The 70,499-nt window shown below is 54.2% G+C and overlaps 1 protein-coding gene across 1 annotated transcript; it reads left to right on the top strand.

Annotated features, from left to right (window-relative positions):
• The first annotated feature begins 18,787 nt into the window (after positions 1-18,787).
• On the top strand, positions 18,788-43,692 carry WNT7A (Wnt family member 7A). The gene is made up of 3 exons (XM_027093903.1): positions 18,788-19,161; positions 23,861-24,087; positions 41,337-43,692. Exons 1-3 carry the CDS (start codon positions 19,091-19,093, stop codon positions 41,618-41,620), a joined length of 582 nt encoding a protein of 193 aa, XP_026949704.1. The 5' UTR covers positions 18,788-19,090; the 3' UTR covers positions 41,621-43,692.
• Positions 43,693-70,499: the final 26,807 nt, after the last annotated feature.

The following is a 70,499-nucleotide window of genomic DNA, read 5'->3' as shown; positions in this document are numbered from 1 at the left end:
TTTGTTGTTTAAAAGAAAAGTAAGATATTAAGAAAATAGTAACTGTTAGTTATATCCTATTATATTCCTATTCCATTCGAATGTATGGAATTTTTACTCTGCTACCTGAATTATTTAACACGGAAAAAATTACAAACTTATACTGAAGACTTATGGTCTTATAAGTTTTTATCTTTAGTTTGGTATCAAATAATATCAATTTTTGAATATGTTTATATGAGTTTCACATTTTCCAAATTAATAAAAAAATTGGGTTTGCTTTCAAGAAAAATTTAGTGATGTACAAAGAGGTTTCATTTCCAGATGATTTTCCCAGATTGGTTTTCCACCTACATATGTCTCACGTATTTTTTATTCACATGTATGAGTTCTTGCATGGTAAGGAACTCAGGAACTTTCACACATTCTGATGAATTTACTACATTAGTAAGAGCAGTGTAAATTGGTGCAGCCACTATGGAAAACAGTATGGAGGTTCCTCAAAAAATTAAAAATAGAACTACCAGATGATCCAGCAATTCCACTTCTGGGTATTCATCCAAAGAAAACAAAAACACTAATTTGAAAAGACATCTGTACCCCTATGTCAACTGCAGCATTATTTATAATAGCCAAGATATGGAAAAAACCTGTATCCATCGATGGATGAATGGATTTTTAAAATGTGATATATATATGAAATATATATATAATGAAATATTATTCAGCCATAAAAAGGAACGAAATCTTGTAATTTGTGACATGGATGGACCTTAACAGCATTACGCTAAGTGAAATAAGACAGAGAAGGACTATAAAAATACTATATGATCTTGGGCTTCCCTGGTGGCGCAGTGGTTGAGAATCCTCCTGCCAATGTAGGGGACACGGGTTCGAGCCCTGGTCCAGGAAGATCCCACATGCCGTGGAGCAACTAAGCCCACGCACTACAACTACTGAGCCTGCGCTCTAGAGCTCGCGAGCCACAACTACTGAGCCCGCGTCCCACAACTACTGAAGCTTGTGCGCCTAGAGCCCATGCTCCGCAACAAGAGAAGCCACGGCAATGAGAAGCCTGCACACCGCAACGAAGAGTAGCCCCCGCTCGCTGCAACTAGAGAAAGCCCGTGCGCAGCAATGAAGACCCAATGCAGCCAAAAATAAAAAATTAATTAATTTTAAAAATTTCTATATGATCTCACTTGTATGTGGAATCTAAAAAAAAAAGAACAACAAAACAGACAAACAGAAACCAAGACCTCAGCTTACAGAAACAGAGAACAGATTGGTGATTACCTGAAGCAAGGGGGGGGGGGCAAAAATGGGTGAAGGCCTCCCTACATTTATTACACTTATAGGATTCTTTCCGCTATTAATCTCTTGAGGTCTTACGAGGTTTGTTATGACTGCAGGTTTTCCCACACTGATTACATCCCAAAAGTTTTCCTGCTGCACAGGTTCAGCTATTGTAGAATACTTTCCCTCACTCATTATGTCCATGGGAGTTCACGCTAGCACAGTTTCTCTCAACTTTGCCTAAACTACATTAGAAATGCCCTCAAACAACTATGGGATATTTTTCTTAGAGGAATAAACTCTGAGCTTACATGAAATTGGCTTCCAATTTTACTACATTCGTTTCCTTCCTCCACCACAGTCAATGCTTTACTGAAAATGAATGTAACTGGTTGACATCTCCTTTTTAAATAAATAACACAAATAACTATTCTTTGTGAATATTCCTATAATCTACCTAGGTGTATCCTTGGTCAGAAGTGTCCTGTTGTGTGTATGACAGTCTGGTTTCATGTCTACTTTTCCAGAACCAAAGAAAGCTCAAGTGCAAATACTCCCTTCCCTATCTGAAAAAATACCTGACAAAAGACAATCGGTACAAAAAATTTTTGGACAATTTGGGGAGGAGAACATATGAATTACTTCACATATGAACTTATATTATGCAGAAAACCCATAAAGTACACACAAGAAGTAAGCAGAAAAGAGCAAAAGAGAAAATGCACAGATTGGAGAGTTACTAGAAACTAAGGAGCTAGGAAGACATCAGGGGGATGACATAGTAAGTGCCCCCAACATACCCTGCTTCATAAAAGTGATGACAACACCAGCAAAAATAGTCAAAATCAACTCTTTCAGAACTCTTGACATTTCAAGGCTTGTAACAATCAGGAGAGCATTTATTCAAGGAAGGTAAGAACAGCCAGCTCTGTGGCATTTAAATTGCTCTAGGGCTTCCCTGGTGGCGCAGTGGTTAAGAATACACCTGCCAATGCAGGAGACATGGGTTCGAGCCCTGGTCTGGGAAGATCCCACACGTCACGGAGCAACTAAGCCCGTGAGCCACAACTACTGAGCTTGTGTGCCACAACTACTGAAGCCCACACGCCTAGAGCCTGTGCTTTGCAACAAGAGAAGCCACCGCAATGAGAAGCCCGTGCACCGCAACAGAGTAGCCCCCACTCGCCGCAACTAGAGAAAGCCCGCGCACAGCAACGAAGATCCAACGCAGCCAAAAATAAAAACAAACAAATAAATAAATAGCTCTATTTATACTCCCTTTACTCCACCTGTGGGTATCTTTGAAAATCAAGAGCCAGCAATCAGGGTGAAAATCTACAGTCCAGCAGCCACTGAAGGGGAAGGACTGGGCTGGAACACATTCAAAGCCCCGTTCCAAGAGAACTGTTATTATTTCACCTGTCTGGAAGTTCCCGAGATAACCCCACTCAAGGGCCTTCTCTTATTTTACCTTACTCAGAATCACCCACTGTGAAAAGCATTTTCTCCAGGTGCATCTGTCAAAAAAAATCAGCAGCAATTGAGCTAGCTGAGATGATGATAACAGGGTAAAAAACAAGCTAACCAAAAACCTTTAAAAAGTAAAATCTGGAGAATGAGGTGTCCCTAGGGGGCTTTGAATTCCTGGGGGATATAAAAGCCCACAAGCACACATACAGTAGTGAGCGTACTCAGGGCTGTAGGCATGCTAGAAAAGGCATTTTGCACAAGCAGGAAGCAAAGACTACAACTTATAAACTGCCTCACCACGTTGAAGGCATGTCCCAACACACAGAGTGCGTCTAAACTACAAGACGTATTAGCTCCATGTTTTTAAGCAAATCTCTCTCCAGTTATGAACTGACCAATATGCTAACACAGCAGAGATTTCAGTGGCCACAAAAGAGAAAAAAACCCGCAGATTTTACAAAATTACATGAATTCCACAGCTCCAAGATCAACAATGTTAACACCCTGGGCAGGTACCCTTTTATCTCATTCTCCTTAATCAGAAAAATATCACGTGTTGCCTTCATGTCCTCTACCCACATTCTGCCATCAACTCACCCAACTGGCTTCTGCTCCCAACACCTGAAGGACACTGGTTCCATCGAGAGCATCCGTAACCTCGTTGGTGCCAAATCTAATGGTCTCCTCTCGATCTCCTTCTGCTCGCTCCCAGTGGTGCTTGGCTTGAGGCGGCCCCACCTGTCTTCCTGAAATCATCTCCTCTGAAATCCATGTCATTACGCTTACCTGGTGTGCCATCTACTGACCGAACGTCCGTTCTCTGTCTCTTTCAGAGACTTCTCTGTCTCTAAGTGTCCTGTGCCCCAGGACTCAGGGCGAGGCTCCCCAAGCTTCTCTAATTGGTCACCCTGTCTTGACCCTTGAACAATGCAGGGAGTTAGGGGTACCGACCATCCACATAGTCGAAAATCCACATGTAATTTAATAGTCGGCCCTCCCTATAAGTGGTTCCTCCCTATTCGACATTCAGCCTCTGGGGATTCAACCAACCAGGGATCATGCAGTACTGCAGAATTTACTATGAAAACAATCCAAGTAGAAGTGGACCCATACAGTTCAAACCTGTGTTGTTCAAGGGTCAACTGTAAATACTATCCGATGCCCGTGACTTCCTGCCGCCCCGCTGACCTGCAGTCCTCGCCGCATGGATATCTAATAGTATCTCAAACTTAACAGTGCAAACACAGAACTCTCCAACCCCAGGAAAAACCAATAATATTTTTCCTGCCCCAAGTCTCCTCCCCTCTCTGTCCAGTATCAGGTGGCATGAACCACCTGTGTTGCCCAAACCAAAAACTCAGGAATCAACTTTAGTTTCTCTTATCCCTTATTGGTCACATCCATCTCTCAGCAAACCCTGCCTAATCTAGAGCCAAAATAATCTGTATCCCAGATCCAATCACTCTCATTCTTCTCTCAGCTAGTCATGCCGTCACAGAATACAATATGTATTCTATTGATACCCGGGACTCTTCTGGCGAGATCTGCTGGATGCTCACAAATCCCCCCCTCCGCCCAGATTTCATTCCCAGTCTCTCTTGCTATTACTTTAGACCATAGGACTGAGTTCAGGCTGCTGGAATCTGGGGAAGGAAGTGGCGTCAACTGCCTCCAGCCTGGCCCCTAAAATGTCCCCCTCAATCTTCCTTCCACAGGACAATTTCTCTTTGGAGAAAAACCACCTAAAAAAGGATGGCATGTTTCCTCATGAGCTGGCAGCAGAGGCTAGGTCAGGACCACTTCTGAATTTCGGATGAAATTCCATTTTGTGGTCCCTCCTAAGATAGGGAGGGGCCTGCATGTTCACACATTTGAAATGAAAGAAATTTTGGTGAGAAAGCAGCGCAAGTAATATCTGCTTTTGACCTAATCCTAGCGTGGGTGGAAGGTAAATGCGATCGGGGGATGGAGGGGAATCCTTCTGATTGAACTGTTTCCTGGCTTATGAAAAACAGAGCCGGACAAAGAGAAGGGAACGTCCCCAACCTTGGCCCAAGTTCCCTAAATCATCCTGGCGACGGAAGTTGCGGGAAGAGGCTGTGAGTTCGGACTTTGGGCCAGGTTCTGAGTACAATTACATGGCTCGCTCTCCGAGGGCTTTGTGATGGTACTGAAACAGTGCGGGCAGGTAAGCTGTATAATACTCCCATCTCTGTTTACCTCTGGAAAATTAATTAGATACATAAAATTCATTGACAGCTGTGCTAAAAATATATAAGCTGCTAATAAAACAAGTTTTAAGTGGCTTCCTAAAAGGTCCAACAACCAAGCCAGTTTCCAGGAAGCCCATGCTCAACGGCCACTAGAGAAAGCCTTGAGTACAGTTCTGGCGCCATCTCGTGTCAGTATTGAGCTCAGCACTTCTAAACAAGAAAAAACAACCAACCAACCAACCCAGAGCAAAGGGATGTAGCGAAGCGTTCCTTAAATTTCGGGGAGAGAAAGGAGGTGCCACCGGAGAGGTAGGCTGGGGGAGCCCTGAGGGAGGCCTTTATCTCATAGCACTGAAGGGCTCTTAGTACCTAAGTGACATGATCAGATGTGTGTTTCAGAACAATTCAGCTGTAGGAATACAGGCTGGGACTGCGAGAAGGGATCAGATGCCTACGGGGACAGCGTATCCAAGACTATGCTTCCGCCTGAATTTGGGGGCCAGACCACAGGAATAGTTGCCTCCTACCAGGATACAAGCAGGGATTACTGACTTGTTTGTTCGCGTCTGTGTCCTCACTGCTTAGAACAGTGCCTGGTACATATGAGTTTTTATTAAAAATCAAAAGGGGTGGTATTTTACTATATAAAAGACCACAGGATAATACTGTCAAAATCCTGATCCCCTACCCCAACCATCCCCAAATCTGCTTTCTGAAAATTCCGAAGTTAGCTCCGGGCTGCACACCAGCCTGAGAGGCAGGGGTGTCTCCCCACCTTGCAGGCGAAAACTGAGGCTCGGGGCGGTTGCCCACACCTGGGACTCTTTCACCGCCCAGACCCCAGGGAGCGCCTCCTGCTTCACGTCAAGACGCCGGCCTTTGGGCGCAGCCCAGGCTCAGCTGGTGTCGGCTGTGTCCCACTCCCCGCTCCGGACCGGGGACAGTACCCACCGCACGACGAGGCGAGGACACGCTCTCCGAACAACGTGACGGAGAATTTCTGCCCCAGAGAAGCAGAGTCTTTTAAGCGACATCCCCCAGAACCCTTCCCAGGTTAACTGGACCCGAGGGACCCCACCGAGAGAGGTGACAGCCAGTCCCACCAGAAAATGCAAAAGGTCTACAACATCCCCTGAGTCGGAGACAGGCTGAGCCCCCAGCGGCTTCCGCCCCCCTCCACGGCCTCAGGTGTGCAAACGGGGAAACAAGGGCCTCCACAGGAGAAGACTCCTCTGACGTTACCTCGCGGGCTTGGTGAACGAAGTGCCCTGCTTTCCCTGTTTAGCCTGAAAAGACGGGGTCTAAATGCGAAGGATCACAGGACTTCCAGAGCTGCCTCACCTCTACCAACTCCCACCGCCTCCACTAGGCGGGACTCTCTCAGCCTCCTGGAGGTCACCAGCGCTGCTCCGCGGGACTCGGCCCCACTCGGCCCCGCTCGGCCCCGCTCGGCCCCGCTCGCCTCCTCTCGGCTCCACTCGGCCCTGCTCGGCTCCGCCCGACAGGCTCCGTCCACGTGCTCGGCCTAGCTCGGCCCACGTGCTCGGCCCACGTGCTCTGCTGCTCTCCAACTGTAGAACAAATTCGAATGGCACGCTTGCCGCGTTGGGCCTTACGGTCGTGGCTGGGTCCGGCTCGGCTCTCTTCGGCCCCCCTCGGGTTGTGTCCTGCACAGCCGCTTCCACCCGCAGCCTCGCCCCCTTCTCCAGTCACCTGAGAAGACCCCCGGCACCTTCCCACCAGTCACCGACCCGGCCGCTCTGGGGGAGCCTGTCGCACACGACCTGCAGGGTTCCCCCGGGTTTCCATCGTCGCTGAGGCCGCGCGGGCTGAGGGGTGGCCCTGGGTTGTGGACCATCGCGGACTCGACCCACATGGCAACTGGATGACCCTGGGGCCTCTGAATCTCCGTCTCTCCTTATGCAAAATGAAGCTGCTGATAACCCCGCTCTCCTGGGGCTCGTGGCGGGGCTCGTGGCGGAGCTGGTGAGCAGTGAGTGCGTGTTGCGCGCTGTCGGTGCGCCAGGCCGAGGGTGGACGCAGGGGAGAGCCTGGGACAAGAGAGCGAGAGGCCTGGCCCTGAATGCGGAGAGGCGCACGGACACCTGGCCCTCTCTGCCTGTCCATAGCTGTGTGGCTTCGAGCACGTTGCTCAGACGCACTGAGCCCAGTTTCCTCTCAGTAAAGGCCTAACTCCTGGGCAAGTAAAAACTATCTGTGCGCGCCCTGCTTCCAGCCCCAGACATCGCAGAATGAGGCTGCACAGGTGTCAATCCCATTCGTCGTCCTTCAGAAGGTTGGGTTGAGGGAAGGACAGCCTCTTACAATGACTTCACTGTGACTGAGGTTCACCCACAAACCTTTAATAGCCTGGAACTCAATATTGGGGAGACAGGGCCACAGTTGGGTACTTGAATTGCAAGCTGCAGAAACTGACCTTAGGAATTTACATGAAAACAATTGTTGAACGGATAGTCAAGAGATAAGGAATTAAGGGAGGCCTGAAGACAAGAGTCAACAAGGCAGCAGCTGGGCTGCCCCAGGTGGTCTCAGTACCCGAAACCTCTGAACAGTCACCCCTGGACACTGGGCTGCCACTGCTCAGACTATGTGTCCAGAGAGAGGATCTGATTAATGTGGTGTCAGGAAATTCTTCACACTGGAGTAGCTTTTGAAGGATAATAGAAATTTGCCAAAGGGAGAGGGAAGGCCTTCCAGGTAGGAGAAGCAGGTCCAGGGCATGTCCATGAGAGGGCAGGGGTCTTGGGGCCATCGCAGAATTCTGCTTGCCACACTACGCCAGATACTTTCCTGGCCCTCTTGTTCAGTGCTCACAAAGCCCCACAAAAATAGGTGCTATTAATTTTGGGGAAAAAAATGATTTTATTTTCTCTATAAAATTGCTAAATGCTTTCAAGCTTTACAGGAAAATACTGCAAAAATGGGGGGGTGGAGAATCACTGTGAATATTAGTACCCCAAATATCCAGTATTAATATTAGCAGCATCATTCCAGATATCTTTCTAGGCATGTATATGACAGGAGGCAAGGAGGAGAGAAGAAAGGAGGAAGGTTGTGTGGAAGGAAGGGAGGGAGGGTAAAAGGAAGCAAGGAAAAGAAAGAATTCTATAAAGTGGGATCACACTCTATTTGCTAAATTTTAAAATACATGGAGCTTATTTATACTTGAATTTAACAAAATAAAAAAATTTAAATGAAATTTAAAAGCAGTTGCTAATTTTACTTATTGTTACCATGACATATTATTTCCTACAAGACTCCCCCAAGATTATGAAGAACATTAAGAGGTTGGGGGTCATTTATTTTCTTAAATTACATGTTTCACTCTTGGCTCGATTTTTCCCTACTGTGGAGGATGAGAAAAGTAAGTCCCTCACACTCTCTTCCGTGCCCACGCCCAACATTCTGCCGTTGGGCTATTGTTTTCATAATGCCAAGGTCTTCAATATCTACATTTACTCTGCCACCTCCCTTCCCTGGGATGTTTAGTCCTAGTTCTGGGTTTATTTGGAAGCATTACTCACCTCTATCCCTGTTACCTTGGCTTTTCCCTCTCTGAGTTCCGTGTTTAGATTTATCTCTTGGTGGCCATAGCCTCAGTTGACAAATGTGAACATCGCGATTTGTTCAAAGACACCTTGCCCATGCAGATCAGTGCAGGAGTCAATCCAGTGCAGGCTTCAAGAGTCTGAGCTAGATTTTCCTGACTCCAGAGACTGCTCAGGAGATGGGAGCTTTTGGTATGAGGTTGGCCTCTGGGGAATGAGACAGTCACTCTCTCTTCCTGAACCTTCTGGGAGGCCAGAGGAGTCTGGACAGGACACAGGGCTAACTCTGCCCAAGAGGTCAGATTTGAGGCAGGGCAGGTTTCCTAACCCAGCCCCAGGCGTCTGAGGAGGGAATTAGTGACACCGGCTGCTGAGCTTCTTGTCCTATATTTATCTGGAGGCTGAGGACTGTGGACAGAAAGTAGGACAATGAGGAAGTTCAAAGCATCTGTTTTCCTTCTACTAGAAACAAAAATTCCCAACCAGGGGTCTAAACAATGACAAGTTTCTTTCACTTGGCGGGGGGGAAAATAAAGCCCAGAGGTGGGCAGTCTGGGCTGCTGTGGCAGCTCGGCCATGTCCCCAGATCCTCCTTGTTTCCCATTCTGGCCTCCTTCTCAAGATGGTGGCCAGAGGTCGGGGAGGAAGGGGAAACCCCAGGGACTAGGAGCCCCGAGACTTGCACCTGAGTCTCATTGGCCAGAGCAGAGGCCTGCAGAGGATGCTGGGAAATGTAGGTTTTTAGGTCAAAAGACAGAAGCTTTATCTTCATGATAACTGATATTTCATCATCACTTTTTAATATACAGTGACGACAACAGCTGCATTTATTCACTCACAGATGTTTGTTTGAAGTGCCAGCCGTGGGTCAGGCACAGAGCCAGCTGTTGGGTATATAGTGGTGACTAGACCAGGGTCTGTCCTCACACGGGTCACTTGGGGGCTATGTGCCGAGCACCTGATAGTGATTCCTCCCTTTAATTCTCCCAACAGCACTGGGAAGTAAGCGCTATTTTCCCCATCTTATGGACAAGTAAACGGAGTCTCTGAGAAGCTAACGATCTATTCAAGGCTTATATAAGAGAGTCAGAATTCAAACCCATGTTGGTTTACTTTAAAACTTCGACTCTTTACAATTTTTCCACTCTTTGCTGTGCCCAGTGCCTGGGACCTGCCCCTTAGAAATGCTGACTTAATTGGTTGGAGGGGTAGAGCCTGGGCATCTGTGTACTTGTATTACCTTATTTAGCCCTCACAGCAACTGGAGATGGTATTTTTCTCTCTGTTTAAAATTGGGGAAACTAAGATCCAGAGAGGTAGACTCACTTGCCCAAAGTCACACAGCAAGTTCACGGTGGAACTGGGATGTGTATCCACATCTCTTTACCTTCTCCAAAGAGCTGTCCTTGGCTCCAGAAGAAGATCGCTTCCATAAAGTTGGGGGGTACACTGGCCAACCCCTCTGCCCCAGCCAGCCCAGAAACCTCCCTGGGAATGTGTGTGCCCGAGGGGCAGGGCACCACGTGGCAGCCGGGTGATAAAGGGCCGGGCCAGGCCAGGATGTGCAGCGGAAGCCCAGCCCGCTGAAGGCAGAGGTGTGGCTGGGCCCAGGTCGGGGCAGGACATGGGGATGCACTTTTTCCCCAGCACAACAAGCTGTGGGTTTCCTCCTCCCCAGCTGAGCCCTGCCTGATATGTCAGGCCCAGAATGGGTCCCTAGCGAGGGACTGGAGGGCTGGCAGGCGGGCAGGGGCCCAGGGCCAGTCCCCGGAGGAAGTCACGTGGTGGGGGTCACAGGCCTGACCCAGGAACGGTGGAGGGAGGGAGATATTTCAGGCCTGAGAGGAAGGGCCCAGCCCACGAGATGAATCACCAGGGACAGATTATCCTGAGGAAGACCTTGGGGGTGGAATTGTGATAAGCACCCTCCTCCCAAGGTGACCAGAGCCCACGTCAGTGATCAGTGAGGCCACGTGTGGCTCGAGCACTCAGCTGTGTCTAAGAATAGTTCCAGGTGCTTTCCAGAAGAGGCTTTTTGGTGACCTTACGTCATGAGGATGAACACCTCCACGTTCGAGATGAGGGAAAAAAAAAGAACAGAGACTTGGGGATAAGTCACTCGTTCAAGGTCACACGGGCAGAGGTGGGATCTGAAGTGGGAGTCCGCCTATCTGTTGCCGCCAGCTCCTCCCAAAGCAGGGAGCTCCTGCCCTCCTGTTCCCGCAGCTCCCGGCCTGGATGTGAAGTCTCACAAATAAAACCACAGGCTCTCGACTCCTCATGGCAAACCAGGCCTCGAGTCTTATGCTTGCTTCTAGAAGAGGCACTAGACTTGTCCAAACCCCTTGATGTCCAAATGGGAAGGGTGGAGTCCAGAGGGGGCAAAGGGGATTTTGATGCCACTGAACTCCAAGCTCCCCATTCCCCCACCCACACTATAGTTAGTGTAAAATGGCTCATAATGACTCTAAGCCCAAAGTTCAGTGGAAAATCCCATGTGGTGGCTCACCTACGAGCTCATAAACCATGACGGTCCTTGGAAACCAACAGGGACACTGTTTCTCGAATTTGAGAAAGCTGTCTGTGTGCTCCTCCCCTGCACCAAATGGTGGTTTGACCAATTTTTATTACAGGCATACCTCGTTTTATTATGCTTTGCAGATATTGTTTTTGTTTTGTTTTTACAAATTGAAGGTCTGTGGCAACCATGCGTTGAGCAAATCTGTCAGTGCCAATGTTCCAACAACGTTTGCTCACTTTGTGTCTCTGTGCTACATTTTGGTAATTCTCGAAATATTTCAACTTTATTATTATATTTGTTAAGGTAATCTGCAGTGCGTGATCATCGGTGTTATGGTTGCAAAAAGATCATGACTCACTGAAGTGTCGGTTAATGGTTAGCATTTTTCAGCAGTAAAGTATTTTTAAATTAAGGTGTGTACTTTTTTTAGACATAATGCTATTGCACACTTAACAGACTATAGTATAGTGTAACCGTAGCTTTTATATGCGCTGGGAAACAAAAAAATTCTTGTGACTCGCTTTATTGTGATATTTGCGTTACTGTCTGGATTTTCAGTGGTGTGGAACCGAACCCACAGTAACTCAGAAGTCTACCTGTATTCCATTGTTTAATATACACTATCATAAAACTAAGTACAGGCTCTTCTAAAATCAGCAAGTTCCAGATTAAATATAGACAACTACAATCAACACAGAGACAAACTCAAGCAGGGAACTCAGCGGAGGGTGGCCCTCAGTCAGAAAGCTGTCATCCCGATAGTCCAAGGTACGTGGATGTTAGATTCCCATTGAATTGAAACGACAATTTAAAAATTCTCACTCTTGGAGCCTTGAGCCTGTCTCTGGAAAACTAAGGGTCTGCAGAAGTCCCTTTTGGGGAGATGCAGACTTAGGGCAGCCACGCCTGGCCCCACGTCTGAGCTGGAGAAATCAAGGCCCAGAGAAGGTGGGGACCCACTCTTCCCTTCTCTGATCCCTCTGACGCCCATCAGATGCTTTCCCGTTGGTTTGACGAAGAACTGTGAACCTGCCACTGCTGTCCTCGAATGCCAGGGGCTCACCTGAAGTAAAGTAAGCTGCGCTCCCTGAGAGAGGTCTGAGCACAGTGGCCACCACTCAGCAGGGATGGCACTGAGGGAGGATGGGCGCTGCGTTAGGACTGGGCGCACCAGGGTTCCCCGAAGGCCTAGCTCCCCAGACGTGGCTGGCACCTGGGGAGCTGGTTAGAACCAGAGAGGTGACAACCTCCTTCAGGAAGTCCAGGAGGGGGACCTGGGCATCTTTTTATTTTTGTAACTGATTTATCCTGATGCCACGGAAGTTTGAGAAATACTGACTTAGATGACCGTTAAGATTCCTGAAGGTCCTTAAGGGCTGGATTCCAATATACATGTTACCACCAAAATCCTCATCACCTTCTTCACCTGCACTGTTATCACCATCATCATCATCAAGTAGCTATCGTATGTCTCATGCATGGTATATAACAGACACTCTGCTAAATGCTTCACACATACGACAGCATGGAATTCATGAGGTAGCCTTATTATAATCATCCCAGTTTACGGAGGAGGAAGCCGAGGCTGAGGGAGGTTAATCACTTTGCTAAGGTCACACAGCAAGTGGCTGAGCCAGGACTCAAGGCTGGACCTGCTGCCCCAACGCCCTCAGCAGCGTTTCACATCTGACCCTGCCTCAAGCTGGCCGTGTGTCTTCGGAGCCTCCTGTAGCGGCTTCAGTATTCAGTCTCCTCAAGTATGGAATGGACAGTCTCTTGCATCCTTTGTGCTCCACGATCTCTGTCCCAAATCTGCAAACAGGCCTTTTGGGTTTTCTGCCTAGGTGGGCAGTCAACAGGACTTTGGCAGCAGGAGTGAGGCGCTGCTTTTCCAGGCCTGATGCCCACGTTCCAACTCCTCCTGGTCAGGATGCTTCTGCCCTACCGTCCTGGCCCCCTGTGTTCAGCACTCAATCACTCACCGGAGAGTGGGAGGGCTGGGATGTGGATGAAAACAGCGTGGAGGCCTCCATTCCTGGTAGGGGTGGGGAGATGGGAAGGGGGAGACAGAAAGGGAATTGACAGTTAACTATTAAGCACTGACTGTGTGCCGGGCACCCAGCTAGGTGCTGGGCAAGGGACTTAGCCACTCAGCAGCTCAGTTTTCTCTTCTGGAAAATGAGGGTGTTATAAGGAGTAAATGAGACCCTCTCAATTACTAATTTTCCAGTGATCCTCCACTGAGGTCTGACCACGTGCCAGCCATCGTTCTGGGAAATGCAGCAGTGAAGTGACAAATACGCCTACCTCACAGGGCCAGTAGTGCAGGGGAAAACAGACACAAATAAGTCAACAGATAAACATACCACGTAAAGTTGGGGGTGGTGACAATGAATGCTAGGAAGAGAAGTAAAGCCAGGATAAGAGTGTCTAGAAAGTGCCGCGAGGGGCAGGGTGGATGCTCGGGGACTAGTGGATGGAGTGACCACTGATAAACTATCTGGGAGAAGAGTGCTTCCAGGGGGCAAAGACACAGAAAGGGTCCACTGGGAGGGCCTGGCACATAGCAGGGGCTCAGTAAACCGTGCTGGCCTAGCTCTGAGGGAGGGGCGGCTCCTTTTTGTACCAGATGGCCCATCTCTGTTGCTGCCGCTCCCAGCCGTGGGAGTGTGGCCTGCAGGCCCCCTTCTCGCCCCATGTGCTCCCGTCCTGGGAGAGAGGACCTGGGGGGGAATCCACAGCCCTGAGACAGGAGAAGAGCTTCCATGGGAGGGGCTGCACCACACCCACCGGTCTGACCCATAGCGGGGGCTCCCCCAGCGGAGACTGCTGTGTCAGTCCCAAGGGGGCCAGGTGCCGGGCAGCCACAAACTAATGGAGGCTCGCTTGCTTGGAAAACCCATATGGGACTGTCACTGCCCTCCCTGCTCACGTACAGGTGACATGGACGAGGAAGAAACAAAAGAGGCCCAGAACGGAAGGCAGGGCCCCTGCAGCAGCGAGCGCTGTGAAGGAGCCGGACGGGCAAAGGGATAGAAGGAGGCTGGTGAGGAGGCCACTTGAGGTTGAGTGGCCTGGGCAGGTGGCTCTGAGGAGGTGACATGTAGCGACTCCCTTGAAGCCATGCAGAATAGTGACAAAGGAGAATGTCACTCTCTTGGCTCCCACACGAGAGCTCTGCCCCACACCCCACAGCCCTGTGCTCCTTCACGCTGGAAAGGCCCGCACTTTCACGACAGGCTGCCCCAGGCAGCAGGTCGCTGGGGGCCTGGCTCTCAGGAATCTCCATGCACTTCCCCCTGCTTCCAGCTGCTCCAAATACTGCAGCCATGCAAGCCTCCCCTCTGATTTGGGTTGCTGACCTTTTCCTATAAGCCCAAATGAAGGCAGAGACTGCCTTAAACATGATGTCCTTTCCTGATCGGTGGTGTCACCAAGAGGTGGCTGTGGCCTCCCCATTAATTGAATGTCCCAAATGCATCCACGGCCCTCACCGTGCTCCAGGCAGCCTTCTAAGCACTTTACCTTAGCATCTCAAACCTCACAACCACCCTCGGGAGGTAGAATCTGTTACCACCCACAGTTTACAGACGAGGGAAGGAGACATGTAAGGAGCTCTCCCAAGGTCACAGAGATAAACGTGGACCCAGCTTACAGCCCACACTTAGAGCAGTGTCTGGCAAGCAGCCGACCCAGTGTGTTAATACCTGCTAATGCCAGTCTTGGGATCCAAGCAGCCACTCTCTGCGTCCAGCAGGGGGCACCAAAGCCCCCAGCCCCAAGCCCCGCCCCAGGCCCGCTAGGGGTGGCTGAAAGGGAAAGCCGCTGAAGAGGGGATCTTTGAACGCCAGGGAGCTGAGTGTGGCCCCTTCTCAGTCCTTGCCTCCCCTGCAGGGTCTGACCCTGCAAGCTCCTTGCTCCTCCCCTGCTTCTCTCAGGGGCTCCCAACCGGTTCCTGAAGCTCCGGCTCCCAGCTTGCTCTTTACACCACGCTCAGCCCCTGTGGCTCCCGCACAGCACCCCATCCCCGCCTCGGCTTGACGACTTCTAGCTGTGGAGACCCCGGGCACCCTCCGTCCTGCGTGCCCGGCACACACGTCCCCCTGTCCCTTCTGTGACCCACAGACACACCCAGCTCGGCACCTCCAAAACCAAGTTCATGGGCCTCAGACCAGCTTCTCCTGGGTTGTCCTCATCAGCCACACTGGTCCTGTCCTGGGGCTTCCTCACCCTGTCTACCCTGCCTTCACACCACCTCCGGTCCACCCACTTCTCTCCTTGACTCTTGTCCGGCCTGGGCCTTTTCTCCCTGGATAACTAAGACCTTCTGCCTCTCTTCTGCCCCCTTCTACTGGTCCCATAACAGTTACCATGAGCCTTCCGAAACACAAATCAGATGCCATCACCCGCCTGCGACCCTTTCTGAGAAGGCCCAAACTTATGAATACGCTCTGAATGTATCCCCAGACCCTCTCTTGGGCCTCATCTCTGCAACCCGCCCCCACTCCGTTCCTCCATTCTCCAGGCCTGCTTCCCCTGGCTCCAAAAACTCTACCTGGTTCACACCAACACATTTCTTCCGGATCCCAGTTTAGGTATACCTCCTCCAGGAAGCCTTCCCTGATGCCCCATGCTGGATTTGGAGCCCCCTTCTCTGCGTTCCCACAGTTCTGTGTGTCCCCCATCTTGAGGCCCGATACTGTTTCTATTGCAATGGCCTAAGTCTCTCTTCTCCAGGAGGTGGGCGGCGTAATTGAGGGGCTAAGAGCAGACGCTAAAGCTGGAAACTCTAGGTTCAAATGCCAGGTGTGCCAGGTACTGGCTATGGGAGTTTGGGAGCATATCCAATCCCTCCACGATTCATTTTTCCCATACTGTAAAATGATGATAATTCTGACAATCATTATATTAGCTAGAAGACTAACACCTATCTCATAGTATTGTTAGAGGACTAAATGAGTTCATACACTGACGCTCTTAATGACAGCAGCTGGCACGTAGCATGTGCTACCTATGTGACTGATCATTAAATTGGTCCTCAAACTAGTTGCTTCTGGAGGGCGGACTCTGAATTTATTTGATCCACTGTTATGTCTCCAGCACCTGCTCCAACGTCCTGGTTCTGAACATCCCCTAACATTTGTGCCATGAGCGCATCTTTGGTCTAAAAATGACAGCGCATGTAGAAAAGAAAGAGAACATGTCAGTGATGTTCTGGAGGCAGACTGCTCAGGGCTGGGAGAAAGACAGGAGGAAGAAGATGGCCAGGAAAGACCTGTGACTTTGCTCCAAATCCTGGGTGGCTCCGTCCCTGCCCCAGTCACTCACTGCCACCTCTCTCCACGCAGGCACCCCAGCCAGCATGGGGGACATTGCGGCTTCCTCGCTTCTCTCTCTCTCCCTCTGCCCCTCCCCACTGACTCCTTCCAAGTCCCATCAGAGCTGCTCATGTGCCAGCCTCCTCCCTCCTGTCTGCACCCCATGTCCACCCTAGTTGTTCCAGTTACAATTGCTATGCAACAAGGGACCCCAAGACACAGTGGCATAAAATAACCATTGCATTATACTCGCAGGTTATGGGGCTCGGAGCTTGGTCAGGGCACACTGGGATGACCACAGAAGCCACTGTCCACAGTGCCTCGGCCGAGAAGATGGGAAGACACGATGGCTGGTGGCCGGGCTCTTCTAGAGGCTCCTTCACCCACACGTCTGGCGCCTGGGCTGGGGTAATTCCAAGGCGAACCTCAACGGGGACGGTGGACTGGAACGCCCCCCAGGGCCTCTGCATGTGTCTGGGCTTCCTCACAACATGGCAGCCTGCAGATTCTTCCCCTGGTGGCTCAGGGCTGCAGAGCAGTGTTCCAGGCAACAAGACAGAAGGCGCGTTGTGGTGTCACTCTGTCACCTTACCGGTCACCTTACCAAGCCCTCACCGGCCCGCCCAGACTCAAGCAGGGAGACACGGAGGACCCGCCTCTCACTGAGAGGCCACACAAAGTGAAGCCACCCATGTCTGGAACCTGCACCACAGGGTGGCCTCCTCTCTGCTCTGTCCCACTTTGCCCAGCCCTCTCCATGCCCCCGTGGACTCTCCACAGGGCAACCTTTGAACACACAAGTCACATGAGTCCCCCTTTCTTTGATCCCTCCAACGTCTTCCTGCCAAACTCTGTGCTGAAAGCTGAGCTCCGCACGTGCCCACACAACTCTGTGGGATCCGCATGCCCCCATCTCCTCCCTGGGGCCCGCTGCCCTTCCTTCTCTTTCTGGAGCAGCCCCTGGCCCTCCTGGGGCCCCGCCCACCTCTGAGCCTTTGCACTGCCTCCTCCTTCGTGCGCTGCTGGGCCCTTGGCTCCCGTGTCCTTTAGGCCACCTCCTTACATCTAAAATCAACCCTCCAGCCCCAGTAGTGCCTCTCCCATCACTCTACTTTATTGTCTGCAGTTGCCCCTGTGATGTCTCAAATGATACATTTGTTTACTTCTGGTCTGCCTCTTCTACCAGCTCCGAGAGCAGGACGTTGTCCTTGTTCCTCACAGTATCCACGGTGCCCACCCTGGTGCCTGGCACAGAGATCTGCGGAATGGGAATGAAGGCAAGAATAGTGGTTTTCAGGGAACGTGTATGATTTTTTTTTTTTTTTCCGGCTGTGCCATGCGGTTGTAGGATCTTAGTTCCCCAGACTGTGGGATTTTAGTTCCCCCAACCAGGGGTCGAACCCGAGCCTCCAGCAGTGGAAGCGCGGAGTCTTAACCACTGGACCGCCAGGGAAGTCCCCACGTGTGTGTAATTTAGAAAAGCAATTCAGAAGTAATAGCCCTGGGGAGGGGGCTGTTAACTAGAGTCAGGCACGCCTTGTTTCCAATCTGGCGCTGCCATTCACCAGCTGGTGACTGTGGGAAAACACCTTTGCGCCCCTGAGCCTCGATTTCTTCAGCTGAAACTTGAGTCCAACCGCCCCCTAGCTCACTGGACTGGGGTGTCTGTCACAGGAAAGGATCAAGACCTCTGGTCAGCCTGGACGCTGTCCCCGGGAGCGAGGCGGAGCTGCACCGCCCGTCGCGCCCGCCAGGTGTCGCCGCGAGAGCGCGCTGAGCAGCCGGCTGCGACCGGAGCCTTACGGCTACTCGGGCGCCCCACGTCTGGGTTGCGTGCGGGGCATCCAGGCCTCAGCCCGACTCTGACTTTCCTCTAGGAGCGGGACTCCAGAGGAGGCTGTCTCACCTGGGCACCCACCTGCCTCCCCGCCTCGAATAGACGGGGGCGGGGAGGAATACTCTGAGCCAGTCTTCCTCGCTCCGCCAGTAGCCCTGCGTAAGGGGGCGCCCTCCCCTGAAGCTGGGCTGGAAGCCAAGGGGAGGGAGGAACCTGGGTGCGCCCTAACACCGCACAGCTCCGAGCGCTCGGCCGGGCCGCGGGGACGGGGAGGCAGGCCAGGGCGAGAGGGTTCTCGGCTGAGCCCCGATTCCCGCCAACCCGAGGGCAGTCCCTGCGCGTCCGCTCGCCCCGCAATTTACGAGTTAGCGTCGGGTGGAGCCCCTCCGGACTCCCACTGCCCCGGACCCAGCTCGGCGCCCCGGAGCCGGGAGGGGGCGCCGCGGGAGCGCGTGGGGCAAGCGCGAGCGCGCTTGGAGCAGGCGGCCCTGTCCCGCGGGCGCGGGGGCGCGGGGCGGGCGCTCCGGGGAGGCGGGTGGGGGAGGGGCGGGGGAGGGACGGGAGAAAGGAGGGAGGGAGGGAGGGAGGGGCGGGGGCGGGCGGCTGCAGCGCCCCCGCACTCTCCGCGCCTCGCACACTTGCACCGGCCGCTCGCGCGCAGCCCGGCGTCGCCCCGTGCCGCGCTCGCTCCTCCCTCGCTCCTCCCGCTCCGTGGCTCCCGCGCTCCCGGCGAGGCTCAGGCGCCGAGCGCGCGGACGGGCGCACGACAGACGGCCCCGGGAAGCCTCGGCCCGCGCCTCCCGGGCGGGCTATGTTGATTGCCCCGCCAGGGCCGGCCCGCGGGATCAGCACAGCCCGGCCCGCGGCCCCGGCGGCCAGCGGGGACTATGAACCGGAAAGCGCGGCGCTGCCTGGGCCACCTCTTTCTCAGCCTGGGCATGGTCTACCTCCGGATCGGGTAAGGGCCGCTCGCACCTCCTGCACGCGCGTCCCGGCAAAGTTGGCGTGGCTTGGGGAGGGGTTGCGCCGCCCGCGAGCCGCCGCCGGCCGCCAACTTCCTTGGCTCCTCAGAGACGCCGGGTGGGCGCGGTGCGGGAGCGGTGGGCGCACAAAGGCCCCCCTCGGGCGGGAGCCCCAGGGGCGCGCATAGCTCCAGAGACACGGGCAGGGGGACCAGCCGTCCTGAGAACGCCTGAGGCTGGAAGACCCCCAAACCAAGGACAGCCAGTAGGGACGCTCCAGCTTGGGGGACTCTGAAGAGGGTTAGCCGCTGCAAAGGTCAGCGTCTCCCAAGGACCCTTCAGACCAGGGTATGGGAACAGCAGGTCCAGCGGGAACACCCAGCCAGGACCACAGCCGCTCGCAGGGAGCTCAGCCCCCAGAGCCCGAAAGGAGCTCTGTACACAGAGGCGAGGGCACAGCCGCTCCTAGTACAGGGCAGTCCCCGGGCGGCAGGCGGGGCCGGTCCGTGAATAGGGAACAGGTACCCGGAGGGAGGGACGTTCGCTGGCAAAAACACAAACCGCTCCTCAGAGCCTTGGCACCACCCGGTTTCCAAGGACCCTCGGACTCCCGGAGCCCCATCCCAGGCGAAGGGGACAGCGCCAACCACCCTAACAGACGCACACAAAGGTAGAACTAGAGATGGCCCGAGACACCCAGGGAGACAAGCTCGCAGAGCCAGCGCCAGAGAGAGGCGGGACACCCCGCCCCCTAAAACTGGGCACCCAAGGCGGCCGGCTCGCTCGCGGAGCAGCCCTCCCTGCCTCACGCCAGCCTTTCTAGGAGGTGGGGCCGGGGCGGCGCGCTGGCTGGAAGGTGGGAGGGGGCGGCTCGGGACGCGTCTTGGAGCTGCATTTGCGCGGCCAGTCACCCTTTGTACTTCGGGGATAATGCGCGTGAAGCACAGGAGGTGGGGGCGGGGGCTTTAGGGATGGGTAGAGGTTCTGACGCTCGAGGGCCGCCTTGGCAGGTTTCACGCAACCTGCTCCCCCAGCTCCGCTCGGGGAGAGGTCGGACTGCAGGGGCTGCGGCGATGGTGTGTGTGTGGTGGATCCTTTGTGTTTTGTCACTACCACTCCCCCGTTTCACCACCCCGCGGCTCTGGCGTGGGGATTTCTCAAGTTGACCGGCCGTGGCGGCCAGCAGGTGCGCACAGAGCGGACCAAGCGGCTGCCAGCCCTGACCGCGGGCCGAGACGCGACCGCGGGCGGAGAGGCGGCTGCGAGGCTCGCGCGCTGCCTGCCTGCTGGTGTGTTTTAAGTGTTATTGATTCGCCCGCATCTGGGTGGCTTTCTTTTTTTTCCCCTGCTTTAATCTTCATCTTGGCCCGCGCCCCGCCGTCCCGCGCGCATCCAGCATCCAGGAAGCCGGTGGGGCTGATTGGCGCTGGCCGCGTGCGGCTTTATCTCCTTTTTAATTAGAAACGGGGCGGAGGGACTCGGGAGGGGAGAGAGAAAGGGAAAACAACAGAAAATAACTCCCCTGGCCGCCCCGCCCGCCCGACCTCCCGCCGGCGGCGCCGAGACCTCATAGTCCCCGCAGGGGCCCAGCTGCCCGGAGGGAGGGCGCCGGCCTTCCGCCCCGCTGCCGCCCTTTGGGGTGGGGAGAGGGCCAGGTCGGGAGGAGTTGCAGGGTGGTTTGGGGCCAGGCCCTGCTGCTGCTCTCTGTACCTCGGGTTATCCATCTGTAAAATGGGCATGGGAGGCCTTTCGGTTCCTCGGATGGATGGCGGGGCACCTGTGGTATTCTTATTTTATTTGGATAGTTCAAGTGACTCAAGCACTAGCCTTTTTGTAACAATCAGATGCAATAATAATAACTACCACAGCAGCTCATTTATTGAGTACTCACTGTGTGCCTGACACGTTCAGAGCACTTCCCATGTTTTGACACATTTAATTTTTCAGCAGCCCTATGAGGTGAGGTCCAGTTAATATCCTCATTTTAGCAATGGGAAAACTGAAGTACAGAGAGGGGATGTAACTTGCCCAAGGTCACACAGCTACTAGGTGAAGGAAGCTTAGATGGCGCCCTAGACCTGAGCTCTTAGCTGCGAGACTATGGTGCCTGTGCATTTTTACCCCAATATATAGTTTCACTCTCTGCCGGTGTAGGGATTTCCTGGTGGTCAACTAGGTGTCGACAGGTTCCTCCTGACTTGTGGCCAGAACATCTCCACTTGACCTCCTCTTTCTGTGCTGCGTCTTCCTGAAACATTTAAAATATCCTAGCTCTGTGTTAGACTCTCTTTGAGTGGCTGAGAGGAATGACCGAGAGCTCTTGCTAGGGTCCTGTTTTAGATCCATCACCTGCTAGCCTCCAGGCCTGCCTCGGTTCTCAGCTACGCAAAGTGGATGTGTGAAATGGAGATGGTGATTCCTGCCCTATAGGGCTGTTTAGAAAGGCCGACTGGTCTAGAGTTAGTGGTAGCACCTGCCATACTGCATTTGCATATAATAGGGATGCTGCAGAAGGTCCCGGATGCATTCAAGGCATAACTAGGGGCACCTGCTGTGTAATAGGCAGTGACATTTTTGAAGCTCCACAATCCATTTAGCAAGCCCAGCAGACAGCCTCCCGGTCCTCAAGGAGCTGCTGGTCTAATGAGAAAGACAGGTGATAAAAAAGCAAGCACACAGGTTAAAAACAAACACATACATTAAAACATTTCAGAAGACCATGAGTAATCAAGAGTATTAAGTAAACAAAACAGAGATTGTGATGGAAAGTTAGGAGGGATGGGGTGCAGAGGCAGGTTCCCTTAGGTGGGATGGTCAGGGAGGGGACCCTTGAGGTCACTTGGATGATGGCAAGAAGCCAACCGTGTGAAGGTCAGGGGGTGAGAGAGCTTCCAGGGAGAGGGACCTGCCCGAGGCAGGAAGAGGGCTGGAGTGTGGCAGGAGCGGCAGTTATGTGCTTCGAGAGGAGTGGGGTCACCTCAGCTCTTGTGGTGCTGGTCAGGGGACCCTCGCCTTGAGAAATCCCAATTCCAGAACAACTTCCCACAGCTGAGCCTGGACTGGAAAGACGAGGCACTTAGCCCAGCAGCTGACCATGGCCCATGTAAATGGGAGCTCATTATTATAACCAGAGTGAGGTCTTCTCTTTCAAAGGGTGCTTGCTGACCTTTGAAGGATTATACAAAAGGAAGCTCCAGACAAGCGGGCCATCTTTGTGTAAAGGGAGGGCTAGCTGCATTGTCAGGGCTACCACTGGAGCCTCTTTGGGGTTATCTTGATATTAGGAAATGGGCCCACCCTCAGGCCAGATACCCACGAGCCACACTGACGCCTCTCTTTCCCTTGTACCCTTCCCCAGCCCTCCCATCGGCTCCACCTCATCCATCAGCGAGCTGGGTCGCCTCCATCTGCGGCCACCCAGGCCACGCCGCCTCTGGCCTGCCCACTCTCCCTGCTGTTCTGGAGCCCTGCAGTCCTCTCCCCGCTGGGGCTGGAGGCATGGGATCCTGTCAGTAACCTGCTTCCAGCCCTTCAGTGTTTCTTGATGTACCGAGATAGGTCAGCCCTGAGCTGTCTCCTCTCCCCAGACCCACCCCCACCGACCGAGCCCTGGTTCTGCATTGGGTTCTGTGGGTTCTTTCTGCTCCTTGGCGATCCCAAGCTTGTTCCCTTCCCAGGACTTTGTATCTTCTGTTCCCTCTGCCCTGAATACTCTTCCCCAGACCTTCCCATGGCTGGTTCCTGACCATTCAGGTCTCTGCTGCACTGTTACCTCCTCAGGGAGGCCCTCCTTGACCACTCATGCTAAAGCAGCCCCTCTCCCTTCCCTCTCAGACCCACCACTACTTGTTATCACAGCATCTTCATTTATTTTCTTTGTAGTGCATGTCACTGAATGTTGTGTTGTGTTCATTTGAGACATTTGCATGGTCTCCCTCCATAGCCCCTCGAAGTTAGGGCCTTGCCTGCCTCCCAGCATGGTGCCTGGGAGCCTGGTGCCCTGATAGGTGCCTAGTACATAGCTGTGAATGAGTTGGGAAGACAGGAACCTTGCTGCGATAGTCATAAGCGTCCTCTAGGCCAGTTATACCTGGAGTGGGATACACATATTCCATTGGCATGCAGGAAGGAAATACTACAACTTTCATTCACAGTTGCTTTTTAAAGATTTTTAAAAAATAAAACATATACATACATACATTATGTTGTCCATATATAACACGTCTGAACAGTTTTTGTTCTTTAATCAACATCTGTGCACCCATCCCCCTTTCAGAGGCAAACGCTACGTGAAACTTGGTGGTTACCTTTGCAGTTTTACCGCACACAGATGACCCCTAAACAGTGCAGTTCCATTTTGCATGATTTTAAACTTCATCTCGATTGAATTCTCCCATAGATGCAAAGGCAACTGGCTTAGTTCATTTGACAGTATGTTTGTGACACGCATCATCTTTCTTTGTGTCTAAGAAAGAAATTAAGCCTCACTAATATTGAATATACACGTGGTACAAGTACCGATGGGAATTATAAATGAGTGAGCATGGGTTGGGGGTGCAGTATCAAAAAAGTTGAGAGACCCGTGCTGGGAGCAGTAGCAGGGGGAGGGCAGGGCTGGACGCCTAGGGAGGGCCTGTAGGTGTGCCCCCCACCTTGCTGGCCTAACGCTCCATCTCTCTGTGTCCCCTGCTCCAGTGGCTTCTCCTCGGTGGTAGCTCTGGGCGCGAGCATCATCTGTAACAAGATCCCAGGCCTGGCTCCCAGACAGCGGGCGATCTGCCAGAGCCGGCCCGACGCCATCATCGTCATAGGAGAAGGCTCGCAAATGGGCCTGGACGAGTGTCAGTTTCAGTTCCGTAATGGCCGCTGGAACTGCTCGGCGCTGGGGGAGCGCACCGTCTTCGGAAAGGAGCTCAAAGTGGGTATGTGCTCACCCAGACACCCCAAGCGGGGTCTTATAAACTATGGGGAGACCAAATTGCCTCGGGAGTGCTCTGGGACCCCCTTCTCTGCTGCAGGCTGGAACGCCCTAGGTAAGGGGTCCTGCAGGTGCCACAACTTGAATTTAGGTCTGCTGACGAGGGTCAGCTCTCCGATTGGAATCCACCACCAGCCGTTCCCAGTAGAGTTGCACACCAGCAGCCAGTGGCCCAAATGCTAACTGGCTGATACAGCACTGATACTGTTTTTTAAATTGAAGCCCAAATTTAGAAACTATCTGTTTCGCCTAAAAATATGGACTTCTGGCTTCTTTTGAAAAATTGGCAGATCTACGGATAGCTTACACCTGTGTCCACTTAGTTACTAATGGGCTGCAGCTGAGAACACAGCGCCCTTTAGGTGGAACCTGGGCAGCCCATTCACTGCCACAGTCCCCACCCTTCTGCATTGCCTTGCCTGGCCACTGTGGGCATTTGAATTTCCAACCCCTGTTTTATGGGAATGTGTAAAAGCCTGGTGGAAGGGGCACGGGAACAATGTTGGTTGCCAGGAGGCCCCGGTCGATGTGGGGAAGGCCATGTTGTATGTCTTCTCGCTTGTATGCATCTGGACTGGGGGGCCGGAAAGCCTGCAGCCTCACTGCTGAATCGAGCAGTGAACTTCCCTGAAAGTCGGGTCAGCCTCAGGTCCCTCGGCTGCAGTGGTTCACCCAGCCTGCTCGACTGCTCACAGGGCACCCCTGGGTTCTCTGTCTCCTTCAGCCCCGACATCAACAAATCCAGTTCATGTTGAAAAGATCCACCCCAAGTCTGGCCACTGCTCCACGCCCTCCCTCGCTACCCCTCGGGTCACACAGGTGGCACCTCCCAGCCTCCGGCCATCCTGCAGACCCTCCTGCGGGCAGGGTTGTCCTTTGTAAGTGGAAATCAGATCCTGTCCTTTCCCTGCTTAACCTCCTTGGGAGGCTCCCCCTGGCCTCAGAATGAAATCCCAACTTCTCACTGGTCCGCCGCTGCCCTCTGTCCTCATCCGCTCCCATCTTCCTGTCCCCCTTGCCCACCCAGCCTCATGCTGTTTCCCAAGCACACGGCACTGTTTGGGTCCTGCTTGGGGGCCTCAGCTCCACGCATTCCTTCTGCCTGGTATCATCTCCCACCATCCTGTGCACCTTCCCTTGTGGTTGCTATGGTTTTCCTGCCTTCTCCTGCTCACACCCATGCCCCCTGTTTCTGGGACCCAGACCTGGGCTCTGGCGTTATTTTGAGCTGTGTCTTTGTTGACATATGAGATGTTACATATGGGGAAACTGAGGCTCAGGGGGACTTGCCCAAGGTCAGCAAAAAGTGAGTGGCAGGGTCTCCTAGGACTGGGCTGATCCCAGTGTCACTCGCAGTCCTGGAGTAGCTAGCTTGTTGGTGGCGTTGTGATAATGCCTGCCAGGGTGCAACAGGAGGGCTCCAGTGCAGGGAGTCCTGGGATGAAGGAGTCCCTGCTGTCCAGAAGCCCCCAGCTGCCCAGAGCTGTAGGATTGAGGGATCCGTTGCAGGCTGAGGCGGGGGAATACCGCCAGTATGCACCACCAGTTTATTTATTTATTTATTAAATTTTTTTTAAAATTTTAATTAATTAATTTTTGGCTGCGTTGGGTCTTTGTTGCTGTGCGTGGTCTTTTTCTAGTTGCGGCGAGTGGGGGCTACTTGTCATTTCAGTGCGTGGGCTTCTCGTCGTGGCTTCTCTTGTTGCAGAGCATGGGCTCTAGGCACGTGGGCTTCAGTAGTTGTGGCTCGTGGGCTCAGTAGTTGTGGCTCGCAGGCTCTAGAGTGCAGGCTCAGTAGTTGTGGCACTCGGGCTTAGCTGCTCCACGGCACGTGGGATCTTCCCAGACCAGGGCTCAAACCCGTGTCCCCTGCATTGGCAGGCAGATTCTTAACCACTGCGCCCACAGGGAAGCCCCCACCAGTTTATAATACCAGTATACACTGAGCAGGAGCAGAGGCCTGGGGCAAGGAGCATTCTTTGAGAGGAGGACTTGGGTAGGATGGCTTCAGGGGATTTAAGCAAACAGAGGCGCCAAGAAAACCCCTGGGATTGCGATGCTGGACAGCAGGCCTGCGGGACCTGGAGGGGAGTGGGAGCCAGAGCCTGGAGGTGTGTGGGGTCACGGCTCGCAGTTTCTATTTCTAGGTGGTAGGAGATAACGGGGAACTTTGAGCAGGGGCATGACTGCCAAAGTAAGGTTGCACTATATGAAATGGCCACAAGTCAGTGGTTTCAGGCCCACAAAAATAACAATATTATGTGATTCAGTCCAATGGGAATTCTGGAAGAGTCATTAAAGAGTGGGTACAGAATTCATTCATTCACTCACTCATGCGTTCACCAAAAATTTCTTGAGTGCTCTCTGCGGCTGGAGGCTGCCCTTTCAGCCTCTGTGGTCAGGGAAGGCCTCTGGATTTGTGAGGGAGGTGTCTGGGGGAAGGCAAAGGGGACGGCAGGTGCAAAGGCCCTGAGGCAGGAATGTGCTTGGTGGTTTGACAAACAGCCCAGAGGCTGGCGTGGCTGCAGTACAGAGACTCAGAGGTCAGAGAAGGAGCCAGGAGGCAGACATTGTGGCACCTGTCAGGCCAAGTCCGGGGTTTGGATTTTCCTCTGGTGAGTGGAGGGGCAAGTGTGGGAGTGAGGAGTCTGGTCCAGTCTTCCAGGCAGGAGGTGGCAAAGTGGTAGCAGTGGAGACCCGTTTTGGCCGTGAGCTGCCAGGATAGAGCGAGACTGACAATCTGGAGGCTGGTTAGGAAGGAGTTACCCTGGTCTGGCTTTCTCAGGTGGTGGCAGTGGGAGCAGAGGAAGGGGAGGTCAAGATGAGACCCCTGCGAGTCTGAGGAGTCACTTCCCCTCTGAGCCTTGGCTTCCGCGTGTGTAAACAGGCAACCTGCTCCAGGACAGCAAGAAGAAGCCTCAGATTTACGCTTTCCAGGCTCTTCAACACTGCTCTGCCCTCATGGGATTGCCTCTTTCTGGGAATGACCAGCCAGCTGGGGCTGCCTTGTAGGGGTGAGGGATCAGGATTGTAGTCTTTGGGCACTCTGGCCATCAAGTCCACACTCTGGACGCAGAACACATCACTGGCCTTTGCAGAGACTTCCCAGAAGCTCCACCCCACACTTCTGCCTACTTCCCATTGGCCAGGACCTAGTCACATGACACACCTAGCTGCAAGGGAAGCTGGGAAATGTAGTCTTTTTTTTTCCTTTTAATTCTGAGCGGCTGTGAGATAAGCTAAGGGTCTGTGACGGAGCAGGAAGGAGGAGATTGACATTGCTGGGGGGCAGCAGCCCTTCACAGGTTCTGCATCCCGTGCTGAGACCCAAAGGCTCACCGTTCTCCACCTCCTCACACCCAGTCCGGTCCCCACTCTGCCTATGTTTCTGTCTCCCCTCCTGAGTGTTCTGGATTTTACTGCTTAGATCTGAGGAGAGGGCCCCAGGGCAGGACCAGGCAAGGCCCTCGGGGATGCTGGAAACCGAAACCCAATTCAAGCTGCCTCAGGCGGGAAGGGGAATTGTGCATCCTCGGGAACTGAAGGTTGGGGTGCCGACTTGGGGAGCCCTGGGTTGTGAGCTGGCATCAGCTTCCTCTGGGGCAGAAAGGTGTCTGTCGGGGGGGTCAACCTCCAGGCTCAGGTCCTGCAGGAAAGAGCCTGACCTTTCTGTGGCAGCGCCTGCAAGAGCCCTGGAGCTCACTCTGATTGGATCTGGGGCCTGACTTCTGGGCGTGTGTCCATCCCAAACCATCACAGGGACCACTGACAATAGGGCTGTTGTTGTCCAGGCCTGGGAGCCACACCTGCACCATCTCCCAGGGAGGGGGACTGTTTGTGGGGCTTTCAGGCAGCTCGGGCGGCCGGAATGAGGACCGACCGCAGGCGGGGCGACTTCCACACACAGTCCTGGGGGCTGAAGTCCAAGATCAAGGTGCTGGCAGGGTTGGCTTCTTCTGAGGCCCCTACGCTTGGTGTGTAGAGGGTCGCCTTCTTCCTGTGTCTTCATTTGGTCTTTCCTCTGTGCACGTGCCCTGATGTCTCTGTGTGTCCTAATCTCCTCTTCTAACGACACCAGTCAGGTTGGAAGAGGGCTCACCTGAATGGCCTCATTTTAACTTAATCACCTCTTTAGAGGTCATACCTCCAGATACAGACACATTCTGAGGTACTGAGGGTTAGGGCTGGGCATATGAATTCTGGGGGGGGGGATACAATTCAGCCCATAACAAGCAGCCTGAGAGCAGCCTGGTCTGCACCTTAGGGAAAAGCATATGGGGTGTGGTGGGTGCTCGGAGGTGAGATTCCCAGGTGGAAAGAGCAGATTGGACCAATGGAGATGGCCTTGGTCTGGGTCTTGAAGGGTGGGAAGAATTTCACGGGTCAGTGAATGGAATCCCAGGCAGAGGGAACATCAGGACAAAGACGACGTGTGATTCCTAAGGGGATGGCGAGCGGGGGTCTGCAGCCTCAGGTGAGGTGACAGGCCAGCTCTCAAGGGTCTTAAATGCCAGGGCTTATGTGACCCCACGACAAGTTTATCAACTGCTAACCAGGCTCAGTGTGGCCCTTGGGGACCCAAAAAGGTGTTCACCCCACTCCAGGTTTTTCATTTTCATAAATAAAACAATGAACTCCCCCTTGAATCCACCACCAGCATGACAATTAGAATAAGGACCGGTAGCTTGCACCCCTGTGAACGTCCCTCAGGCAACTCCTGCTCCCGCCTCCCAAGTCACACTTTCTCTATCCTGAATCTTGATGTCTAATTTATGCTACTGATATATTCCCCAGAAGTACATTATTTAGTTTGAGTTGTGTTTAATTTTACAGAGAAAAGGCATCATGCTATAGGCAGTCTTTTGGAATTTACTTCTTTCCCCTCAGTATTAACAAAGCTCATCTGTGTTGTTCTTCTTAGCTGTTGTTGATTCATTTCAGCTGTGGTGAATAGCCCCCATCTGTGCACCCATGCCTTGGTTGAGGGGCGTCTGGGTTGTCTCTGAGCACCTGCTGTCACAGTGCCACCGCGGGCCTCCCTGTGCGCGTCTCCCGGGGCCCATGTGTGTGCTTCTCTGGGGTGTATGCTGAGGAATGGAATTGCTGGTCACAGGGTATGAGGATGGGCCTGATTTCTGCAGTGACCGTGCCACGTGCCACTTCCCCAGCCGGCAGTGTTGCAGTGTTGACCCTCGGCCTCGCTAACACACGGGATTGCCCAGACGTCTTCATTTTTGCCTGGGGGATGGGTGTAAAATGCTTCGTCACTGTCCTCTTGATCTACATTTCCCTGAGAAGTCGTGTGGTTGAAATCCCTTCCTATGTTTACTGGCCGTGCGGGTTGACTCTTCTGTGAGTTGCCTATTCGTGCTCGTTGCCTGTTTTTCCATCTGGTTGTGTGTGCTCGTGTCACAGGTAGAAGAGTGAGGGCTGCATCAGGCAGGACCCCAGGGAGGGTGGGTCCCATGGGGCTTCACACCCCTGTCTTTCATCTTTTCGTGGAGGATCGGTGGGTGAGGGCCAGGAGCAGAGGCAGCCCTTCCTCTGGGTCCATCACCTCATGGGTCCTCTCCATCCCCGAAAGGAGGCATGTCCACCTACATCTCAGCTCAGAGCCACGTGGAGGCTGACCAAGTCACGTGGGTGTTCTGTGGCAAGACTGAGATGGCCGGCGAGTTCCCTGTTGCTGGAGGGGTTCTTGTTTGTGTGGTTCTGCCACACGTGAGATTCTTGAGGCCGCCGTGTGTTGGACAACCTCGTTTTGTTGGTGGGCTTGAGGCAGCCACACGAGCACTGACATCCGAGTCACGCAGCCCACCTTGTCAGGTGGCAGCAGTATTCACAGGACGTAAGACCCTAGCGCCTGGTGGGTTAGGGCCCCAAAAGGATGTCCCTTCACCCTTCCCGGAGGCCCACGTGCCTGTCTCCTGTGAAGAGGAACTCAAGGACCTGGGGGTGCTCCGGATTCTATTCCTGGTGCAGCAGGACAGGGAGATGTGGAGTAGAAAGGGGAGAAGCTCTTGGTCCCATTTCTAACCTGAGCTCATCATTTTGATTCTACAAAGTGCATCCGCCAGTCTGTCCACTTCTCACCACCTCCCCCATCATCTCCTTGTTCAAATCTCCATCTTCAGAGAGCCATCACCCAACTCCATCAGCCCCCTAATGTACCCCCCCAACCACCTGGCACCCAGCAAAGAGTCTCCCCACGGTCGCTGTGACCATGGTGTCTCCGTGTGTGAAACCCTTCCTCTCGCTCTGAGAATAAAATGCCAGCAGGTCCCCTGGTGCTTTGCTGACCTCCGTGACCTGCATCCCGAGCCCCTCTCCACCCCAGCTCTGCCACCCTCTCCCACCCTCTCACGTGACTACGTCCTTCCCACCTCAGGGCCTTTGGCCCAGCTGGTCTCTCTGCCTGGGTGCTCTCCCATCCTTCCACCCTCAGCTCACACGGCAGCCCCTCACCAGGACCGCCTGTGTAGTGCAGACCATCCATTCTCCAGCTACCCCTCACCTTCCATGTTTTTCTCCTCATCACTTACTACTCCAGGGCACATCCTCTATTTATTTGCTCATTTGTGCCGCCCAGAATTATAGTTCAGCCCTGCAGTTACCTGCCGCTTCTCTTCCCAGCTTCCCCATTGCCTGGCTGTGGACCAGGACCAAACGGCAATGATAACATACCCATCTTGCAGGTGTGGGCAGCTGAGATTACTTACACCCCACGAGGCACCCAGGACGTGCTCCATAAATCACAGCTATGTTATTCTTGAGTCTCTCCAGCCGGAAGGGCTCAGTGGATGTGGTGCACCCCCAGGTACTGGTGCAGACCCCCGCCCCAGCTCCTTCTGGAGCAGAGGTCAGAGCAGAAGGGCCACAGGGAGAAACTGCTGAGCGATGGTGGGTAACCTGCATACCCCAGCATTATGTAGGCCTCCACCCAGACGCCACCTTCTCCAGGAGGCCTCCTTTGACCATCTGGCCGAGACAGCCTCCCCTGTAGGTCATGCTGTGCTGTTGTCTTTATAGACTTACCACCTCCAGAAGTGACTTTGCATACTTTTGCAAGGCTGTGTGTGTCTGCCATCGGTCCCTGGCTGTGGGGAAGTCCATGGAGCCCGGGCCTGTCAGTCGTCTTCTCTCTGTGACCCCCAGCACCTGGCCCATGGCCTGGCACACAGTAGATGCTCAGGAAACACATGGAGAGATGCTCGCCCTCCTGGCAGGCCAGCTCCTCTCTACCCTACAGGCCCAGCTGCTCTGAGCCCTCCAGGGTCTTGTTAGTCTTGTGGCCCCAGGTCTGGGTACACCGCACACGTGGGAAGCGCTCTGTTCTCTTTGTTGAGTGAATGCTTTCCATTTCTGACCCAAAATACAAGACTGATCGTTCATTCCTGCATGTGAGCATTTTGATCCATGTGAGGCCAGCGTTCTGTCAGCTCTCCTCCCACATTTGCATTGGCTTCAAATGGGATCAAATGTTGAGTAGGTCAAGGCCTAGGGGAGATCCCCCCTCCCTGGCGTGACTCAAGAGGACCTGTTCCCCAGTCTGTTCAGCGGACTGGTTTCTATCCCTCCCCACCCGCACCCGCTGCTCTGGGGTAAAAAGGAGGGCTCCCTGGATGATAAATTTGGGAACTCAGCATGCCATACTCCCTGCTTGAGAGAGAGATCCAGTGTATTAAAGGCTCTGAAAAGTCCTGCAGACAAGAGAGCAGCTTGAGGAGGCTTCCCTGGAGGTCCACACTCCTCTGACCTCAGACTCACTGGCCATCTGGTGGAGCTGCTCTTCCAAGGCACCCACGCCAGGAAACACTGCTCTGGAGACCCTCACAGATTGGCCATGCTCATACTGTGGCTTTTGGACTAACCAGGAATCCACCCAAAGTATATTCACCCACCACCAAGTCCGACATCCTTCCGCAAGGGCACAGCGGAGGCATGTTCCAGTATCTGATATGGACGTGGACGATGAGATCTATACGAGTCAGCGTCACTCTGCAGAGTCCCTGAAATCAGCCACAAAATTCAGAATACGTAGTTTTCTATACAAGTAGGAAGACATTCATGTGTGCATATAACGTATATACGGTAACGCACCCCATCCAAGGTACTCATACGCTATTTTTTTTAGTTCAATTTTTTTTTTTTTAAGATTCCACATATACATGAGATCATACAGTATTTGTCTTTCTGTGTCTGGCTTATCTCACTTAGCATAATGCCCTCAAGGTCCATCCATGTTGTCACAAATGACAGAATTTCCTTCTTTTCTATGGGTGAATAATATTCCATTGTGTGTATATACGTATATATACACATATGCGTGTGTGTGTGTGTGTGTATCACATCTTCTTTCTCCATTCATCTGTCGATGGGCTCAGGTTGTTTCCATGTCCTGGCTATTGTGAATAGTGCTGTGGTGAACACGAGGATGCGAATATGTTTTTGAGTTAGCATTTTCATTTTCTCTGGCTAAATACCCAGAAGTAGACTTGCTGTATGCTAATTCTATTTTTAATTTTTTGAGGACTCTCCATATTCTTTTTCCATAAAGGCTGCACCGACTTACATTCCCACACGTACCGTATGTTAAATTTACTTTTCCCCGGGTGCATTTGGTTGAATTCATGTAAGTTAAGTGCTCATGGGACACCCCCCCTGCCACCCACAGTATGTCCACCCATTCATTCACTCATTCGTTGGTCCCACAGATGTTTACTAGAATCTTCAGCGTGGTAAGTGGCTGATGAATCGGCCACAGGGTCTGCTCTCGGGGCGCTCACCGTCTGTTGGGGACAGACAGCAGAGTCGGGGCTGAATGAGGGGTCTGGTAGAAGAGCAGAGGGCATGGGTGGCACTGGACTGGAGCGTGGAAGGCTGCCTACAGGGTCACCTAAAATGGGCCGCCACAGCCCAGGAGAGGAAGGGTGTGGTGGGGATGGGCAGCCGCAGCAGGCTTGCAGGTGTGACCCAGCCAGAGCCGGGGATCCAGAGTGATCTGGGCACTGGCTCCAGGCTGGGGGGCAGGGAGGGCAGAAAGAGGCTGGAGAGAGTAGTGGAGACAAATCCATCCCACAGGGTTTGCCTGGGAGGGGAGCTGTCCGAAGAATCTCTCTCCCTTGTCTCTGGGGAGAGACAGGATGTGGGAAGATGATCAAATTCTTAGCACATATAGAAATTTGCTATGAGTCTAGCATTATTATCAACAAAGAAATGGTGATTTCCTGATGTGTGCTCCTGGGGACGGCTGCATTCTTTTTCACATACTCACGACCTCCTGTTTGGTACTCCCCTGTGGAATTTTTCCAGGGAAGGGCACAGATGACCTAGGATTCAGGCCCTAGGGGCCACCCTCTTCTGTCTACCAACCGGGGAACTTGGATGCATTTCTGGGCTTCCGCTCCTGTCCCGTTTCACCGCTTCTCCTCCCGAGTGGTCGCTTCAGGAGCTCGCCCCTCTCCCTCGGGTGACCGGCTGGGCCCAGGATCCCAGGTCTGAGAATCCATATGCCTCGCACAGTGGCTCCATCTTTTTGTCTGTCTCGGGCAGGGCGGGTGGATGGAGCACATGTCTGGTGAGCTGATGACTGCTTGGAGGGATGATGTGAAGACCTTTCCGGTGAGAGACACAGAAGTGAGGGGCAGGCCAGCTCCACTTTCTCTCTGCCATTTCTTAACAATACGCCATCTTGCCGGAGCAAAAGACCTATTCTTTCCCTATTCTTGCTTAGAACGCAGCTAACAAAGGACTTTTTGTCTCACGTGCATTTTTTTTTTTTTGCAAGCCTCAGTTCATCCTGGGTTTTAGCTCTCCTGACACCATTCTTTGAGATGAGTCTTTTGTTAGAACATTCTCTTGCCAGCTTTCTTATGGTTGACACACACTCCCACGCCTTTACATGCACAGTCATTCATTCATTCAACTGTCGAGGCTTCGCAGATGAATAATCCGGGTCCTCACAGCCTTGTGGGGAGAGACTGATCTTTCAATTTAACACAGAGTAAGGATGGCAAAGGTGCTGAGCCGAAAGCCGAGGAGGGGATGTCAGGAAGGCCCTCGGACAGGGGACCCTGAGCAGTGTCTTGATGGAGACAGTTAACCAGTGCCACGCCTAGTAAGAGCTGCTGCGTACTGATCCCTTCCAGGTGTGGTCTTGGCTTGTTTCACCTTCCTAATGACTTTAGGAGGCAGGTGCTTTATTATTCCCATTTTACAAAGGAGGAAACCGAGGCCTTGAGAGGTCAGTCAACTCCCCCCTGATCCTTCCCCCCGGGGAAGTGGAGCCAGGCTGCCAACCTGGCTTGATTGGCCCCCCAGGGCCCTGCTCTGAAACCACTGAGCTACATGGCCTTTCACCAAGCCCGTGGGAGAGGAAGGGCATTTACCGACTGAGGGAGCAGCGTGTGGAAAGGCTTGGAGGCAGGACGGCTTGGAGGAAGGAAGGAATGCCCTGAGCATTTCTTTTGTAAAAATTTTTTTATTAAATCAGAAAAAGAAAGATACAGTTTACATGATATCAGTCAATCATGGCTACTTTGACTTACATTTTAATACACTCATGGTCCTATTTACTCCTCTGTACAAGTATTAAAAAAAACTCAGGTATTTGAATAATCTTCTGTAAGTTGGTTGTTGACCCTTGGCGGGTGGCAGCAGTGCGGTCTGGCCTTCCTTGCTGGGAAGAGACGCTTGGATAGAACGGAGGTGGGAGAGAAGGGCGGGGGGCTGGGAGACCAGAGTCCGTCTCTGTGGGCCTGTTACGTCAGCCAGGCCCCGCCCAGACACGTGCCCCCTGCAGCCCCTGTTCTTCTGTCTCTTCATCCAGAGGCCCCCTAGTTCCTCTGCTCGAAGACAGCCAGATGTGGTGTTCTGAGCCCAGAAGGGCTGTGAGTGTCATGCCATGGGGCTGGCAAAGGCAACCTTTTTCCGTCTGTGTATTTTCCAAATCATCATATATTTCAGCTGGTGTCACTGCAGATTGCTCACCCTCTGACCCATTGGCTTTAAATAGCAAAATAGAAAAAAATACAATGCACTTTGTGGTTTCCAGTAAGATACTGTAAATACACCCAGATAATATTCCGGTGCAAACCATTTGCAGTGGCTGCACAGGGCGGTGGAATGGAATCTTTCAGGCAGGCTTGGACATCAGTTTATTTCCTCTGTACCCGCCGGGGTCGTTATGGAGCTGGAATGTGGGGAGGGCGTCAGCCGGGCTCCCCGGGTTCATCTCAGTGATAACAACGGTCTTTACTAAGCACCTTCTGGGGAACGGGGCCTCTCTGTACACAGAGGTTTCGTTTCGTCTTCAGGGCAGCTTGGCCGTGTCCTCCTGGTGGATCCCATTTCACAGGTGGGGAAGCTGAGGCCGGGGAGCCAGCATCCTTGCTCAGGGTCACCCCGCCCTGAGTAAGGAGCAGGGCGGAGGGACTAATAGGCTCCATCTTACCCAAGTTCTGAGCTGAGGCTGCCTGAGCTTCTGCGTGGAAAGTTACCTGGAGATGCAGGTGGATTGAGAGTGAAAGAAGCTGTGGTGGAGGTGAGGGCAGGACTCCACGCTGGGAGCCAGGAGACCCTGGTCCTAATCCCCCAGGTCTCGCTGCTGAGTCATTGATGAGCCTGGGCACGTTTCCCGGCCTCTGTGAACCTCTCTTGTTCCAGGATGAACCCATGGGCCTTATGTCTGTGGCTCTGGGAGACTTTTCTCTGGTTCCGGGCACAGAGGGCCCTGTGCTGGGGCAGGATGGTAGGGCTTGCAGGACCTGCCTCTGCCCCAACAGCCTCACTTCCTCCCACCCCCGTGGGCTTACCTGCTCCCGCCACTGCCCAGGCCGGGTCAGGGCCACCGCAGGGTCTGCCCATCAATCGGGAGCCCCCTCTCCCCTCAGACAGCCTCATGGCTGGCTCCTCCCGGCTCAAAAGTCCCCACCCCAGGTGGTCCCTGCTCCCGTCACCTCCCTGTCCTGCGTCTGCAGAGTCCTCCGCTGCCGCTGAGTGAGTGATGTGTCTTGCTTTCTGCCCCCTCAGAAGCCAAGGCCATGTTTGAATCCCTCCTCTCAGTTTCCCCAGCCCCCAGCACAGTGCCTGGCACATAGTAGGTGCTCAAGCAATATCTGTTGAGTGAAGGAACAGGGCACGTGGCTCGGTCAGGGGGGCCGAGGAGAGGCAAGGTGTGATGGAGGTTCTTCCTCTGCTCGTGCACAGGAGGGAGAGATAGGTGGTCAAGGCAGGAGGGGGCTAGGTCTGTTCTTGGAGGGGCAATGGTCAGTGATGGGCAGTAAGCCAAGCCCAGTGTCCTCTGCTTACTGGCCCCATGTGGAAGAGTCGGGCAAGAGCCTGGGCCAGGAGTCAGTAGGACTGGGGTGGGTGTCGTAACCTTAAGGCAGGAGACAGGGTCAGACTCTGGAACCAGGCTGACCAGGGTTGAATCCTGGTCAGAGTACACGCCTCTCTGGGCCTCAGTTTCCACATCTGTAAAATGGAGATAAAAATGCTCTGCACCTCATAGTGTTGCCAGAGTGAAGCGAATTGATCTGTATTGAGTGCTTAGGAAACAGACTGGCAAATAGTAAGCATTTTATGACTTTGCTGTTCTTCTTATGAACCGTGTGCCATTGGGACCATCACCTCATTCTGTTTCTGCAGCAATAAGACACACCTTAGAACTGCCCGTGCAGACAGCCAGTAAGAGACAAATAGACAGCTTCGGGAAATTGCCCAACTGGAGGGGCTTCCCCAGGCTGAGGGTGGGGTTGTCCCGGGAGCTCTGAGCGTGGTCAGGGTCGGGGGTGTCCTCCGCAGTGGTTGGAGGCCTGTGACCCCTAGGTTTGCATCCTGGCTCTGCCTCTGTAAGTCACCTCCTCGAGCCTCAGTTGCCCACAGATACAGTAAGGAACTGCTGCTTACCTGGGATGGGCGAAGGAGGCATGGACGGATGGAGGTTAAGATGGCCTCTCACGCAAGGAATCTGCGATGGTAAGATTCTGGGATGCTCGTCTACCTTCTTTCTGCCATCAAACCCTGTTCTCAGGAGGCCATCCTATTTGAATGCGTCCTATAAATTTATTGATGTTTTAACTGGTAACAGTTGAATGGCAGAAATAAAGGCATTTTGATCAGGGTTGCTGCCTTAAGGCAAAGGAATCTCTCTCAACCGTGGGCTTTGCCACGCAGCGAGGAGCTGGAAGGGTGGTTGGAGCAGGGGCTGAGGGAGGACATTGCCAGCTTGGGCCTGGAATCCCAGTTCTGGCTGGTTTCTGGGTTGGCGGCCTCAGTGAATCAGTTTACTCCTCAGAGCCCCGGTTTCCTCATCGGTAACACTGTGGAGAATGGTGGCCACTGAACGGGGCTGTTGGGCAACACCCCCAAGGGTGGGTCTGGCAGGTGCTTAACAAAGCTTACTTTCCTTCTACCCTCTGCCCGCACTGAAAAGCCCCGAAACCCCAGGCCTTGGGCAGACTCTGTCCTGACGCCCTGGGGGAGATCATGCTGAACGGGTGGAGCCCATCGCTGCTCTGCACCTGCCTGGTCAGAGCCTCTCTGAACCTCAGTCAGCTGGTTTCCCTATAAACAGGTGACCAGAACACTTTCCCAAAGCGCCTAGCGCGGAGCCTGGCCAGTAATAAGCCCTAAATGAAGCTCACCTGGGTTTTGGCCACTGCTTGGAGCGTTCATTCATTCATTCATTCATCTATCCATCTATTCATCTAACAGATACGTACTGAGCACCTCCTACATGTCAGGCCCTGGGGACACGAAGGGCACATGACAAAGCGCTGCCTTCAAGGGCATTATGCTGTAGGGGCAGCAGGAGTGGTGGCTGTGGTGTGAGAAACAGACGACAAACAAATAAGTCTAAAATGGCAGGAGGGCCGTGGAGAAAACTGAAGCGGGGGAGTTTCTCTCTGTACCTCTCAGGGGGCCTGTAATTCCATCCATTGTAATTATTATAATACTCACTATCGTTTATTCATGCACTGGTCCCAGGGCTCACAGATACCTGGGACCCCCACCCGCTGGTTGCCAGCTGGGTGAGATTCACAGATACGGAAATGGAGGATCAGAGAGGCCCAGTGACTTGCCCAGGGTCACCCAGCTTCTGGCGGGGTGGGGTTGGCAGTGAGGTCTGCTCATTCCTTTATCTGTCACACACTGTCGTGGGGACTGTAAACAACGGGAGACAGACAGACACGGGCCCTGCTCCCTTGGGGCCCCCCAAGTCTGGCTGGGCAGCCGGAGTCTGGGTCAGCCCCACACACTGGCCTCTGCGTGAGGCTATCCTGTCCTTCAGTGCATCATGGAGCTCAACGAGGCAAAATGGACTTGGTGGGAATCGTGATCACAGCAGCAGCGGCCAGTGTTTACGGAACACGTACCCCATGCCGGGCGCTGTCCACTCACCAGCCCGTGATGCTGCTAAGCCCATTTCATGCAGGAAGCAACAGAGGCTTAGACAGGTTGACAGGCCTGACATTAGTTACACGGCCAGCCCACTGCCCAGGGCAGCTTTCCTGGTGGTCAGTGAGGAGGGGGAAGTATGGGGACTGGGCAGTCCTAGTCTAACACTGGTGGGCAAGGCCCAGGTCAAGGTCAATGGCAGGGGTCAGCAGTGACCCTTTAGCATCTGGAAGCGTTGGACTGCAACAGCCAGTACCTGGGTCCCGGGGAGCTCAGAAGCTAAGAATAACGGTCCCTCTGTTTCTCGGGGGCCGTGGGTGCTGCGGAGGTGAGGGCCAGCTTGGTGGGAAGGGAAGGCCATGGTCCAGGATGGACTTCACTCTGGTCTAGGAGTGCACCTTGAACTCAAGGGAGTTGTGTGTGTGCCGGGTGCAGCCGCCCTTCTCCCACTCACCTTGGGATGTGCTGGGGGATCCTGGGTAGGAGCAGAAGCCATCTGCATTGCATGCGCTGCTCAGAGGGCTCAAAGATACCTGGGACCTCCGCCTGCTGCGTGGTAGAACCTCACACACTTGTCCCCACCCCCACCCCCAGGGAAGAGCCTGGGGGAAGGGCAAGTCTCAGGTGGTGGGCCAGGCTCCGACCCTTCCTCAATTTGCTGCTCTGTTCTGAGTCTGATAAAGGGGATACAGTTTCCCTTTAGCTGCCGGAGGCTGCCAGTGGGGCCGCTGTGCTTTGCAGTCATTTGCTCCCTGGAGAAAGTTCTTCGTCTGAACAGGGTGTCCAGAGGCCACGACTGCAGCTCAGCGCTGCTGCCCACCAGTTGGGTGGCCTGGGTGAACCAGACTTTTCTCTTGTCCTCAGTTTCTTCAACAAATGAAAACTCCTACTCCATACCTCACAGCCTTCTTACAAGGGACCATTACTACCATCGTCAATAGAAATCGTAATAAATCTAATATTTGGGGCCACTGTCTCATGCCAGGCCCTTTGCTAAATGCTTTACCTTTGTTAATTCTTTCTAGTTCTCTCGACCTCCCTAATTAAAGTGAGCGGTCGTCATCCTATTTTGTAGAGGAGGAACTGGAGCACAGAGCAGTTAGGTGACTCACCCAAGGTCACACAGCTAGAAAGTGGTGGAACAGAGATTTCCTCCCCCATCTTATTCTCTGTATACTCTGCACCTGATGATTCTTTCTCTGATGTCTGTGAGGGTCTAATCTCGCTGTCGCCTGATTCCTCCAGTGTATCCTTTTCTCGTGGGTTTGATTCTCAGTAGCGTGAGCTGGTGCCTGGAGACGGAGGCTCAGGCGGAGGAGGAACTGGTCCAAGTCACGGTCAGTCAGTGGCAGAGCTGGGATTGAATCCGGGCGTATGGGCTCCAGCACCCCTGTATTAACAGGGCCGCCGTGGAATGTCAGGGCCAGGCGTCGGCACAGTGAAGCCGTCGGTCCAGCAGGTGGACAGGCCTACGTGTCTGCAGGGTGCGGATGCGGTGGCCGGGGGTCGGCGTGCAGGTTGCTGGCATCCTAGCAGCCTGGGTGAGGGGCTGCGAAGTGAAGGAGGGACGGGTGAGAAGGTCCACCTGAGTCGGGGTGACGGTGTCCTGAGAGACTTCTCCATCCCTGGGGCCTCTTCCTCTAGGGTGCTTCCCTGACCCCCACCCACCCTGGCTCCGAGAGCGAACGCACTGAGCGCCCACACTAGGCACGGGGTCTGGGTTCATCTCCATCCCGGCAGGAGGTGCCGCTCTGGGACCCAGGGAGGCCGGGAGGTTGGGTGGCAGGGCGTATCTGCACCAGGCCTAAGTGACCGCCCCCCACTCTTGCACCCCAGCTACTCAGGACCCTTCCACCCCACTCAACAGCTCAGCACCGCCCTGCAGGGCCCTTGTAAATTCTTAACATGTGGCTCCCAGCCCCCCAGCAGGGCCATCTCCACCTCCACGTAGCTGGGAAGCCCTGCAGGGAAGTGACACCTCAGCAGCTCCCCAGGCCCCCACTGACCCTTTGCTGTCCTGTCCCTCCTGCCTGCCCGCGAGCAGTCCCTCTCCCCTCCCGCAGCCCTTGTCCCCTGTGTCAGTCGGAGTCCCGAGGATGCAGGTCCCAGCCTTCTCTGGAGATGCTCACAGTCGAGTGAGGGGGCCATGGCGGTCCAGACCTCGAAACAGCAGGTGACACAGCAGCGATAGCAAGGCCACGAGCACAGGAGCTGCTGTGTCAGGCAGGTGCCACGAGCCAGGCAGGGCGCTGAGAGCTTCACATGGACAAACTCTACTCTCTTATCATCCCCGTGAGAAAGGGACTATTGCTGTGTCCCCACTTTCCAGCGACGAGACTGAGACACAGGGAGGGGGTGGTGGCGGCTGAAGGTGGCAGAGCTACAGACCGATGTTCTGGGGTTTCAGCCTAGGCCTCTGGCTCCAGAGCCTGGGTGCACTGTGGTGGTCAGAGTGCTGCGTTACAGTTTGTCACCAGGTGCCACGAGTGCTGTGCGTGTGTGCAGCGGGCATGGCCACATCAGCCTGGGGGGAGTGGGTGGCCATCCACAGAGGAATCCCTCTTCTGGTCTCCAACCTCTCTCCTCCGCTGCCCCGTCGACTCCCCAAGGGCGTTCAGTGACTGGGGATTCAACGGGGATGTGCGTGATGGGGGTGCCTGGGACGGAGCTTTCTCGGAGTGAGGAACGGGCGCTCAGTCAGTCTCTGTGGTGCCCCGACAGTGAGCTCAGCCTCCCTTCCCATCCCAGGACGCCCTGGACCTGAGCCCAGCCTTTCCACTCTTGTCCCCGCAGGGAGCCGGGAGGCCGCCTTCACCTACGCCATCATCGCAGCCGGCGTGGCCCACGCCATCACTGCTGCCTGCACCCAGGGCAACCTGAGCGACTGCGGCTGCGACAAGGAGAAGCAAGGCCAGTACCACCGGGACGAGGGCTGGAAGTGGGGTGGCTGCTCTGCCGACATCCGCTACGGCATCGGCTTCGCCAAGGTCTTTGTGGATGCCCGGGAGATCAAGCAGAATGCCCGGACTCTCATGAACTTACACAATAACGAGGCAGGCCGAAAGGTAGGCAGCTAGGGAGGGGAGCCGGGCGGCTCTTGCAGAGATGCTGCAAAATGGCTTATTCATAACAACTGGTGTTGGGTGTCTGGCGATGGGCCACAGGGCTCTGCCCGTAGCCTCATTCTGCTTGCATCTGTTGTCGATTTGCTGCTGGTCAGGATTTCTGTGTGGCATGACACTTGTCAGTTACTGACAAGGTTGAATAATCGAATCTCTGTTTAAACATTGGATGTAACTCAGCAAGATGGAAAGAGGGACGGATGTGAACTGTCATCCTCGGGCCCACAAAATCAGCTGTACAAAACTCTGATTGTGGGGAGGAGTTGAGGTGAGTGCAGTAGGAGTCATTGCTGTAGGGCAGATGCCAGGGTTGGTGACGTATCCTTGGTCACCTTAACCAAGATCTGGAGCTCAAAATAATGGAGGTGACCATTCCCTCTTCACCGCCTCCTCAGATCCTGGGCTCAGCTTAGAAGAGAGTCCAGGCTGTCCCAGGATGTTTCTAATGGAGGTGGCTGGCTTACAAAGGGGATGGACACCCTATCCCGTGAGGCAAGGGAGCAGACAGGTTTGCCGGCAGAGTACAGTGAGGGCCTGTGGGGTGGGGCTGTCACAGGAGGGTGGGTCCTGCCTGTGTGAGGACCTGCAGGCCCCGGAGGTACTGGGCAAGGAGGGCCTCTGATGGGCCAGGCCAGACAGGGAGGGAGGGCTCCATGCCGCCGGGGTGGAGGACGGACCACTGCAGTGACAGGGTGTGTGTGGGCACCACTGGGGGGGCCAGGCAGGAGCAGCGGTGAAGAGAATGGGGGAAACCGTGCCCAGGGCTGTAGAGACCAAGGAACACAGGCCCCGTCCGTGGGGCCCCCAGCTTGGCTCCAGCCCGTGGAGGCTGTGCGGGAATGCCGGCCCAGGGTGGCCTCATCCTCTGGTTTTAGACCCAGATTTTCATGCACAAGCACTTCTTTTTTTAGGCGTTGGCATTTAAAATTGGTCCTCACCAGTGACTCTTAAAAAATGTAGAAAAAGGAAAAAAGAAAGAGGATTGCTATAGGAGCTCAAACACACACATGCTGGCTAAGGGTGGGCCTCGAGCTGCCCATTTGGGTGCCAGCTGACCTGGTTTGCCTAGAACATGTCCGTGGGCCAGCAGTCCTCTCGCTCAGTCCTGTGCATGAAACAGGACAAGCTGAGTTCCCTGTGCTTCTCACAGCGTCCCTGTGAACGGTGGCCTCATTGTCCCATTTTGCAGGTGAAGAGATGGAGGAACAGGGGGATTGTCACGTGCTAATCGGGAGCAAAGCCAGGATATGAAGCCTGGCGTCTGGTTCTCGGGTTGGTGTCCTTTGCACAGTGCAGGCTGGCAGTGGGCTGCCTGGGTTCAGATCCGAGCTCTGTCGCTCGCTTCTTCCCGGGAAGGAAGCAGAGATGGCAGGAGTGTCCTCGCGGGGAGAAGGCAGGAGAGCCCTTCCCCAGGGCTGGCACACAGCTGGTCCTCAGCACGGGGTGGGTGTGACCCCAGACCGAGGGAGGGAGCTGTCTGGTAAGTGGTGTTGGGGGGTGGCTTGCCCACCCGTGTACAGATGAATGGGAGGCACCAGCAGCCCTTCCTCCTGCCTTGGGATTCCCTCCCTCCCTCCCTCCTCTGCAGTCTCCGGCCACATCTGGTGTGTCAGAGCCTCCCAGGCGGCCACGGTGAGTCACGCAGCAGGCTACTCACCTGGTCTGTCCTAGGATGATGGCCGGGGTAGATTGCAAAGCCCTGCCGGCCCTGCCCTGTGCTGGAAGCTCCTGCTCAGGGAGGCACATTCCTCCAGGGTTCTCAGCTCTTCATCCCTCCCGATTTCTACGGTCAGATCACTTCCTAGGGCTGAGGTCATAGGTCATGGGGTCCCTCCTGGATGGCCTTGAAGCTCCCATCCCTGGGAGTGGACAGGAGAGGGACAAGTGGCTTCCGTCTCCCCCTGTTTCCTCCTGTGTGGCTACCTGGTCCAGCCACAGTGAGAATGAAGGGAGAGAGCGCTTAGCTGGGGGAAGGAAGGTCCCACGCACATCAGGCGGAAGAGGGTTTCTTTTTTGGATTTCCTTCCCATTTAGGTCACCTCAGAGCACTGAGTAGAGTTCCCTGTGCTATACAGCAGGTTCTCATTAGTTATCTGTTTTATACATAGTAGTGTATATATGTCAATCCTAATCTCCCAGTTCATCCCACCCCCCTTCCCCCCTTGGTGTCCATACATTCTCTACATCTGTGTGTCTATTTCCGCTTTGCGAATAAGTTCATCTGTACCATTTTTCTAGATCCCACGTATAAGCGATATTATATGATATTTGTTTTTCTCTTTCTGACTTACTTCACTCTGTATGACAGTCTCTAGGTCCATCCATGTCTCTGCAGATGACCCAATTTCATTCCTTTTTATGGCTGAGTAATATTCCATTGTATATATGTACCGCATCTTCTTTATCCATTCGTCTCTTGATGGACATTTAGGTTGCTTCCATGTCCTGGCTATTGTAAATAGTGCTGCAGTGAATATTGGGGTGCATGTGTCTTTCTGAATTATGGTTTTCTCCGGGTATATGCCCAAGAGTGGCCTTGCTGGGTCATATGGTAGTTCTATTTATTTATTTTATTTTATTTTATTTTTGGCTGTGTTGGGTCTTCGTTGCTGCACGCGGGCTTTCTCTAGTTGCGGTGACCAGGGGCTACTCTTTGTTGCAGTGCACGGGCTTCTCACTGTGGTGGCTTCTCTTGTTGTGGAACATGGGCTCTAGCTATCTGGGCTTCAGTAGCTGTGGCCCTCAGGCTCAGTAGCTGTGGCTGGTGGGCTCTAAAGCGCAGGCTCAGTAGTTGTGGTGCATGGGCTTCGTTGCTCCGCGGCATGTGGGCTCTTCCTGGACCAGGGCTTGAACCCGTGTCCCCTGCATTGGCAGGCGGATCCTCAACAGCTGCACCACCAAGGAAGCCCTGGTAGTTCTTTTTTTTTTTTTTTTAAGGACCTTCCATACTGTTCTCCATAGTGGCTGTACCGATTTACATTCCCACCAACAGTAGGAGGGTTCCCTTCTCTCCACATGGGAGAGGGTTTCCTGAGCCACCAGCGCCAGCAGGCTTGAGGCTGTGCTTGCTGTTCAGGGCAGCTCTGGGGTGATGCAGATGATGGGACCATCATATGTTGTAAGGTCAACCTCAGGGGCCTTTTTGGAGTAGGTGGACCCCAGAAAATGAGTGAGGTTTGGCTTGGCAGAGAAGAGAGGTAGAGGCAACCCAGGTAGTGGCCAAAGGCCCAGAGGAGGGGCTTGAGGCCAGTCCAGGGGCCCAGACTGGCTGGTCTGTGAGCCCCTGAAGGGGTGGCTGCAGCCAGAGGGCTGCAAGGTCACCTTCCAGGCCAGGGAGTGAGAGCCGTGAGTTTTCCCCTCAGGGCTGCCCTGTCCTTACGGCTTGAGTTCCAGCTCCGATATCCCCTCTTCAGAGAGACTTCCTTCTCAACCCCTTCCTAGCCTTTCCCCGGGCAGTGCCTTGTTCCGAGGCCTTCTCCCCTCCCCAGATCATAAGCTTGTTAAGGACAGAGACCTCATGCATCACATTCACAGCTGCACCCCAGGGCCTGGTGTATAGAGGCGCTCTATGTACGTGCGGAGTGAATGGTTGAGTCCCCTACGGTCACTGGGGAGCCACTGATGGTTCTGGAGCAGCGGGTCAGAAGTCTCAGAGACTGACTCCAGGGCAGCAGAGCGAGGCCTTGGGCGGTGTCAGGAACGGGGTGTGGGCATCCTTGGTGGGGTGCGCAGGTTGGGCCTCACTTGACACTTCTGAGCAGGAATGGTTTTCCCAGCCCAGGGTGCCCCCTGCACTCCCACCATCCCCTGCTGCCTAGCTCCACTCTGGTTCAGGAGGACGCTTGAGGGTCACCTCCTGGAAGGGCAGTTCAGCCAGGCACTATATGTTTTCCAGAGCCAAGAGGTAGAATTTGGGACTCCCCAGTGGACACAGGAAAGGCCTGATTAACCACCAGTCCAGCCCCTTTGTGGTTTGGGGGTGCAAACAGAGGCCCAGAAAGGATCCCGACTGGCCCTCAGCTATGCAGGGCAGTGGCCACACCCCTTGGCCAGGGCACGGCAGGAAGGTGGTCTCCCAGCCTAGCCCCTCGCTCCCAGACGTGGGGCACCCCAAGGGCCCAGACACAGATCCGAGCGCCCAGGAGCAGGGCAGCCGCCTAGCCTGGGGAAGGTAAGGCTCAGTGTGTATCATCTCTGGGTTCCATCCCTTCTGGGGGCCTCAGTTTCCTCATCTGTCAAATGGCACTATGGTCCTCGATCTGTTCTGGATCCCAGGTGCTAGTCAGGGCCAGGCGAGGGCACACACTGGAGACCCCCAGGATCCTGCGGCCTGCCATTTATTCAAAGGCACGGGACCCCATTCCAGAAACTCTGCCCACAACAGGCTTCCGTGGGCCCCATGCACAGTGGAGCTGGAACCGGCAGGAGAGGGGCCAGCCCGCAGCCGCCCCTGGCTGAGCGTCTCGGGAAGGATCACAGATGTGTTTATCACCGGCTCCCTCCTCCTGCTGTGAGAAGACAAGACTCAACCTGACCACAGGCTCTGGGGCTTGTTGGCAGCTGGTGCGAGAGAAAAGGGGGAGGGGGAGGTGGGGAAGGGGTGTGTGTCCCAGAGCCGAGGTGGTGGCCCGCTGAGTGAGCGGAGATTCAGGGCTTGTCCTCCGGGCGGCCCTTGGGGTGGCAGGGTGCCCCCGACTCAGCTGGCAGATCAAGAGGAATAACGCCGCGGGGGGCACCTGCCCTCACAGGTCTCCGGTTTGGGTCCAGCCCAGGCAGAGCCAGGGTTTCACCTGCAGATGTGGCCGCAGGGCTGGGGTGTCTGTGCCCTGCCTCCCCCCCGCACTATCTTGTGCAATTGTGTGGTCTGCAGGGTTGAATCAGAGGGGTCACGGTAGAAGACAGGAATGGGGGAAGCCAACAGGTCCTTTGGGGACGTGATTTTTGAATCAGAGTCTATCTCTATTGGAATTTTAGGGCCATAGTATTTTGGCATTGAAATCACAGACGGTTCAGGTTGGGACTGTAGAATGTTAGGTTTACACCCTCACATGGGGGGCTTGGAATCAGGATCTTTGGTTGGGAGGGAGAGAGGCGTCAGAAGCGGTGGGTTGAAATCTTTTTGTTTTTTTTTTAAGTATAGGTACATTTTAATGAAGTCATTTTTTTTTAGATTAACTTGAGTTAATCTAAATTTTAAATTTGCAATTTAAAAAACAAACAAAAAATGATTCACAAGAAATTTGCACTGGAGTAACTTTGAATTGTATTTCTTATTAATGGTTGAAGGTATAGCTCATAGTTGGTGGTAGTGCGAAGGAGCCAGTAAGAAAACTTTAAATTGCTGTTTGAAATCTTTGTTTTTTTAAAAAATTGTATTTATTTTTGGCTGCATTGGGTCTTTGTTGCTGCGCACAGGCTTTCTCTAGTTGTGGCGAGCGGGGGCTACTCTTCGTTGCGGTGCGTGGGCTTCTCATTGCGGTGGCTTCTCTTGTTGTGGAGCACAGGCTCTAGATGCGTGGGCTTCAGTAGTTGCAGCACGCGGGCTCAGTAGTTGTGGCTCGTGGGCTCTAGAGTGCAGCCTCAGTAGTTGTGGCGCACGGGCTTAGTTGCTCCGTGGCATGTGGGATCTTCCTGGACCAGGGCTTGAACCTGTGTCCCCTGCATTGGTGGGAGGATTCTTAACCACTGCACCACCAGGGAAGCCCCGGGTTGAAATCTTTGGATGGTGGAATCTTTGTGGCTTTGAATCGTTTCTTTCCCACCTTTGGGGCAGTGAGGATATGAACTCACCGTGCTTCTTGCCCTCAAGGTGCTCTGTCTGGTGACAGAGGCATTTAAGAGGAGCAAAAATGATGATTCAGGGCTAAACACCGCAGGAGAAATGCAAAACAGAAGATGCGTAAGAGCTCATAGGAGGGTACGGTTTCTTCTCGGAGGAGTCTGGACACTTTTGGGGCAAGAAGAAGGGACCCTTTAGTAGGGCTTTGAAGGATAAGTAGGAGTCCACCAGGTGGACAAGGCAGGTGGGGGGGAGGGCAGTTCAGGGAGAAGTAACGGCATCTATAAAAGCATGAAGTCCTGAAAAGGCATGATCAGGTGGGGGCGGACTGCGTGCATCTGGGGAGAGGGGATGATGGGTGATGAGACTGCAGAGGTGGCTGGGGTCAAGTGCAGGGCCTTGCCTGCCACGGTGGCAGCTGGTGCCCCAACCCAGCAGGGACCACGGGTAGGCAGGAGGGACAGCTGTTTTGGAGCAGAAGAGGCAGGACCCGCCTTGGGTTGCACTTGGGGTGGATAGGTGGGCGCTCTACCTCACTGGGGTCAGGCACTGGGGCGTGTGGAGTCTGGACTTGAGGGGAGATGATTATTCGGGTGCTTTTGGGCATGTGAGTGGGAGAGCCTGTGGGCATCACATGGAGATGCCCAGGGGCCACTGGTGCCTGGAGAGAGGTCTTGGTTGGAGCCACTTCCTGGCAGCCACCAACGCGAGGCAGTTGCCAAAGCCCTGGCATCTGGCAGGATTGGCCAGCAGGAAGATTCTAGTGGGAAAGCCCAGAGCCGGCCACAGCCCTGAGGAAATGGGCACTGGGGCAGGAGGGCTATGGGACACAGAAGAGCAGACAGGGAGGTGGGTCCTTGTAGATGCATCCCTGAGCACTGAGCTCAGAGCCCCCTTCTGCTGCATCCTGGCTCTGGAAGCTGGGCTGCGGGGCCGGGGGTCCGGGCTCTCCGCGCCTCGCTGATGCTACTGCACCGGGCCGGGGGTGCCGTCGAGGCCTTGCCGGCCACTGAGGGCAAAGTGTGCTGGGAGCTCTGGGGGCCCCAGGGAGGGAGGGGGCCTCCACAACCCCTTCCTGGGAGCGTGGTGACTGAGCCCAAGAGAGGCAGCCCTGGGGACGGGGGCCCAGCTGGGACGGGGCTGGCCCCTGCTGGAATGTGCTCCAAGGGAGGTGAGCTCAGGGGGATGGAATTCCACCCAAACGAGAGTCACCTCCCAGTCCCTGCCCAGCCTCTGCGCGTGGAGGGTGCTGGTCTTGTCCCTTCCTGCCCTGCCCTGTCTGGTCTGGGTGCTCCTGGGAGCTGGATTTCCACCCTGCCCTGGCTGCAGGCAGGCCTGTGAGTCAGGGGACACCAGGGACCTGGCCTCTGGCAGCTGGGGTGGGGCCCCGATAAGGCTTGCTCAGCTATGCTCTCCTCTGCTGTCCCGAGGGCCACTTGCATATTTGACCGGATAGAATGGTCAGTGGTGGCATGTTGAGGGCCCGAGGGGCCAGGCCCTGCCTGGCCTGAAGCCAGCTGACCAGGCCGGGCTGTGAGGAGGCCTCCGCAGGCCGCCGTGCCCTCCCTTCCTGCTCCAGCTCTGGTGCAGGTGTGGGTTCTTCCCTTCCCAGATGCAAAGGCTTCCAGATGGAACTTGAGGGACTTGGACCAGGGATGGCCTTGGGCAGATCCCGGCCCTCCAGGGCCTCAGTTTCTCCCATGGTGGGACCTCGTGTCTCAGAAGGGTCTTCTAGTTCTGACATGTGGGGGTAGGGAATACAGGGTTCTTAGGACCACTGGACACCGACTATGTCTCCAGCCACACGCTCCTGGAGTCCGCCAAGCTTGTTGCTGCCTCAGGGCCTTTGCACATGCTGTTTCCCCTGTCTGGAAGGCCCTTCCCTCAGATGTTTGCATAACTAGTTCCTGCTGTTCCTTCAGGTCTCTGCTCAGACGTCGCCCTCCCGGGGAAGCCCTCTCTCACCTTCTGACTTTCCTCCCCTTTCTCCACCTCGGCTCTGTCTGTACACTGTCTTGCTTTATTTTCTCTATAACACTTAACACCATGTGAAACGATTTTATTTGCACAGTTCTTTACGTCTTTATTCCCTCTGTCCTCCCACTACAATGTCAGTACCACGAGGGTAGGGGTGGCCTGAGTTTACAGCTGTATCCCCTGTGCCTAGAACAGTGCCTGGCACATAGTAAGTATTCAAGAAATATTTGTTGAGTGAATGAATGACGTGACAGGTGTCTCCTCTTACCTGGGGCAATTTCCCAGGAGTAGGGTTGCCAGATAAAAAACAGGACTCCCAGTTAAACTTGAGATAACGAATATTTTTTAGTACAAGTATGTCCCAAATATTGTGTGGAGCATACTTATAGCAAAACTTTATTCATTATTTATCTCAAATTAAAACTTAAATGGGTTTCTGGCACTTTTTTTTTTTTTTTTTTTTGGTGATATGCGGGCCTCTCACTGTTGTGGCCTCTCCCGACGCACAGGCTCAGCGGCCATGGCTCACGGGCCCAGCCGCTCTGCGGCATGTGGGATCTTCCTGGACCGGGGCACGAACCCGTGTCCCCTATATCAGCAGGCGGACTCTCAACCACTGCGCCACCAGGGAAGCCCCGGTTTCTTGCACTTTTAAATTCAAATTTTTATGTTGAGATATTGTCAACTCATGTGCAGTTGCAAGAATTCAGAAAGATCCTATGTGCCCTTGGCCCGGTTTTCCCCAACAGCTCGTAAAATTATATAGTATCCCAACCGGCTATTGATATCAGTATAGTCACGACACAGAACATTCCACTGTGAGGATTCCTGTGCTACCCTTTTGGAGCCAGATCTCCTTCCCTCCCTCCTTTATCCCCTCCTAATCCCTGGCAGCCACTAATCTGTTCTCTATTTCTACAGTTTTATCATTTCAAGATTGTTATATAGATGGAATGGTACGGTGTGTAATCTGTTGGGATTGGCTTTTTTCACTCAGCATAAGCCCCTCAAGATTCATTCAACTTGTTGCATTTATGAATAGTTTGTTCCTTTTTATTGCCGAGTGGTGTTTCACAGCATGGAACCGTTCATCTGTTAAAAGGCCGCCTGGGTTGTTTCCAGTTTGGGGCTATGACAGATAGGCTGCTGTGAACAGTTTTGGTGTGAACGCAGGGTTCCATTTCTCTGGGCTAGATGCCCAAGAGTGTAACTGCTGGATCGTACGGTAGTTGTACGTTTAGCCTTGTAAGAAAGGGCTAAACTTTTCCAGAGTGGTTGTGCCGTCTTACATTACCACCAGAAATGTGCAAGGGGTCCTGTTTTGCTGCATCCCCTCCAGCGTTGACGGTCACCACTGTTTTTTGGTTTTGCCGTTCTGAGAGGTGTGTGCAACATCTCACTGTGGTTTTAATGACTGTTTCCCTAACAGCTAGTGATGTGGACCGTCTTTCCACGTGCGTATTTGCCGTCTGTACGTCCTCTTCAGTGGAATGTCTGTTCGTGTCTTTTGCCCATTTTCTAATTAGATTAGGTTTTTACTGTTGAGTTTTGAGATTTCTTTGTATGTTCTGGATCCTAGTCTTCTGTCAGACACGTGGTTTGCAGTTTTTTCCTCCCAATTTATAACTTGTCTTTTCCTCCTCTTCATAGGCTCTTTTGCAGAGCAAAAATTTTTAACTTTGATAAGGTCCAATTTATCAGTTCTTCCTTTTACGGATAGTGCTTTTGTGCTAAGAACTGTTTGCTGAGCCCTGGGTCCTGAAGATTTTGCCCTGTGTTTTTTTCTAAAAGCTTTGTAGCGTTACATTTAAGTCTTTTGTTTTTTAAAATTAATTAATTTTAAATCAACCAACTAAGGTTTGTTTCTTTTTTAAATTGAAATTTTTAGTTCGCAAATTTGATTTTTTTTTTCTTATTTTCTTTGGCCGCACCTCATAGCACGCAGAACTTTCCTCACCAGGGATCGAACCCATGCTCCCTGCAGTGGAAGTGCAGAGTCATAACCACTGGACCACCAGGGAAGCCCCTTGAAATTGATTTTTAAAATGTATTTATTTTTTATTATAGTAAAATACCCATAACATAAAACTTACCATGCCAACCATTTTTAAGTGTCTGGTTCAGTGGCATTAAGTACATTCACACTGTTGTGCAGCCGTCACCACCATCCATCCCCAGAACTTTCTCATCTTCCCAAACTGAAACGGTCGCCATTAACCACTAACTCTCCTCCGCCCTCCTCAGGCCCTGGCAGCCACCGTCCACTTTCTGTGTCTATGAATCTGACTGCTCTAGGGGCCTCATGTGAGTAGGATCAGACAGTGTCTGTCCTTTTGTGGCTGGTTTATTTCACTGAGCAGAATGTCTTCAAGGTTCCATGATCCATTTTGAATTAACTTTTATATAAGGTGCATATATTAGGTCAGGGTTATCGTTTTGTCTGTTTATGTTCTCAGCCTGGCAACCCCTGCCCAGCCCTTGCTGCCCCGTGGAGGAGGCTGGTCTCCAGACAGTACTGAGAAAAATCGTTTCAGAACCAGACTCCCTTCCTTGGGCCCATTTAATAGATGAGAGACTGACACCACCACGGAGGCCCTGCCAAGGCCACACACAGCAAGGGGGGCGGGGCAGGATTCACACACAGCAAGGGGGGCGGGGCAGGATTCACACCCAGGGCCTGGCTCCCAGGTCCTCCTGCCCCCTCCTCCCCACATGATTGGCCGGGGCAGGTGGGGCTGGGCGGGGCTGACGTGTCCACTGGGGAATGCCCACTGGGATGACCAGGCCGGGATGTGCAGGCCTGGAGGAAAAAGTCAGACAGGTCCGGAGCGGAAGCCACTGAGGAGGGGCTGGAGGGGAACCAACTCGGGCCAGGGTGGAGGACGCCCACGAGGCCTGAGGGTTTTTTTCCAGTTTTCTCCGATGACACAGCGAGGGCAGGGCCCAGCCAGGTCCGGTGGGTGATGCTGCCATGATAGCAGTGGATGGTGCCGGGGAAGGGAGGGGATGAGATGGCGGGGGACGGGGGTGGGGAGCCGGGGCGGGGTAGGAGCAGCCCTTCTCACAGAGAAGGGAAATGTCTGTGGGTCCCCAGCCTCGTGAGGCCTGGTCCTCAGCACCCCACTTTGCTCTGGGCTACTGAGACCCCTTCCCCACCCCAGTCTGGGTGGGCGTGGGCGGCCTGGGGCAGGCCCAGAGGGGGCGGCTGGACACACCAGCCTGGGAGGGGCTCGGGAACTCAGCCCGGAGTGGGCCACCTCGGGGGGCTGTCACTGTCCTGCAGTCAGTGAAGGGCTGGGGGCGGGGGCGGTGGGAGGGCGGCAGGCAGGACCAGGACCATGGAGTAGAGGAATGTGGGAAGATGCAGGTTGCAGCTGTGATGAGAAAAATGGGATAAGCCGGAGGGCAGGTGCCTGTTTGGTGGGAGAATGTAGACGATGGGGTACATACTGACTTAACCTCCACGAGTCCTGTGAGGCTGACGTTCTCCGTTGTTCTCTCCATTTTACAAATGGGAAAACGGAGGCCCAGAGAGGTAAAGAAATTTGCCCAAGGCCACACAGCTGGCAGGTGCTGCCCTACGGTCTGAATCCAAGTAGTCTGGCTCCAGACCCAGTTCTCAACCTCTGAACTGTTTCACCAGCCCTGGGGCTTCTTGGACTCAGATATGTTTATCTTCAGACCCAGTTCTCACATCCTGCCATTCCAAAATGTTGTCCTAAGATTCTCCAATCCCCTGTTTGGGGCAACTTGGAGACTCTGGGGTCCCCAGCCCCCAAAAGGCCCCAGTGTCTGGTGGTTTGGGGACTGTAGATTATTCTGGCACTGTTCGTGCTCCCCCCTCCTGGTCGCTGCGGCCCTGGGACAGTCCTTGGGCCACTGTCGTCTGCCTGAGAGAGGCCTCTTGCAGGCCAGGAGGGAGCTTGGCCATGTGGAGAAGATTCTGCGCATTGCCCCTCCCCAGCAGGAGAGGGGGCCTGGACCGCCATGGGGGGCGCAGGGGCTGGGCAAGGAGGTCCCCAGGAGTGCCCACACTGTGCAGAGACCTGGCACACCTCCTGCTGTCACGGGTTTTCTGGGCTGGCTCAGCCTAGGGAAGGCAGTGGGGGACCCACATCCTGTCCCCCTGCTGGATCCTCTCATCCTTCCGGGCAGGCGTGAGAGACACCTCGCCATCTCCCAGAGCCCAGCCTGGAGCCTGGCACCCAGTGGGTGCTCTCAGCGACGTGGCGTGACGTGAGTGCGAGGCTGGCATCCAGAAGGGGACTTAGAGGATTGGCAGGCCTGGGGGTTGGGAGTGCGTGTCCTCTGCCTTCCTGGGCACGGCTGTGTAGTGGATGGGGATGGACTGAGGATGGCTTGTCCCGGTGTGGGAGGCGGCCTCCGGAGACCATTCCCGGCTTCCCTGCTTCTCAGCTGTGTGGCCTTGGGCATGTTCACTTGCCTCTCTGTGCCACAGTTTCTCCATCTGTAAAGCAGGGACAGTGATCGCTTTGTAGAGTGTTGTGAGGGTTAAAAGATTAAATGCATTTAAAGTGCTTGCAGCTCTGCTGTCCTGTGTGGTGGCCACAGGCCACGTGGGGCTATTTAGATTAAATTAATCACAGATGAATAAGATTGAGCATTCACCCCCTCAGTCCTCACGTCCAGTGCTGGGTAGCCACGTGGCTCGTGACTTGCTGCAGGGAGGTCCGGTGGACAGACCAGCTTGGAGCGGCAGGTGCTGGGCTCGGGCTTTGGTGTCACTACTAAAGGGACCCGGAAAAGTCTCAGCAGCGCGGGGGAGCAATCCTTTCACCTCCCTGGGCCCCTGCCAGCCCAAGGCGGGGTCTCCGGTAGCGGCCGTGTCACTTCTCTTGGAAGGAATCCCCACCATGGCTGTTGGCCCTTCAGAGGGGGCACATTTGAAACCGGCTGAGGTGGGAGGGGGCGGCGTGGCGAGGCCCCGGGAGGCCTCCCAGGTGAGGTGCAGCCGAGGGGGCTCGGTTACACCACGGTGAGACCAAGTCAAAAGGCGCCCACCAGGGACAATTACCGCCTTTGTCCTCTGCAGGGGGAGTGGGACTCTCGGGTGTTATCAAATCTGCCCAGACAGGGGACGGGGAGCCAAGTGGTGGAGGGTGGGCAGGGGCGGGGCGGGGGGGTGAGGAGGAATTGGCACCCAGGCGGCAGCGTCACTTGCCCTAATCTTGCACACTTGTGTGTCCTTTGAGGAGAAATCCAGGTACTATTATGTCCCGAAAAAGGACCCCTTACCTGACACAGGGCCTTCTTCAAGTCTTCACCCTGCGGTGTGCCTTCCAGACACTAATCCCGTGCTCTGTCTACACGAGTGAATCCGTTTCACTGGCCCGACCACCTTGGGGGTCCTTCTGAACTCCATGTCACAGATGGGCAGCTGAGGTCCAGCCAGTGACTTGAGCAGCGTCCCAGGGCAGCCCCCGCTGCAGCAGATCAAGGGCTCACCTGATCTCAGGATCTCCCCAGGACGTCGTGTGGAGGGGGCAGGCCCAGGGCCGGCTGGGGGTGGGCAGGGTCAGGCCAGCCCTCAGCTGCTCTGCGCGCCTCTCCCAAGGCCTGATGCACCATGTGCTGCCCCACACCTAGCGCTCTCCATAAATGATCCCCCAGGGAAGGTGTGGTTAGTCCCATTTTACAGATGAGGAGAGTGGAGGTAGAGTGGGTTTACCGAGGTGGCCCAAGTGGAAAACATCGAGCCAGGATTCCCTCCCAGCCATCCTGCTTCTGTAGCCCACGCGCTGCCCGTCCTCTCTGGGTCTCTTCTTAGCCCTCAAGTGTGTGTGTGTCTAGTTTAGACCTGGAAGGATTGGTCGTATTTTGAAATAATGATTCTCACAACGTTTGTAAGAACACTTTATAATTTGCGAGACCTTTTCTAACACTTTTCTCTGGCCGAGCCTCACAGCTTTCCTCCAAGCAAGCGGTGTAAATGTGCCCATTTTTCAGGCGACATACCAGAGGCTCAGGCCGGGCACCGCTCAGCCTGCAGGGTGGGGGGCTCTGCGGGGCATAGAGTCCTGGGTTGGGGGGAGGCCGGGGCCTCCTAGCAGGAATGACACGGCTGAGAAAAGTGGCCAGAAAAACCCTGACTCTGCCATTTGTTTGCTGCGTGCCCTTGGGTAGTCTCCCCCAGCCTTGGTTCCCTCAGTGGCAGAAAGGCCGTGATAACCTGCACTTCTCAGAGCCATCATGCTGAGTGAATGAGATGATGCCCGGGGGGTACCGAGGCCCACACTCTCAGGTGGTGAGTGCTCAGAAGACGGTAGCTATTGGTATGAATATTGTTATTACTATTATTAGTGGTGGTAGCAGCAGTAGTCATTCTAAAGCCACAGTTAGGTTTTAATTCCTGTATTCCATTCTGTAGGATCTTTCTAGCTCTGAAGCTCCATGTTTCCCACGTACCATTCGTGTAGCCTGCTAGGAGGACTTGGGGAGGAGGTGTCTGGGAATCCACGGAGATTTGTCACTTCACTGAAAAGAGGGGGTCGCTGGGGAGAACGCTGTTGCAATACCACATTGGCCCTCCTCACTTTGTGACAGGTGAGGTCCATCTGGGTCTCTCGGGGGTATCTGAGCTGCTCCCTGTGGAGAGAGCCCACCCAAGCCCGTGCCACACTCTGGGACCTGCACAGTTGTCTGTAAAGTCCAGTCTCCAGCCCAGACCTCCTTCCAAACTCAAACCTCGTGCATCCAGCTGCCCCCCGCCCCCTGCTCCTGGACGTCTGCTGGCCCGGAACCCACCTGTTCCAAACCTCGCTGCAGGTCCTTCTCCCACAGCCATGCTCCTGCCTTCCATCCCCTGCCAGCTCAGGAAACAGCAGCCCCGTCCTCCCGGTTGTCTGGGCCCAAAACCTTGGCTTCATCCTGACTCCTTTCACACCCCACATCCAGCATGTGGGCTCTGCCTAAAACATCTGTCCAGGACCTTCCCTGTCTCACAGCCCGCACCCCTGCCCCCATCATCTCCCACCTGGAGTAGCACAACAGCCTCCTAACCCGTCTCCCTGCTTCCACCTTGGCCCGGCAGCCTCTTCAAATGTAAGTTAAATCGTCTCCTCTCCGCTCATAACCTCACAGTGGCTCCCAACTCAATCAGAGGAGAAGCCGAAGTCTTCACAAAGGCCGACAAGGCTCTTCATGACCTGGACCCCTGGGCCCCTTTGACCTCATCTCCTACTTCCCCTTCACTCACTCTGTTCCACCTACATTGTTCCTTAAACGCACCGGGTGTGTCCCTACCTCAGGGCCTTTGCACTTGCTGTTCCCCCCCTGCCTGGAGCGTTTGCTATCTGGACATCCACACCCTCCCCTCCTCAAGTCTTTGCTCAAGTATCACCTTCTTAAGGAGGCCTTTCCTGACCACCCTATTTGAAATTGCCCCCCATCTGCCTCACCACTTCCTGTCCGCTGTCATGTTTTCTTTTTCTACATGGCACTTATGACCACCTGACATAATATTGGTAAGTCGCCAAGTGATCCCCGCGTGGCTGGGGAAAAAGTGCTGTAGGAGGCTTCTGTGGGAACTGTGCAGGCTCAGACAGAAGCTTTCCTCTCACCTATGTCTTCAGTATTTGTTCCAGAGGGTCGGTAGTAAATAGAGATTTTATTTTTAAATTCCTATGTCCCCTTATCTTACTCCAGGCACTATTCTAAGTACTTCATATATATTACCTCATAAAATTCTGATAAGAACCTAGTGAAGTAAGTACTATTTCAAAAAAATTTTTTTGAAGTATGGTTGATTTACAATGTTGTGTTAATTTCTGCCGTACAGCAAAGTGACTCAGTTATAAATATATATATATATATATATTCTATTTCATGTTCTTTTCTATCATGGTTTATCATAGGACATTGAATATAGTTCCCTGTGCTATACAGTAGGACCTTGTTGTTTATCCATCCTATATATAATAGCTTGCATCTGCTAATCCCAAACTCCCAATCCTTCCCTCCCCCACCCCCCCTTCTCTTGGCAACCACAAGTCTGTTTTCTATGTTTGTGAGTCTGTTTCTGTTTCGTAGATAGGTTCATTTGTGTTGTATTTTAGATTCCACATATAAGTGATATCATACGGTCTTTGTCTTTCTCCTTCTGACTTATGATGTAAGTAGTATTATCTCACTTTTGCAAACGAGGACACTGAGGCACAGAGAGGTTCACTAACTCACCCAAGGTCACACAGCTAAAAAAATAGCCAGGATCTGAATCCAGGCAGTCTGGCTCCAGAGTCTCTACTCTTGCTATAGTTCTTCTCTTGTGTGCATTCATTCACTCAATCATTCACTAAATATTTATAACATATCTACTTTGTGTCAGGCACAAGATTTTAGAGACCAGCAGATGACTAAAAAATGGTCTCTGCCATCTCACACCAGTTAGAATGGGCATCATCAGAAAATCTACAAACAACAAATGCTGGAGAGGGTGTGGAGAAAAGGGAACCCTCCTGCACTGTTGGTAGGAATGTAAATTGATACAGCCACTATGGAGAACAGTATGGAGGTTCCTTAAAAAACTAAAAATAGAATTACCATATGACCCAGCAACCCCACTACTGGGCATATACCCAGAGAAAACCATAATTCAAAAAGACACATGCACCCCAGTGTTCATTGCAGCACTGTTTACAATAGCCAGGTCATGGAAGCAACCAAAATGCCCATCGACAGATGAATGGATAAAGAAGATGTGGTACAGATATACAATGGAATATTACTCAGCCATAAAAAGGACTGAAATTGGGTTATTTGTAGAGATGTGGATGGATCTAGAGACTGTCATACAGAGTGCAGTAAGTCAGAAAGAGAAAAACAAATATCGTATATTAACGCATATATGTGGAACCTAGAAAAATGGTACAGATGAACCGGTTTGCAGGGCAGAAATAGAGACACAGATGTAGAGAACAAATGCATGGACAACAAGAGGGGAAAGTGGCGGAAGGTGGTGGTGGGATGAGTTGGGAGATTGGGATTGACATATATACACTAATATGTATAAAATAGATCACTAATAAGAACCTGCTGTATAAAAAAAATAAAATTCAAAAAAAAAGGTCTCTGCTATCAGGGAGCTCACAGTCTAGTAGGAAATGCAAAACAAATAAATAAGGGGAAGGGAAAAATATATTCATTCAGCAAACATTCACATCTACTAAATGTCAGCCCTCTGTTAGGCACTGGAAATCAGAGATAAGACACAGTTTCTGCTTCAAGGTGCTTACATTCTAATAACAGAGGGAAGGTGTGAATTACTGCGTGTAATCATGGCAGCATGAGCTGAATAGGGTAAAGGAGAAGGTAGGGGACTCTGGGACCCCGGGATAGGAGGTCTAACCATCTGGGGGTTGGTTTGGATGGGTCGATGGCTGAGTGGTTGGGCAGATGGATATGTGGATAGTTGGATGGATAAATAGATGATAGACAGTATTTTGAAGGATGGTTAGATGAATGGTTATATGGATGGATGAACAAATTTATGATTAGGTGGATAGATACTAGAAAATGGTTGGATGAATGGATGTACGGATGGATGGATGGATGTATAGATAGGTATTTGGAAGGGTAGGTGGATAGATAGAAAGAAAGTGTTTGGAAGGATGGTTGGATGAATGGTTATATGGATGGACAGATAGATGGATGAATGGATAGTTATTTGGAAGCATGCTTGGGTGAATGGATGGGTAAAAAGCTGAGCTCATTGCTGGCAAGTTGGACATTATCCCAGTGAGATCACCAGAACAGCTGAAAGAAAGGGATGGAAATCCATTCATTCTTTCAGCAAATGTTTATTAAGCACCTATTTATGTGTCTGGTACCATTTTAGGCTCTGGTATTAGATGGTACTTGCCTTTATGGAACTGACATTCCAGAGAGAAAGCAGAGGACAAACAAATAATCAAATATATATAGAATCTGCTGTCAGAGACTAATAAATACTATGATGACAAAGTAAAGCAGGTCGAGAGGGCAAAGGTGATGGAGGGGGCATTTTATCTTAGGGAGTCAGGAGAGACCTCTTTGAGAAGGCGAGTTCTGAACGGGAAGTGAGGAAGTGTGCCGTCTGGGGAATAGCCTTTGAGACAGAGGGAACAGCAAATGTAAGAGCCCAAGGCAAGGAGGCCAGTGTCACTGAGTGAGGGAGAGAGGAGATGAGGTCCCACATGGTGTGTTTGGAGTCTGGGGTCCGTTTGGGAGATATGGGCAGATCACCTTCTGGGCCCTATAAGGAGGGTGTGTGGGTTTGGTTATGTCCCGGAAAACCAATGGCAGACTTTGAACCTGGGCTGATTTGTGTTTGTGTTCCCTGCTCCCCGTGGTGGGGGTCCCAGCCCTGCATCCTCCTGGCCTCTTCACAGCTGGGAGGCTGTCAGCATTTTGATTACAGCTCCCAGCTCTCAATGGTTTACAGCTCAACGGTGAACCAGGCCCTGGGCCACGGGTGGCACCCCGGAGTGATTTACTTGCTCACCATTTCTATATTTAGTGCTGTTTAATGCCTCTAGGCCAAGTTTTCAGAAAGAAAAAGGAGGAGGAATTTAGGGGGAGTTGGTTACTTTTTTTTTTTTTAACACGTAGATCCATTTTTCAGTTGTTTTCTGAGATTATTGCCCAGACTTTAAAAAAGTTGCAGGATGCCAACTAATGTTGTATTCTGGGACATCGTTTGTTTCTAAGAGAGCCTAGTCTCCGCTAAGCTGCCCTTTTCTCTTGAAAGTTTGTGTCTGCTTTCTGGTGAGCGCGAGCTGGACCGAGTGTGTGACTCAGGGGGCGAAGGTATCCATTACTTAATATTTCACAGAATACGGCTGGACTTCAGGCCGTTTGCTCTCACTGACCCCTAGAGCGGGGTCCCTCAGACCCCCAGCCAAGGCATCTGCAGGGCATCTCAGATTTTAATTTGCACACGAATCACCTGAGGAGTGTGAAGACGCAGCTTCTGATTCTGCAGGTCTGGGATGAGGCCTGAGAGTCTGCATTTCCAACAAGCTCCCGGGTGATGCCCTGGGACCAGTCTTTGAGCTCAAGGATTTTCATCAGTGCTGTCCAATAGAAATTAATATGAGCCACACAGGTAACTTAAATTTTCTAGTAGCCACATCAAAAAGGTAAAAAGGATGACAGTGAACTTAATGATATCTTTTATTTAATCTAATATGTCCAAAATATTGTCACTTCTCTATGTAATCGATATGAAAATACTGAGATGGTTTGCGTTCTTTTTTTTTTTCCATAAGTCTTTGAAATCTGGTAGTTGCTTTACACTTAGAGCACATCTCCGTTCAGACTAGCCACAGTTCAGGCGCTTGTGTGGCTGGTGGCTCCCCTCTTGGATGGCACAGATCTCAATGTGGCTTGAATACCTCTGGTGACAGGGAGCTCCCTCCCTCCTGGGACGTTCACTCCATCCCCACCGGCTCTTAGTTGCGATTTGCCCCCAGGCCAACTGGGAAGAGCCAGCTTCACTCCCTGGGTCCCCGAGCTGGTTGGCATCCTCTGCAGAGAACCGTCTTGCAAAAATGCGGAGGGCCCCTCGAAGCCCTCCCCTCCGGCTCCCTCCTGTGAGCAGGCCCCTCACGCGCTCTGCCTCAGCGATGGTCTCTGTTGTTGTTCTTTCTTGTTGAAGAACCGGGGTCAGGGAGTTTCAATGCTGTTCCCCTGATCGCCCAGCCAGGAGGTGGCAGAGCTAGGGCTCCAAGTAAGGACATTGAGACCTCTCCTCCCTCTGCTGTAAGAGGCTCCAGGTCCTTCCTGGCCCACTCGAGCTCCTCCAGGCACACAGGGCCGGCCCACCTGGACTGACGGAGCCGCAGCGCTGGCCAGGAGGGTGGGCATCAGAAGCCACATGGCCCCGGGGCTCAGATCCTGTGTCAGCTCCTTGTTGCCACGGAGCAGTAAGAAGCAGCTCATCCCCCCACCATGCCCACCCCCTGCCCGGGGGAGAGCCCCCGCCATCTCGGCTGGAAACTGCCCTGGGATAGAGATAACCCAGGGTGTTTTTCCCAGTCGCTGGCCTGGAAAAAAACCTGACTCCACTGGGGGCAGGAAAGAGACTATCTCAGGGGAGGTGTCCCTGCGCCCGTGTCCTCAGGCCTGGCTGCAGGGCAGCAGGAACTGCGGCCCAGACCAGCCACCCTCCTGGACACCAACACAAAAGGAGCTTCTGCTCTGGGATGGGGGCTTCAGAGGGCTTCAGTGGTACCTGGTCACTGGGCAGGGCCTTGCTGAGGTCAGGGCAATTCATCTGGGCGTGGCCAGGGGCACAGAGGGTGGTCAGCGGAGGGCGGATGCCTCTGTGCTCTGGGGCGTCCGCTCCTATGTCCTCTGTCCCACAGCCCCTCCCTGGGGGCTCCAGCTTGATCTTCTATGGACTGAGGCAGGGCCTCTTGTACCAGACCCCACCGTGAAGGAAATGGCCGTCCAGGCTCCCGAGCCAGGGTGGATTCATTCACTCGCTCATTCATTCATTCAGCAAATGCTTGCTGAACATCTCAGCCTCGTCTTGGTGCCTCCTGAATGAGAAAGATGAGGAACCGGAAGAAGGGTGTCACAGGCAGAAGGGACAGCAGGTGCAGAAGCCCTGGGGGCTTGGAGTGGTTCAGAAGGGCCTGGCATTAAGTGTGCACGGAGGGATTCACAGAGCTGCACAGCCATCAACACAAGCAATTCTAGAACTTTTCATCGCCCCAAAAGGAACCCCCGTACCTGTTAGCAGTGACTCCCCATCCCCCTTTCCCCCAGCGCTGGGCAGCCAGTAATCTGCTGTGTCTGTGGGTTTACCCATTCTGGACATTGTGTGTAAACGGAATTGTACAATATATGACTTCAGGCGTCTGGCTTCTTTCACTGAGCATCACGTTTTCAAGGTCCATCCATGGTGTAGCAGGTGTCGGCACTTCACCCCTTTTTAGGGCTGAATAATACTCCCCTGTATGGATAGACCACATTTAGTTTCTCTGTTCATCCGTTGATGGACATTTGGGTTGTTTCGCCTTTTGGCTGTTTGAATAGTGCTGCTGTGAACACGCATGGACAAGTTTTGTGTGTTTCTGGATGCGTGTTTCTGGTCTGATTGTTGTGCCGCGCTGTGGTCAGTGCCACACATCCTTGAAGTCCATCCTCTTCAGGGCTGTCCCTGAAAAAGCCATGTCTCTGGGTCAAGAGAGGAGGAGGGTCTGGACAGACGCAGGCGGGACCTGCGCCCTGAGCACTCTGGCTCTGCATCCCCGTGGGGCTGGCCAGAGCCTGCAGCCCAGCAGGTGCCGTGGACACTGGCTCGGCCTCCGTCAGCTGGTTCGCGGGGGCTGCCCCTGGAAAGCGGCGAGCGGGCCTCCGGCTTCTGTGCTTCCTTGCTCCCCATCTGTGGTTCTGCCTGGCTGAGCCACTGTCCTACTTCTTCCCGCACCTGCTCGGGCCTCTGGTCTGTCCCCCACGTGGCTGCCTGAGGGAGCCTCTGCAGTGCCAAGTACCCCGTCCTGTCTGGCAGCGGGTCGGCCCTCCCCCCGACGGCTGGCTTCCTTCCCGTTTCTGGCCTCCCCCTGCTCCCTTCCGCACTGCCCTTCTCCCGTGCCGTTCCCTCTGCCCGGCTTGCCCTTTCCTGCTTTCTGTCCAGCCTGGCCCTCCTCAGGTCCTGTCTCAGCTCAGGGATTATTTCCTCACCTCCTCATTCCAGTCGGGCTCCTTTGTTCCTGCTCTCAGCCATTCACCCAGCAAGTATTCGCTGAGCACTGGCTGTGCTCTGGACACCAGTCAGAGTGCTGGGGCCACGGCAGGAGCAGACAAACCGAGGCCCTGCCCTTGGGCAGTTGGCATTCTGGTAGGAGACAAGAGAAACCGAAGACAGAAATGTGTGCTATGTCAGATACCGATGCCCGTGGGGAGCAAAACGAACCAGGGCGGGGGTCAGGGAGAGTCCCTGCAAAGGTGAGATTTGAGCAAAGGCCCCTAGGAAAGGAGGGCGGGAGCCATGGAGAGGGTGGGGAAGAGTTCCAGGCAGAGGGAGAGCTGTGCAAAGGCCCTGAGGCAGGAGCATGCCTGGTGTGTTGGAGGAGCAGCAAGGAGCCCATGGCGATTAGGGTGGAGTGAACAAAGGTGTAGGGGATGAGGCCAAAGAGGTAGCAGGGACCAGGGGGTGCAGGTGGAGAGAGAACAGTGTGAGGGACCGTGGAGTGTAGGTGGAGAGAGAACACTGTACGGGACCACGGGGTGTAGGTGGAGAGAGAACACTGTACGGGACCACGGGGTGTAGGTGCAGAGAGAACACTGTACGGGACCACGGGGTGTAGGTGGAGAGAGAATGGTGTAACAGGGTGTAGGCGGAGAGAGAACGGTGTAAGGGACCATGGGGTGTAGGTGGAGAGAGGATGGTGTGAGGGACCACAGGGTGTAGGTGGAGAGAGAACACTGTACGGGACCACGGGGTGTAGGTGCAGAGAGAACACTGTACGGGACCACGGGGTGTAGGTGGAGAGAGAATGGTGTAACGGGGTGTAGGCGGAGAGAGAACCGTGTAAGGGACCACGGGGTGTAGGTGGAGAGAGGATGGTGTGAGGGACCACGGGGTGTAGGTGGAGAGAGAACGGCGTAAGGGACCATGGGGTGTAGGTGGAGAGAGAACGGTGTATGGGACAATGGGGTGTAGGTGGAGAGGACGGTGTACGGGAACATGGGGTGTAGGCGGAGAGAGAACGGTGTATGGGACCACGGGGTGTAGGTGGAGAGAGAAAGGTGTGAGGGACCACGGGGTGGAGGTGGAGAGAGAACGGCGTAAGGGACCATGGGGTGTAGGTGGAGAGAGAACGGTGTATGGGACAATGGGGTGTAGGTAGAGAGAGGATGGTGTACGGGAACATGGGGTGTAGGTGGAGAGGACGGTGTACGGGAACATGGGGTGTAGGTGGAGAGAGGACGGTGTACGGGACCACGGGGTGTAGGTGGAGAGGGATACGGGACCCCTCGGACCCAGCACAGAACCCCAGCATTGGCCAGCAGCCATCAGCATTGTTCTAGTCTCCACCCCCAAGCTCCCACAAACTGGAACGGTATGGGGCGAATCCAACAAGATGTTATTTCACCTACTGTGTATTTCTAATCAATAAGGATTTTAAGAACATAACAGTGGCAGCGTTAGTACTCGGAGCAACGTGAACAGTCCCTCAGGGCTTTGTAACACCCCACCTGACTCAGATTCTTCCATTGTCTTGGAAACATTTTCCAGTTGGGCTGTGGAGCGGGGGACCGCTGGGGGACTGTGACCACAGGAGGGGCAGGTACGTGCTTTCCTTCAGAGCCGCTGATGGTGGAGGCTGGCGTTGGCCTCGTGCCCATGTGACATTTGGATGCATGGTTGCCTTATCCCCCAAGAGCGTACGCTTCCAGAGAGCAGGGGCCTGGCCTCTTTCTGCCACCTGGCCACCAACCTCAGGCCCACCCAGGCCAGGGCTTAAATTAACATGTGGTAGAAAAATGAATTAGCGAGTCATGAATGAATGAATGAATGAATGAATGAATGAATGAATGAATGAACGCCAAGGCCAACCCGCTGGTGCGCCAGAGGTCGGGAGCGGCGTGTGTTTGATAGCTCCACCTACTCCCGCTGGCCTCCCTGCCCCTCAGGCGATAGTTGGGGTCCCTGACTGCCTCACTCAGTCCGCAGTCCACACTCCAGGGCGGCAGACCCCGTCAGAGGCCACCCCCAGGTGAGAGAGCCGCAGCCAGCGCGGTGGCAGGGCTGGGCTGGGGCAGGGTTGCCCGTGGGGCTTGTCTGTTCCACGTTGACAGTGGGCCGCGCTGGCCCCGGGTACAGGCGAGCACAGCAGAGGCTGCCCAGGCCCTGGGGGGCCGCATGGGGACCCCCCCTGCTGGCTTCCACCATCCAAGAATCTGTGTGTGAGCTTGTGTCGGGGGTGGTGACTGTGAGAGTCACGTCAAGAAAGACACAAGTCTGGGGGTGAGGGGTGTCGGTCCCCAAGAAACGGTTCCCCCGAGACACCGGGGGTGGCAGAGGCCAGTTCGTGGAGGCCTCGAGAGCCAGGCCACGGACTCTGGGCTTCAACCCCCGGAAGACTGGGAGCCAGAGACAGTGTTCGAGCAGCCGTGATCTGGCGAACACTCCTTACAGGAGGTCCCAGTCTAAACCAGGAAGCTTGTCCCTCGGGATGGGGTTGACACCCCTTTTTTTCCTGAGGCCCTGGCCGGAGTCCACGCCTCCCGTGCCGTCGGGCTAACCCAGCTGCATTCCAGCGGCCTTGTTCTGTGGAACGCAGCTTCCCCTGCCATCCCCACCCGAGGCAGACAGGAATACTTGCTTGAAGTCGGTGCATCCAGTGTGACTCAAAGAATGTGACCAAGAAGAAAATACTCCAAATGTTTACTAAAAAAAAAAAAAGCTGTCTTTTCCCCTCTTTCATCTGAGTTGCCCAGAGGAATACAGCTGCAGCTGAAAGAAAGGTAGCTTTCTGCTCACGATGGATGGACGTGCAGGAGGAGGGCAGGTGGAGGAGGAAGAGGGGCGGGGGCAGCGGGAGAGCAGGGGCGGTGCTGTCAGCTCTGGGCCCCCAGCCTGCAGCCCCCTCCCAGGGTGGCGCTGACACCTCGCGTCTCCTGTGTATGTTCTGTGAGGGCAGTGTCCACGGCTGCCTGCCCGCTGGCTTCCACGTTGTCTTAGGTCAACGTCCTTGGAAAGGCCCGCTGCATGCAGGGCATTTCCCAGGAAGTGGGAGCAAAGCTGGGCTGTGATGCAGCAGCTACAGAGGCTTCAGCTGGTCCGATGAGTGGCTCTGGGCTGGAATGGCCCTTTAGAGTTGTCCCCAGCATCAGCCAGTGGATTGGCCTGGCCCAGGGCACACCGGCTGAATGCAGCCGTGCCCCTTCCAGGTGGGTCTGGCCAGTGGAAGGCACTGGAGGGAGCCCTGAGGGCAGAGCAAAGTGGCCTGGGCCAGGCCACTCACTCCCGGGGCTGCCCTGATGAGGGGCCATGACCGCGGGTGAGGCTGCTCCCGTGATGGGAGGACGGTTCCAGGAGGGATGCGGCTGAGGGTGTCAGCCAGGGCAGCCAGGCAGCGAGTGCGTGGTCCTGGAGGAGGACCTGGGGGGGCACCATGGCGTCCACAGCACTCTCCAGTCCTGTGACCGTGGCCTGGGGGAGCAACGCCATCTCGGCACACCTGCCTTCCTTCTGTTCAGCTGCATTCCGTAGTGCTACAGCCAGACTGCCTGGGTTCACATACCAGCCCAGCACTTCCCATCTGTGGCCCCTGGTGCCTCAGCTTCCTCACCTGTAAAATGGGGATGATGGGGATAAATCTGCCTCATAGGGTTACTGTGCGGATTCAGCGAGTTGCTGTCTGTTAAGAGCTTGGAATGCCAGCTGATGCTGTCAGTGGCTTTTATTGGAGTTGGGCACGGTTCCTGCCCTCGTGGGGCTCACGGCCTGGCGGGAGGGATGGGTGTGCAGACAGGAAGTTATGACACAGGGCAGTTTGGCGTGGAGCAGGCATGGGCCTCTGTGTGAGCAGCTGTCTCTACTCTTATCCAAGAACACAGGGAGTTCATGCAGTGCCATCAGTAATCTAACCACCATAATGACACAGCTGCCCTTCCTGAGGGCTCCTCCGGCCGGGCACCATGCCTTTGGTCACTGGGTCCTGATGCTGCCACCACTGGATGTGTTCTGTTGAACAAGGAGACACAACCGAGGCCAGTGGAGGGGTGGCACTCACCCAGTGTCCCAGCCGGGGTCTGGTCAGTGGCACAGTTGGGATCACGGAAGGAACTTGAACGAAGGGGTTACTTACTGGGCATACGTAGCATCCAGGCTGTCCTCCGAGGGGTGCTGCAGCACCTGGGGCTGGCAGCCGTGGGGAGCTCGTACTGCCTGGGACCTGTGGGGCAGAGAGGGGAGCTGTGGACTGGAGGGCGAGCAGCTGGAGGAGAGGGGCCACCTGGCGGGAGCCGTGGCCCCAGGTAGAGGAACGGGGTAACGGCCACCACGTGGCCCTACAGAGAGGGGATCCAGGGAAGAGATGTCCCTGCCCCTCTCTCCTCCTGCCGTCCAGTCTCTTGCAGGACTCCCTGCTCCCCACTGCCGGCTGGGCCTGACCAGACGCTGGAGCACGGGAAGCCTGTGGGCGCAGGGTACACAGGTGAGCCTCCAGGGCCGGAGAAGGGGGCACAGAGGTGCCCAGCACATCCAGGCCCTCAGCCTTGACTCCAGCATGGCCCCCACCTTGTGGGGCTCCTTAGGCAGATGGCATGAGGGGCCCAGCACAGGGCATGGCCATAGCACGTGCACAGCGAGGGACACCTTGTGTCACACACAGAGGACGAAGGACCAGTGCTGGCCTCTGTTGTTGCAGGTGGTTTGGGTCATGGGCAGCTGGGGCCTGGAGCCCTGGAAGAGGAAAGTAGCGGGACGCGGGGACCATCCTCCTGCCCGCGTCCCCTGAGTCTAGCCCAGGCAGGGCCTTCTGTGGAAACCACACAGCCCCGGAGGAGGAGGCCTCGGCACCCAGCAGATCTGCCTCTTGCTCTCTGTGTTCTCCCTGCTGGTGCCGCCTCTCCCAGGTGGCCTGGCTGCCTCGGGTCAGGTGGGGAGTGGGTTTGGAGAAGGTTCGGGAGCCAGGTCTCCTGCTGGGGGAGGGTGGCTGGGAGCTGAGAGCGGGAGAAGGCACAGCGGCAACACGGACGGGCAAGGATGCTGCCGGGAGTGGGGCAGATGGGGTGAGGGAGGAGGAGGTGACCGTGGAGGCTCTCCCGTGCAGGTGGCAGCAGCGCAGACGCGCCGCAGGAGCTGCGGGTGCGGGTCACAACAGGACAGGCATCTGCGTGTGGGAGGAGGCAGGAGGCAGGGCGACGGGCCGAGCTGCTTCAGGGGGCCCACTGGCCACTCACGGTGGCCCCGGGGGGATGGTCACTTCCTCGTGTCTCTGCACTACTGCACTACCCAGAGGTCGACTCCTACCCGGCAACGTCTGGGAGAATGTGCCCTCCTTGTCCTTCTGTGTCACTGTCTTCTCTCTTGGAAATCCCCCTCCGGCGCCTTCATTGTACAGGCAGGGGAAACTGGGGCCCAGAGAAGGAAAGGGCCTTGCCCGCAGCCACACAGCAATGTGGAGGCAGAAGCAGAACCAGCGCCTGCCAGCTCCTTCCACCCCATAACCCTGCCCCCGGCCCCTCCAGCACCACGCCACGCTCACCCCGGCACCCCCAGCATTCGTTGTGTGTGAGATGCGCCACACCAGGCCCTGATAGCCCTTCTCTCCTTAATCCCCACCATTTCTTCTGAGGAAAGAATTGCTCCTACTTTACAACAAGGAGCAGATCACTGAAGAGGCTTGGGTGCCAAGTAACAGAATGCTTAACCAGATGTGGCTTCATTGACAGGAGCTGGCTTTTTCTCACAAAATGAAAATCTGGATGTAGTTTCTTTCAGACGTTCAACAAATCTCTTCGAGGCCCAAGCTGGTTCTCATCCTCCCGTCTGCAGATTGTCACCTTGTTGGCCTCTGGTTCTCTTGCCTCGGCATCACAATATGGCTGCCTAAGCTCCCAGAATCACGCTTTCACACCACAGCATACAAAGACGGAAAACAAGAAGTTGCTCTCTCAGGTCTCTCTTTTTATCAGGTAGTTCCCTGTGTTTTCAGCCTCTGTGGTCAGCAGCAGGCAAGCTGTGGTTAGGCCGTGGAGGGCCAGACAGGAGGTGTGCCCTGTTCCCTCTGGCTAGTTCTGCTATCACCAGCGTGTGGTGGCCAGAGGTGGGATTCGAAGCAGGTTCTTGGGCTGCCTGGCTCTGACACTGGTGCCTTCTCCGCTGCTTCAGGCTGCCTTTTGTCACAGTCTGCTGCCATGTTGAGACTGATTCTGACTGCCTGGGTCACTGCTCACCAGCTGGGGTGCACACGGCCCAGAACTGACCTCTCCCTGCAGAAGAGTCAGGCTGGCCAACAGTGGGGGGGTCAGACGGACAGAGCAGCAGATGCCCAGCTAACCCGCAGCCTCCACCTTCAGGGCCTGGTCTCCCCAAGGCCCTCAGATCTGCTTCCTGCTGTGACTTCAAACCCATGAAGTAAGGACTGGCTCTTGGGTCTATGTAAAACATTTTACTGCACAGACGAAAGGACCTCTGGGACAGTTAGGACATTTTAATCCATAAAGGACAGAAACCCAACTCAAGCCAGCTTAAAAACAAAGGAAATTCGTTAGTTCATGGAACCAAATGGTCCTGAGTTAATGGATTCAGGGCCAGCTTGATCCAGGGTACAAATGATACTCCCAGGAACCAAGTCCACACACCCCTCATTCTCTGTTTCTCAGCTCTGCTTTCTTAGTTAGACCCACATCGTTGCGAGATGCCTGTCCATAGCTGTCCACAGCTCTGCCCTCGGTATCCCATCCTGTTCCTCTGGTGGGAAATTACCAATAGTTCTTGACTTCTCTTCACACCAAATCCCCAGGACTCACTCTGATTGGTCCCGACTTGCCTGAGTCACCAGCTCATACCTAGCAATGACCAGAGGGAACTGGCAGTGATGACCGGTGGGAACTGGGGGTGATGACCTGTGGGATCTGGACGTGATGACCGGTGGGAACTGGCAGTGATGACCGGTGGGACTAGGGGTGATGACCTGTGGGATCTGGGAGTGATGACCGGTGGAAACTGGGGGTGATGACCTGTGGGATCTGGGAGTGATGACCCGTGGGAACTGGGGGTGATGACCCGTGGGAACTGGGGTGATGACCCATGGGATCTAGGGGTGATGACCGGTGGGAACTGCGGGTGATGACTGGGGGGAACTGGTGGTGATGACGAGTGAGATCTGGGAGTGATGACCCGTGGGAACTGGGGGTGATGACCCGTGGGAACTGGGAGTGATGACCGGAGGGATCTGGGAGTGGTGACCCGTGGGAACTGGGGGTGGTGACCTGTGGGAACTGGGGGTGATGACCCGTGGGATCTGGGAGTGATGACCCGTAGGAACTGGGGGTGGTGACCCGTGGGATCTGGGAGTGATGACCCGTGGGAACTGGGGTGATGACCCGTGGGAACTG

This window comes from Aethalodelphis obliquidens, unplaced genomic scaffold, assembly GCF_003676395.1.
Source record: "Aethalodelphis obliquidens isolate GAN/ISIS:26980383/991018 unplaced genomic scaffold, ASM367639v1 scaffold86, whole genome shotgun sequence".
Taxonomy (NCBI): Eukaryota; Metazoa; Chordata; class Mammalia; order Artiodactyla; family Delphinidae; genus Aethalodelphis; species Aethalodelphis obliquidens.
This window is presented reverse-complemented; position numbering and strand designations above follow the sequence as displayed.

Coding starts and splice junctions, on each gene's coding strand:
- WNT7A (XM_027093903.1), top strand. CDS start 19,091: ATGAACCGGAAAGCGCGGCGCTGCCTGGGCCACCTCTTTCTCAGCCTG. Junction 19,162..23,860: donor ATGGTCTACCTCCGGATCGG/GTAAGGGCCGCT, acceptor CCCCTGCTCCAG/TGGCTTCTCCTCGGTGGTAG. Junction 24,088..41,336: donor CGGAAAGGAGCTCAAAGTGG/GTATGTGCTCAC, acceptor TTGTCCCCGCAG/GGAGCCGGGAGGCCGCCTTC.